This window comes from Coregonus clupeaformis, unplaced genomic scaffold (genome assembly GCF_020615455.1).
Source record: "Coregonus clupeaformis isolate EN_2021a unplaced genomic scaffold, ASM2061545v1 scaf0095, whole genome shotgun sequence".
Taxonomy (NCBI): Eukaryota; Metazoa; Chordata; class Actinopteri; order Salmoniformes; family Salmonidae; genus Coregonus; species Coregonus clupeaformis.
In genome coordinates, this window is record NW_025533550.1 from 49,352 (window position 1) to 117,500 (window position 68,149).

At 43.4% G+C, this 68,149-nt stretch overlaps 4 protein-coding genes and 1 long non-coding RNA gene across 5 annotated transcripts; 1 reads left to right on the top strand and 4 right to left on the bottom strand.

Annotated features, from left to right (window-relative positions):
* Window positions 1-22,775: 22,775 nt before the first annotated feature.
* LOC123483369 (protein Wiz-like) lies at window positions 22,776-30,600 on the bottom strand. Its single transcript, XM_045213299.1, has 3 exons — window positions 30,388-30,600; window positions 26,742-26,926; window positions 22,776-23,229 (listed from the first exon to the last, which is right to left on the bottom strand). Exons 1-3 carry the CDS (start codon window positions 30,500-30,502, stop codon window positions 23,026-23,028), a joined length of 504 nt encoding a protein of 167 aa, XP_045069234.1. The 5' UTR covers window positions 30,503-30,600; the 3' UTR covers window positions 22,776-23,025.
* Window positions 30,601-31,231: 631 nt separating this feature from the next.
* LOC123483370 (protein Wiz-like) lies at window positions 31,232-31,942 on the bottom strand. The gene is made up of 2 exons (XM_045213305.1): window positions 31,675-31,942; window positions 31,232-31,446 (listed from the first exon to the last, which is right to left on the bottom strand). The coding sequence occupies exons 1-2, from the start codon at window positions 31,874-31,876 to the stop codon at window positions 31,232-31,234; spliced, it is 417 nt and encodes a 138-aa protein (XP_045069240.1). The 5' UTR covers window positions 31,877-31,942.
* A 3-nt stretch (window positions 31,943-31,945) lies between these two features.
* Window positions 31,946-33,187, bottom strand: LOC121557700. The gene is made up of 3 exons (XR_006658213.1): window positions 33,094-33,187; window positions 32,477-32,573; window positions 31,946-32,143 (listed from the first exon to the last, which is right to left on the bottom strand). It is a non-coding gene; the product is annotated as an uncharacterized LOC121557700 (long non-coding RNA).
* Window positions 33,188-33,421: 234 nt separating this feature from the next.
* Window positions 33,422-38,126, top strand: prdx2 (peroxiredoxin 2). The gene is made up of 6 exons (XM_041870430.2): window positions 33,422-33,528; window positions 34,742-34,872; window positions 35,905-36,058; window positions 36,611-36,733; window positions 37,008-37,138; window positions 37,550-38,126. The coding sequence occupies exons 2-6, from the start codon at window positions 34,770-34,772 to the stop codon at window positions 37,630-37,632; spliced, it is 594 nt and encodes a 197-aa protein (XP_041726364.1). The 5' UTR covers window positions 33,422-33,528; window positions 34,742-34,769; the 3' UTR covers window positions 37,633-38,126.
* Window positions 38,127-39,444: 1,318 nt separating this feature from the next.
* Window positions 39,445-41,074, bottom strand: LOC121557747 (transcription factor jun-B-like). The gene has a single exon (XM_045213253.1). The coding sequence runs from the start codon at window positions 40,897-40,899 to the stop codon at window positions 39,889-39,891; it is 1,011 nt and encodes a 336-aa protein (XP_045069188.1). The 5' UTR covers window positions 40,900-41,074; the 3' UTR covers window positions 39,445-39,888.
* Window positions 41,075-68,149: the final 27,075 nt, after the last annotated feature.

Below are 68,149 nucleotides of genomic sequence, written 5' to 3' on the forward strand. Positions count from 1 at the left end.
AATCCCAAGTTTACATTGTCACCCACTCTCGTTCTCCTTGCATCCACTTCCTGTTTTCCCTTCCTCATCCCCAACGGCCATTAAGCACATTTAAATTACACCTTTCCAAACAAATGTATCTACCCAGAGCCCTGACATAAGAACGTAAACAAAATGTATTATTAATGATAAATTACTGTCTCTGAGCCTCCAGTGGCTTAGGCTATCAATGATCTCCTGTAGAGCAAGTTAGGGTCCTCCCGTACTGTTTTTAAAGTAGGGAAAAACTGTGTTCCCTTTAGAGTGGTAGTGGCGTTCCACGTGACAGACTTTCCTATAGAGGCCTATAAACCTTTCTATACCATAGAAGAAGAAGAAGAAGAAGGTTATATAACAGAGCAGTGGAGAGAACACTGATGAACAAATGATTCTTAAAGAACATGAGTCATCTCTAATTCAGGAGCCAAACTTTGCTTGGGTCTCCTTCTCCTCGGCCAAGTCCCAGAACAAGAGAAGGAGTCAGCAGACGTTTACAGAACATTAGACGTGTCAATATAAACAACCCGGAACACAACCATTTATCAACTTCTCGCCGAGAAGTTAAAGATAACCACATTTTTTGGACCCTTGTTTGGAATTTGGCTTCGGTTTTTATTGCGCCACAAAGACGAGGAGGATTTGTGTTTATGTGTGACGCAATGAAGAGTCACTGAGTTGACGGTCTGGATTCAATCAATAGTGCCGAAGATCAGCGTTGTAGCGTGATTGAAATGTAAAGGCAATGTTTCCACGTTCGCAGAGACTGCATTCACGGTAAACACTGCATGTGTCTGCTCAACCACGCTATAACGCTGATCTTCAGCGCTCGAATGCATGGAGTGTGAGATCCTGCCGTTTTGACTTTCTGTCACATATCTGGAAGTGTGTGTGTATGTGTGTGTGAGTGTGTGTGTGTGTCCTCAGATGCACTGTGGCAGATAGGGAGCCGAGAGTTGACCCTGCTCTGTTGCTGAGTGATGCAGGGAAGTCATCAGGGTTTACACAATGGTTCAGACACACATGCACACACACATACACGCAAAGGCACACACACAACACCAAGCTGACACACCGATAAAGTGCTCGAATTCCACCCAGCTGACCCCACCTTGCATCAGAAAGCCTTTCTTTCCTGGAATACATTTGACCATGTGTTGACCCAGTAGACTACAGCACTGGCTTGATAGAAAAGAGGCATCAACTCCTATCAATTGCAGGCTCTGTCTTGTTTCGTGTCTTGTTTCGTGTGCTCTTCTACTGCACGACTCTACTCTCTCTACACCAGCACCTGGATAAATGTTTTAAGGGATGTGAGCATCAGACACTCACCCTCTCTTCTGGTTTTATACTGGTCGACTTTAATTGGTTACAGAGTTGAAGTGTTGCCATAGCAACCGAGACAACCCCTTAAACCCAATGACTTCTGAGAAGAAACGAAAGATCCTTGAATATCCGCAGGCGGGCTGCATTCAAAAAAACGTTCAAACGTATTCGCAGACCCACCACCACCAACAATAAAGGGACTTTGGCTACTAACTCCAATCTGGCTGGATAAAATAATAAACCCATTGGAACGTAGAGTGAGTAAGTTCTTGGAAATGGAAAGGAGACACCTGACAGCGAACCATTCCCACAATGACTGAGACAACCACCCGCTCGCTCACAGCAGTTACAACATACAGTTGAAGTCGGAAGTTTACATACACTTAGCTTGGAGTCATTAAAACTCGTTTATCAACCACTCCACAACTTTCTTGTTAACAAACTATAGTTTTGGCAAGTCGGTTAGGACATCTATTTTGTGCATGACACAAGTAATTTTTCCAACAATTGTTTACAGACAGATTATTTCACTTATAATTCACTGTATCACAATTCCAGTGGGTCAGAAGTTTACATACACTAAGTTGACTGTGCCTTTAAACAGCTTGGAAAATTCCAGAAAATGATTTCATGGCTTTAGAAGCTTCTGATAGGCTAATTTACATCATTTGAGTCAATTGGAGGTGTACCTGTGGATGTATTTCAAGGCCTACCTTCAAACTCAGTGCCTCTTTGCTTGACATCATGGGAAAATCAAAGGAAATCAGCCAAGACCTCAGAAAAAGAATGGTAGACCTCCACAAGTCTGGTTCATCCTTGGGAGCAATTTCCAAACGCCTGAAGGTACCACGTTCATCTGTACAAACAATAGTATGCAAGTATAAACACCATGGGACCACGCAGCCGTCATACCACTCAGGAAGGAGACGTGTTCTGTCTCCTAGAGATGAACGTACTTTGGTGCGAAAGTGCAAATCAATCCCAGAACAACAGCAAAGGACCTTGTGAAGATGCTGGAGGAAACAGGTACAAAAGTATCTATATCCACAGTAAAAACGAGTCCTATATCGACATAACCTGAAAGGCCACTCAGCAAGAAGAAGCCACTGCTCCAAAACCGCCATAAAAAGCCAGACTACGGTTTGCAACTGCACATGGGAACATAGATCGTACTTTTTTGAGAAACAAAAATAGAACTGTTTGGCCATAATGACCATCGTTATGTTTGGAGGAAAAAGGAGGTTGCTTGCAAGCCGAAGAACACCATCCCAACCGTGAAGAACGGGGGTGGCAGCATCATGATGTGGGGGTGCTTTGCTGCAGGAGGGACTGGTGCACTTCACAAAATAGATGGCATCATGAGGAAGGAAAATGATGTGGATATATTGAAGCAACATCTCAAGACATCAGTCAGGAAGTTAAAGCTTGGTTGCAAATGGGTCTTCCAAATGGACAATGACCCCAAGCATTCTTCCAAAGTTGTGGCAAAATGGCTTAAGGACAACAAAGTCAAGGTATTGGAGTGGCCATCACTATGCCCTGACCTCAATCCTATAGAAAATGTGTGGGCAGAACTGAAAAAGCGTGTGCGAGCAAGGAGGCCTACAAACCTGACTCAGTTATACCATCTCTGTCAGGAGAAATGGGCCAAAATTCACCCAACTTATTGTGGGAAGCTTGTGGAAGGCTACCCGAAACGTTTGATCCAAGTTAAACAATTTAAAGGCAATGCTACCAAATACTAATTGAGTGCATGAAAACTTCTGACCCACTGGGAATGTGATGAAATAAATAAAAGCTGAAATAAATCATTCTCTCTACTATTATTCTGACATTTCACATTCTTAAAATAAAGTGGTGATCCTAACTGACCTAAAACAGGGAATGTTTACTGGGATTAAATGTCAGGAATTGTGAAAAACTGTGTTTAAATGTATTTGGCTAAGGTGTATGTAAACTTCCGACTTCAACTGTATGTTTGGCCTAGCCCTTCGTCAATGTTGACCATGCCAGTTTCTAGATGCACACACACAAACGAAACACACCTGTATGCACACACGCTTGCACACACACACATTCTCTCTCACTCCCTTCCAGTCCAAGGTCATCTGGTTTCCACTGAAGCATGGAGGATGAGATCTCATGGAGGAGCCATCAAATCCACCCAGGTTATAAATGGATCATTGGTAAGGTTATACAGTGTTGGAAATGGGAGACCAGGCTGGATTGGGAAGATCAGAAGAAGATCAGATCTGAATTGCAAATTCAGCTTAATTGGAGAGCCATCCAAAAGTATTGTGCAATTCTTAAAGCCTTTATCATTTCAGAATAGGAATTTGTATTTCCTTGATTGCTATCTAGGACAGAAATAGGACAGAGATGTGTTTCAGTTCAAGTACTGTAGCAGAGGTTCCTTCTGTTCTGTGTAATAACCATGGCAATCGATCTTAAGTTTAGAGGTTCCATTATGGTCATCAGGAAGGAACACAACCCCAAACTAATATTTTCTGGTAGATCTATTTCACCATCCACCCACCAAGGTCAACTATATCTACTGAAGGAGCGTATGCTCATGACATAAAAAATGTCTGCTTTCATTAAATATAACAGTTTGATTAATTGGGTTGGCTTTCCTCCTTTCAGCAAGAAAACAGTCTCTGTCTGGACTATATTCAATGCTCATCGCCTGCGTCTCAAATGGCACCCTATTCCCATAATAGTGCACTACTTTTGACCAGGGTCGTATCTATAGGGAATAGGATGTCGTTTGGAACAGTCTTTTCTGGACTACAGTCAACACACATCAAGTACAGTTATATGGAAAGAGTTGAAAGGAGCAGAATTAAAGCTATTGAATGAAATGAATGATGGGGTTGCTGACTGAAAGGAACGATTCTTGGGTCGTTCCACGAAAAGAGTGGCTTTAAGTAGAAATTGTGTATCAATATTGAATTTTAAAAGACTGTGATATTAAAGGAAGTGCCCTTTAATTTAGATCACATGGAGAATTCAAGGAATTAGATTTGTGCCAAAATTCATCATTCAACTCTGTGTCACTTCTAGGAAGATTTTAACCCACTTAATCCCAAACGTTCTCCAAATTTCACCATCATTGTAAAGCCCTGGTTATTTTGTTGTTTTGACAAAGACATTTCTGAAGATTATTTATTTCATGTGATTAGTGATTCATTTACGTCTGTCCCTCATTTTAAGGTCAACCCTGTTACGTGAACTGAACTCTCTTTTGAATATGGTGAAATATTTAAATATTTTTTTCTAAAGAAACACTGAACATCTAATAGTCAAAGCATAGAATAAAAGCAGTTGAGCTGGTTCTACTCTTGTTGACCATTTGCTGGAGTTTTGTGTTGGAAAACTGAGCGGGTCGAGCATTAACCTGTCAACCCTGTTACTCATAGATACTGTAGACAGGCTAGAATATTTTTTACAATTACATTTCATTGTGACGCTTGCATTAAATTGCCACTCCCTGCTGCACACAACAAGCATCCATTCCCCCTGTCACAAGGGGATTTATGGCTGATTTAAGAAGAAATCGTCAACCCTGTTACGGTCAACCCCGTTACTTTATTTGGCACTTAATAGGCACATACTATAGTCATTTTTTTTAAACGAAAAAACATGTTTTTTTATTAAGTTGAACATGTGCTCTTTATGACAATGTAAAAATTTTGTGAAATCAAACTTTTTTTACACTACTCAAAAGGCACCGAATTGGTGGAACAACCCTGCTACAGAAGGTTGACGAGAGCAGAGCCATAACAGAAGCTGACCATGTTGATTAATTGTATTGATTTAAGTAATTATAGTTGTTAGGTGACGACAGCATGATCAAATAAACATAGCGTAAGCATGCACACGCGCACATACACACTTCCTGTCAGATGCCCCACATTACCTAGTGGCCTTGTAAATATCTTTAATTCCAGGCACATTAAAGTGATAAAATCCCATTGGCTGTGGAGGGAAAGTAGCCAATCAATACCATTTGTTTAATGGCAATCTCCATCTTAATTTACCATTCACCTCCATGCATCTCAACATAATTTACCTAATACGAGATGAATGCTGAGTTCCAAGCAGAGGCATTGAGTCCCATTTTTAAAGTCTTTGGTATGACTCGACCGGGGACCGAATCCCCAATCTTCCAATCTCAGGGCGGACACTGTAACCACAAGGCCACTGACTTGGATTGATCTAACCACTTATAAAAATAGCCTTGTTCTTCTGACTCAAATTAACCTAATGTAAAAAAAAAAAGCCAGCTTTACATTCTGATGCTCTTGCTTGACCTATGACCGTGCATGCAGTCTCTATTATATGCAACTAGCTGTCATATTGTCATTGTTAGGGAGTGTGGTTCGTCCAAAAATTATATACTATCTAGATTATAAATATTAGTATATTTTGTTATCAGAGCCATGTTAGGGTGCAGAGGCAATGTTTGGGAATCTTTGATGTGATATGTGATAGTGTGGATATATTTTTGTGTGTAGAGATCCTTTAAGGGATAAGTGGTAATATACTGTATGGTATCTATCTCGAATGGTACCCTATTCGAGATAGATACCATACATACTGTGCACACTACAGAGGGGCCTACTGTTTTACGAACCACTGTTCCTTTCCAACACAAACAGAATATTTCACTGGAATCACAACCACCATGAAATACGCCAGGATGAAATACTACATTTTCTAGGCAGTCCATTTATCATACATGACATATGATGTTGTTTGCGTCCCAAATGCCAACCTATTCCCTATTTAGTGCACTACATTTGACCAGGACTCTGGTTAAAAATAATGCACTATATAGGAAATAAGGAGCCATTTGGGACGCAACCGTTGTGTATCGGAGGCTGGAAGAAACGTATTCCATCTAATCCGGAATGTCACAGATTGTACTTATTTTTCCTGGCAGAACATTGAGAGAGGGACGGTGGGGAAAGTACTTTAATCCTCTAGGTAGACTAAATGATAATGTGGTGAAATCTCTAAATGTACAACCTAACTTTTTCTTATTTGTCCGAAAGTGTCATCGTGAATCACTGTTTACCGGATTTTCAGTATTTCCACATCAGTAACAATAGATTGAGATTGTAGTTGGAGGTGTTGAATACATTTGGTTTGATGCTACTAAGATTGTACTATGAGTAAGATTTAATGTGAGATTTTCCCCAAATGCATCAGGAACCTGAATTTAACAAATCATTTACAGTAAAAAGGTGGAGGGAAATCCTGGTCCATTCAAATCACTCAATAGTCTCCTTAGTGAGAGGAAATTATGTCACTGGAGATTTCTCCCATTTCCTGTTTGACGTGTTTTCCCAAATCACTGATAGTTACAATATACTACAGTGTATATATCTAACTACCATATAACAACTACATGTCATGGTTCCAAGTGTCATGATTTAACTGGATTTGAACCCAAATGCAGACAACTACACCCAGCCAGAGAAGGTTTATTCACAAAGTTCAATTTGTCCAGGTTTCCAATAATAGGGGAAGAGCAAGTCCAGGTTTACAGGGATGGTAACAGATCCAGGTTCAGAGCAGGTGTGGTACCGTAATGTCCTAGTGTCTGTGGTGAGTCCAAAAGGGAGGTCCGGTAGGGGAAAGCAGGATGGTGGTGGCAGGAGTGAAGCGGAGGCAGGAGTCAGGTTCCAATAATCTGTGGCACAGGAGAAAAGTAACTAGAACAGGCCAAAAACACAAAGGGCGAAAACAAGCAGGTTGAGTCAACAGCGAAACTAACATGGTCGTCTTGACTATGATCTGATGATGAGTGGCAAGTTTGACCGGGTCTTAAAGGCTGAGGTGATTATGGTGAATGAGCTGCAGCTGGAACCCTGACTCCCGCACACCAGACTTCATTCCTGCAATCAAGGACAGACAGAGGGGAGGGGGAGAGCAGAGAGAGAGCTACCTAGCAGCAGTAGGCCTAACACCAAGGAGTAGTTCATTTGAGCAGATATCTGGTTATCGCTCTCTTTCGCAGTTCTTTCAACAACAGTTAGGCCAGGGTTCATTTGACTTATGCCAGCAATTACATGTAATCTTTTAATTACGTGTACGCAAACGTAAGAAACAAACTGATAAACCCCCTAAAACCAACGGACATGCCTTCAAAGACTGAACAAGTCTCCAGAGTCTTATAAAGTTAGGAATGCATCCTTTTCTGTCCCTTTATGGTCAACTCCCTTCACTGTCCAGCCCCAATACCTAAAACAAAACCCCTGTCCCTAAGGATTCCCCTTCCATGTCTCGTTTCCAGGCTAGGACTGGCATCACTCTCTGATTCCAATAACATTATATGTCACATAATGGTGTGTTCCAAATACCTTAATACCTGAGGGAATATTACCGGTATGTTAAATGTCCAATGGCATGATTATTCCCCAAAATATCAACATCTGAAACTAGGGGGCATAGAGAAAATATGGGCAGGGTTAAAGGTGATAGGGGTCCCTCCTGTGAAGTGACACGATAGTGACACAAAGCATGGATTCATTTTGGATCCCAGGTCATAAAGAATGACTGAGAGACTCATAGAGACAGTCCTGAGGAGAACAGGTTACATCAGACTCCCTGTCTATCTGCCTAAGAATAATGACCTCTCCCTCTCACTTTCTGTCCTGTGAATGACAACCGTGCAGTATTGGAGGTGACATTGACAGGTACACTCAGAAAAAAAGGTGCGCTCTAGAACCTAAAAGGGTTATTTGTCTGTCCCCATAGGAGAACCCTTTGGAAAACCCTTTTTGGTTCCAGGTAAAACCATTTTGGTTCCAGGTTTTGGTTTGCATGTAGAAACCTTTTCACAGACGGTTATACATGGAACCCAAAAAGGGTTCTACCTGGAACCAAAAAGGGTTCTACCTGGAACCAAAAAGGGTTCTACCTGGAACCAAAAAGGGTTCTACGTGGAACCAAAAATGGTTCTCCTATGGGAACAGCAGAAGAACCCTTTTGGAACCCTTTTTTCTAAGAGTGTATCATATGAGGTTCAGTAACACTACTGTTTACTTTCACACTGCAGCAGCGGATTCTGATTAACGTTTGCTAATAATATCACGCTTCCTCTCCTTCTCTCCACCCATGCTCTGTCCTCCATCATGTCCTAGTGAACGTTCATTCATTCTGTTCTTGCACGCGATAACTCTGTGACAGGACACACTGCCCTGGGCTGAGCTTGACAATGTCTGACCTGCCATCTGCAGGCACGCCCAACACACACGGGTGACTAACTAACCATACATTCCCCAGACAGAGAGCTCCAGCACAGCACAGGGTGGGAGAAGTGAACATCCCAAATCTTATGGCCTGTCTGGAGCTAAATTTGTCGCTAAAAATACCGGCACAAACAGATGATCCACCACATCAATCATTGACTGTCACAGTAGAAACGATAGATAGATGGTAAACATAAGCCTCTGTTTACATGGAGATATGATGAGTCATCTTTGCAATGCTGTAGGTCAGTGTAGGTCAGACAACCCCTGGTTCTGGGTGGAACTGGACCCCGGGGTGTTGCTAACCCGTCCCTCAGATGATTATTTATTCGACCCTGATTTAGTCACTTCTCTGAAGTAGTAGTTTTATTATCAGTGGTAGTTTCAATGTAAGGGCCATGTCATGCCAGTCCCAGGTATAAAACAGGTTGAGAAACACTTCTGTACTTTATCATTACAGGAATGCACAGTTTATAGCCAGACTCAAAGGTAAGTTTGGTTCTCTGTTTCACTCAGAGTCCTTGGTGATCTAACAGCACCATGTGAGGTCATAGGTGAGGACCCATAGATCACAGGACCTGACTAGTATGCTGTTACTGACCACAGGAAGAGGACCTAGGGTTACATGACCTGACTAGTACGCTGTTACTGACCACAGGAAGAGGACCTAGGGTTACATGACCTGACTAGTACGCTGTTACTGACCACAGGAACAAGACATCTGCGTTCTCACCATATGAAGGACGAGGTCTGATATGTCTTAATGTACATTAATATGTCATGGTCATCATTAATTATGATGGATGAACCTGATACTGATGTCCCCAGCAGCACAGCATGGCCCCCTGGGTAGGGTATGGCCCTCGCCCCACTATGGGGTCCAGTGTCAGTAGATTCCAGACGCAGCAGAGAACCATCAGTTCAGGTAACCTGAGAGGCAGAAGGCATTCTGCATGGTGACCCTATCATGACCTCATTATGACCTATAGCCTGGTCCCAGATCTGTTTGTACTGTCACACCAATGGCCATAGGAGTTGACCAGACAGTACAAACAGATCTGGGATCAGGCTACATACAGTCTAGGAACATACAGAGATGACCCACTCACAACCATAGAAATAGAATGAATAGAAAGGATGTCTCCATTCAAGTCAATTGTGGCATAATGAGTGGACTGGCAGCCATTTTGAGTGTACCCATGCCAGGTAGTAAAAGCAGGACGTGTACTTTTCAATCTGTGCTGTGATTTGTTGTGTCAACTCAACTGACATTATAAATAATACATTCTACATTACCATGGCAATCCAAAATACCATGGAAATTATTGCATCACAATACCAGGCAGCCATTGCGAGTGTACACATGAGTTTACTAGTCAAATTACCAGGGTTATAGCTTCCAAGCCCGTTCTATTCATTCTATTTCTATGGTCACAACCGTCCTGCTGATGAAATGCTGAAGCCATCAGACAAGGACCTTGGCCCGTCTTACAAACATGGCGGAGATTACTTAACTACTTACTGTAGACTCTAATATATCTACTTTGGATTGTTAATTGGACTCGTTCTGACATTTCTTGATTTCATGTTTCAATGTTGTATATTGTATTGTATTTGCTAGATATTCTACTGCACTGTTGGAGCTAGTAACATAAGCATTTTGCTGCACCTGCTATAACACCTGCAAATCTGTGTACGTGACCAATAAACTTTGATTTGATTTGACTAGTGCACATAGCCCTACGGTATATGTTGCTGACTGGCTGGGTACACACTGACTGAAACAGTATTGTATTCTGTAATGCAACTGTACTGCATTCACTTTCATGTAGACAAATGACAGTCTGTTATGTATAACACTGCAAGAAAAGCCGACGAGCACAAAACAAACTAACAATGTGATTTCAACCTCAATAGTTTTAGATGATGAGATTCCCCCTGTTTTACATCTTCCCCTGTGTGACAAGAGAGGTTCGGTTTCTACAAGACTATATGGAAAAACACAACCCACACACACACACACACACACACACACACAGTCCACTGTTCCACAGTCTGAGAAAATCGGTCCTTTGCGAACACTGATTGCGAAGCCACAAGCCTTGTGAGAAAACCATGTCATCTGCCAAGTCACTGAGTATCTATATGAATCATCTATTGAAGACATATCTAAGGTTTCAGTTAAAGTACTGTGTCATGGCCAAAATGAGAAGGGGAAGGGAAATAACGGATACTTCGAAATGTATCCCACAGCAGCATTGTCACACAATTGACAACTTGGTACACCCACTACACTCTTTCCATGGAGTCCTTTTTTTTCACAAAGGAGAAAGGAAAGATGACTCTATAGCCCTCAAACTCAACTCTGGACCTCAAAGCCAGTTCCACTGCATTTTTTAATTGTTCCCCTCTAATCAGAGACTGATTTAGACCTGGGACACCAGGTGTGTGCAATTCATTATCAGGTAGAACAGAAAACCAGCAGGCTCCGGACCTCGTAGGGCAAGAGTTGAATACCACTGCTCTATAAGATTGAGTGCCACAGAGTTTCTAGAACACGTTTCAAACGCATTCCACGGAGGGCCGAGTGTCTGCGGGATTTCTCTCCTCCCTTGTACTTGATTGATGAATTAAGGTCACTAATTAGTAAAGAACTCCCCTCACCTGGTTGTCTAGGTCTTACTTGAAAGGAAAGACCAAAAACCTGCAAACACTAGACCCTGCATGGAATGAGTTTGACACCCTTGTTCTAGAAGATCAACTGACCGTGTGAATTCATAGAGTCCAGGGTCGTGTTCAGTAAGGAGAAAACGTTTTGAAATGGAGTGAAACGGAAGGTATTACAAGAACTTGTCCAATAAGAAGCACAGATTTTTGTTTCTGTTGCAAAGCGCTTTGCTATGGTGTGCCCTTCTGAACACGATCCAGTACAGCTCACTAGGCATCAACACAAACTCATACTTGATATGGTAGCTAAAAATAGTGACACATATCACATAATGTCTCCTCTAGATATTTATATAAAGGACTGTGTCATCACTTCTGCCAGATCAAAGGCAGGTGGCCGGTGAATGGAGTAGGGCTACCACAGTCATTTATCTTTTAAACAGGCCTATAGTCTGTTTGATCATAGTAGACTTAACATGCTGAGCCTTTTCACTAATTGGTACAGACTACAGTATCCAAGATGGACCATCATCAGTGTAAAACACATAAAACACAGCTATAAACTCAGGATGATATGAGAAGTAGAATATCCAGCTCATAGTAGGACATTCAAGTCATAATCCAACTGCTCCAGTCCTTGAATACGTCTAGAAACTATATTTTGAGGAGGTTAGGTGAGGGCTGGGTTCTCACTTGAAACAAGCAGGACTTCTTTGGAACATCCAACTCATCCAGCTCTGGATACAGACAGTACATCTACAAACTGTCTCATCGATCATCTCTTTTGAGGAGATTAGGCTGTGTTCCAATCATCTCTTTTCAGGAGGGGATCGAGGCTGCATTCTCACTTAAAACGAGCAGGTCCCTTTGAAAAGGGCTCCTCTTCTCATTATTGGGTCATCAGGCATCAATTGGGCCGACCATTGGCTCTACTGCTCTACCTCATCTGTCCAGTAATGACTATGTCCACTCCAGACAGAAAGACGGACCAACATGAGTAATCTACCGGCTGCCTTAGACAGACAGACAGACAGACAGGGCACTCTCCCAGCTCAGGGAGTGTAATAAACGTATAGGGTCAATATGGAATTAACAGAATGGGATCCAGGAATATGGAATTAGCAGGCTTTAAAAGTGGGCTGGAAGTGGATCAGCGAGGGTGGTTGAATGGTTCCTCAGGGACCATCAATACGTCCGTAATGTCTGGTGGAGGAGAGAGGATGGAAACAGAGAGGAGACTGGGACAGAAGCGTGATAGATTGATTCCAGAGAGAGGCCCAGTGTTTAGAATAGACAGACACACAGACACACAGACACTATGTCGAGCTCTATAAGCCTGGCAGTGATCATGTTCTCTCTCCCCCTCCCTCCCTCACTCTACTCCTATAAGCCCTCTGACTCAATGATGTGGTCTCTTCTCGTCACTCAATATACCACAAAGAGGCCAATCAGCATCTATATAACGTACTTGAGATACGTCATGTAGCCTATTTTAGGATAGTCCAGCCGTGAGTAAAGATGCTCATTTACATTTGTTTAGCAGCTAATTGGGAATTGATCCATTTTGAATAAGGATAATATTTCTAAACAAAAATAACTGTCAAACATCTTAGAGAAACTCATATTGTACCAACATAACCTATTTTACCTGCAAGTCTATTCCACTAGCAAAGTAAAAAAAAGCCTGAATATTAGTTATTTTCTTACCCTATTTGACTGATACAGAAGTATCATTGATCTTTTATGCTAAAACCTCTAGAGTAGTAGTTCATCTGTGGTACATAGATTTTTACTCTATATGGCTGAAATAAAACTATCATTGATCTTCATTCTAAACCGTCTAGTGTAGTTTATCTAGGGTAGATTGGTTTTTACTCTATGTGACTGAAATACAACTAGCATCAATCTTTTAAGTGTGGTTTATCTAAAGTAGATTGTTGAGTGCAGACCTAACACTGATTTAACTGCAACCATTCCTCAAGGTCCAGACCGCTGCAGTCTGTTCAGGTTAGTGATTAACATTACAACAGACTAATGAGACAGTAGGGAGTGGACGACTGCAGCACCAGGGAGAACTATAGCCACTGCCCAGACATAATTTATACAGGCAATTAAATGAATGACCCGGGTCTGCTACTGTCAATGCTGGGAAGCTGTCCTAGCTTTGTGTTGTTCAAATAGTATTGGGCTTCATCTACACAGGCAGCACAATTCTGATATAGTGCTTTAGCTGGGCTTATTTGAGCTTGATTAATGAGCTTTACTGGCGGTAATGGCACCAATGGAATAGTCCCAACAATTCTAACCATGTCCATCAGGGACACTAGGCAGGCTCAATGAAATGATTAACGTATTTGAAATATTTGAAATATTATTTTAACCCAGGCCAGATAGCCACAGTCTCAGTCTCACAGTTATAGGCACATGTATTGAACTGTCCATCAGCACAGAACCGTTTCAACATTCCTTTAGACCAGTGGAGGCTGGTGGGAGGAGCTAAAGGAGGATGGGCTCATTGTAATGGCTGGAATGGAATCAATGGAACGGTATCAAACATATCAAACATATGGAAATTACATCTTTGACTCCATTCCATTCCAGCCATTACAATGAGCCCATTCTCCTATAGCGCCTCCCACCAGCCTCCTCTGCTTCAGACTGAATTTGTATGAAGTTGCTGTCAGATGTTCTTAGTCTAATGTGTTACTGAAGCCCAAAGACACAACAATGAGGTTTGGATGAAAGAAAAAGTGGAATAGAGTGAAAATGATAGGGTTCTATAGTTTGAATTGTTTGGATTCGAGAGGGTTTTGTGAAAGAAAGTGTTTGTGATGGATTCAAACTCTATGACATGACACTCAAGTTTTAAGTTCTATTTTGGTTCGGTTTGACATTAAGGAATTGGTCATTGTTCTTGGCCAAGTCAACTATAACATCTTGTTTATTTTTTACAAATACACTATATGGACATGACTACCAATTGAAGGACATCTAGTTTGTGCATGACACAAGTAGGTTTTCCAACAATTGTTTACCGACAGATTATTTCATTTATAATTCACTGTATGAAAATTCCAGAGGGTCAGAAGTTTACATACACTAAGTTGACTGTGCCTTTAAACAGCTTGGAATATTCCAGAAAATGAGGTCATGGCTTTAGAAGCTTCTGATGGGCTAATTTACATAATTTGAGTCAATTGGAGGTGTACCTGTGGATGTATTTCAAGGCCTACCTTCAAACTCAGTGCCTCTTTGCTTGACATCATGGGAAAATAAAAAGAAATCAGCCAAGAACTCAGAAAAAAAATTGTAGACCTCCACAAGTCTGGTTCATACGCCTGAAGGTACCACGTTCATCTTTACAAACACTGCTCAAAAAAATTAAGGGAACACTTAAACAACACAATGTAACTCCAAGTCAATCACACTTCTGTGAAATCAAACTGTCCACTTAGGAAGCAACACTGATTGACAATAAATGTATCATGCTGTTGTGCAAATGGAATAGACAACAGGTGGAAATTATAGGCAATTAGCAAGACACCCCCAATAAAGGACTGGTTTTGCAGGTGGTGACCACAGAACACTTCTCAGTTTCTATGCTTCCTGGCTGATGTTTTAGTCACTTTTGAATGCTGGCAGTGCTTTCACTCTAGTGGTAGCATGAGACGGAGTCTACAACCCACACAAGTGGCTCAGGTAGTGCAGCTCATCCAGGATGGCACATCAATGCGAGCTGTGGCAAGAAGGCTTGCTGTGTCTGTCAGCGTAGTGTCCAGAGCATGGAGGCGCTACCAGGAGACAGGCCAGTACATCAGGAGACGTGGAGGAGGCCGTAGGAGGGCAACAACCCAGCAGCAGGACTGCTACCTCCACCTTTGTGCAAGGAGGAGCAGGAGGAGCACTGCCAAAATGACCTCCAGCAGGCCACAAATGTGCATGTGTCTGCTCAAACGGTCAGAAACAGACTCCATGAGGGTGGTATGAGGGCCCGACGTCCACAGGTGGGGGTTATGCTTACAGCCCAACACCGTGCAGGACGTTTGGCATTTGCCAGAGAACACCAAGATTGGCAAATTCGTCACTGGCGCCCTGTGCTCTTCACAGATGAAAGCAGGTTCACACTGAGCACGTGACAGACGTGACAGAGTCTGGAGACGCCGTGGAGAACGTTCTGCTGCCTGCAACATCCTCCAACATGACCGGTTTGGCGGTGGGTCAGTCATGGTGTGGGGTGGCATTTCCATGTGCTCGCCAGAGGTAGCCTGACTGCCATTAGGTACCGAGATGAGATCCTCAGACCCCTTGTGAGACCATATGCTGGTGCAGTTGGCCCTGGGTTCCTCCTAATGCAAGACAATGCTAGACCTTATGTGGCTGGAGTGTGTCAGCAGTTCCTGCAAGAGGAAGGCATTGATGCTATGGACTGGCCCGCCCGTTCCCCAGACCTGAATCCAATTGAGCACATCTGGGACATCATGTCTCGCTCCATCCACCAATGCCACGTTGCACCACAGACTGCCCAGGAGTTGGCGGATGCTTTAGTCCAGGTCTGGGAGGAGATCCCTCAGGAGACCATCCGCCACCTCATCAGGAGCATGCCCAGGCGTTGTAGGGAGGTCATACAGGCACGTGGAGGCCACACACACTACTGAGCCTCATTTTGACTTGTTTTAAGGACATTACATCAAAGTTGGATCAGCCTGTAGTGTGGTTTTCCACTTTAATTTTGAGGGTGACTCCAAATCCAGACCTCCATGGGTTGATAAATTTGATTTCCATTGATAATTTTTTTGTGATTTTGTTGTCAGCACATTCAACTATGTAAAGAAAAAAGTATTTAATAAGATTATTTCATTCATTCAGATCCAGGATGTGTTATTTTAGTGTTTAGACCACGCAGCCGTCATACCACTCAGGAAGGAGACGCCTTCTGTCTCCTAGAGATTAACATACTTTGGTGCGAAATGTGCAAATCAATCCCAGAACAACAGCAAGGACCTTGTGAAGATGCTGGAGGAAACAGGTACAAAAGTATCTATATCCACAGTAAAACGATTCCTATATCGACTTAACCTGAAAGGCCGCTCAGCAAGGAAGAAGCCACTGCTCCAAAACGGCCATAAAAAAGCCAGACTACGGTTTGCAACTACATATGGGGACAAATATTGTACTTTTTGGAGAAATGTCCTCTGGTGTGATGAAACATAAATAGAACTGTTTGGCCATAATGACCATCGTTATGTTTGGAGGAAAAGGGGGACGCTTGCAAGCCGAAGATCACCACCCAACCGTGAAGCACGGGGGTGGCAGCATCATGCTGTGGGGGTGCTTTGCTGCAGGAGGGACTGGTGCACTTCACAAAATAGATGGCATCATGAGGAAGGAAAATTATGTGGATATATTGAAGCAACATCTCAAGACATCAGTCAGGAAGTTAAAGCTTGGTCACAAATGGGTCTTCCAAATGGACAATGACCCCAAGCATACTTCCAAAGTTGTGGCAAAATGGCTTAAGGACAACAAAGTCAAGGTATTGGAGTGGCCATCACAAAGCCCTGACCTCAATCATATAGAACATTTGTGGGCAGAACTGAAAAAGCGTGTGCGAGCAAGGAGGCCTACAAACCTGACTCAGTTACACCAGCTCTGTCAGGAGGAATGGGCCACAATTCCCCCAACTTATTGTGGGAAGCTTGTGGAAGGCTACCCAAAACTTTTGACCCAAGTTAAACAATTTAAAGGCAATGATATCAAATACTAATTGTGTATGTAAACGTCTGACCCACTGGGAATGTGATGAAATAAATAAAAGCTGAAATAAATCATTCTCTCTACTATTATTCTGACATTTCATATTCTTAAAATAAAGTGGTGATCCTGACCTAAAACAGGGAATTTTTACTAGGATTAAATGTCAGGAATTGTGAAAAACTGAATTTAAATGAATTTGGCTAAGGTGTATGTAAACTTCCGACTTCAACTGTATATGTTTAGAAATTGTGACACGAGGAATAAATACACAGTGAATAACGAATAACAATAAAGAGTAAAATAACATGGCTATACTGTATACAAGGAGTACCAGTACCGAGCCGATGTGCAGGGGTACAGGGTAATAGAGGTAGCTATGTACATACAGTGTCTTTAGAAAGTATTCATTCCCCTTGACTTATTCCACATTTTGTTGTGTTACAGCCTCAATTCAAAATGGTTTAAATAAAAAATGTTCTCTCACCCATCTACACACAATACCGGTTTTGCGCCCCCCTCGGGCTCATGCGGTGGAGGAGATCTTCGTGGGCTATACTCAGCCTTGTCTCAGGGTAGTAGGTTGGTGGTCTGTTGATATCCCTCTGGTGGTCTGGGGGCTGTGCTTTGGCAAAGTGGGTGGGGTTATATCCTGCCTGGTTGGCCCTGTCCGGGGGTATTGTCGGACGGGGCCACAGTGTCCCCCGACTCACCCCTGTCTCAGTCTCCAGTGTCTATGCTGCAATAGTCTATGTGCCGGGGGGCTAGGGTCAGTCTGTTAAATCTGGTGTAATTCTCCTTTATTATCTGGTGTCCTGTGTGAATTTAAGTATGCTTCCTCTAATTCTCTCTCTCCCTCCGCTCCCGGAGGACCTGAGCACTAGGATCATGCCTCAGGACTACCTGGCCTAATGACTCCTGGCTTTCCCCAGTCCACCTGGTCGTGCTGCTGCTCCAGTTTCAACTGTTCTGCCTACGGCTATGGAACACTGACCTGTTCACCGGACGTGCTACCTTGTCCCGAACCTGCTGTTTTCGACTCTCTCTCTCTACCGCACCTGCTGTCTCGATCTCTGAATGCTCGGCTATGAAAAGCCAACTGACATTTACTCCTGAGGTACTGACCTGTTGCACCCTCTACAAACACTGTGATTATTATTTGACCCTGTTGGTCATCTATGAACGTTTGAACATCTTGAAGAACAATCTGGCCTTAAATGGCCATGTACTCTTATAATCTCCACCCAGCACAGCCAGAAGAGGACTGGCCACCCCTCAGAGTCTGGTTCCTCTCTAGGTTTCTTCCTAGGTTTCTGCCTTTCTAGGGAGTTTTTCCTAGCCACCGTGCTTCTACATCTGCATTGCTTGCTGTTTGGGGTTTTAGGCTGGGTTTCTGTATAGCACTTTGTGACATCTGCGGATGTAAAAAGGGCTTTATACTGTAAATATATTTGATTGAATACCCCATAATGACAAAGTGAAAACATGTTTTTAGAAATTTTAGCAAATTTATTGAAAATGAAATACAGAAATATCTATTACATAAGTCTTACTTGTAGAAGCACCTTTGGTGGCGATTACAGCTGTGAGACTTTCTGGGTAAGTCTCTAAGAGCTTTGCACACCTGGATTGTACAATATTTGAACATTATTATTTTTTTAATTCTTCATGCTCTGTCAAGTTGGTTGTTGATCATTGCTAGACATACATTTTCAAGTCTTGCCATAGATTTTTAAGCCGATTTAAGTCAAAACTGTAACTTGGTAAGCAACTCCAGTGTATATTTGGCCTTGTGTTTGAATGGTGAATTTGTCTCCCAGTGTCTGTTGGAAAGCAGACTGAACCAGGTTTTCCTCTAGGATTTTGCTTGTGCTTAGGTATATTCCGTTTCTTTTTATCCCAAAAAAATTACCTAGTCCTTGCCAATGACAAGCATACCCATAACATGGTGCAGCCACCACCATGCTTAAAAATATGAAGAGTGGTACTCAGTGATGTGTTGGATTTGCCCCAAACATAACGCTTTGTATACAGGACATAAAGTTAATTTATTTGCAACAATTTGTACAGTTTTACTTTAGTGCCTTATTGCAAACAGGATGGCATATTTGGGAATATCTTTATTCTGTACATGCTTCCTTCTTTTCACTCGGTCATTTTGGTTAGTATTGTGGAGTAACTACAATGTTGTTGATCCATCATCAATTTTCTCCTATCACAGCCATTAAACTCTGTAACTGTTTCAGTCACCATTGGCCTCATGGTGAAATCCCTGAGCGGTTTCCTTCCTCTCTGGCAACTGAGTTAGGAAGGACGCCTATATCTTTGTAGTCAATGGGTGTATTGATACACCATCCAAAGTGTAATTAATAACTTCACCATGCTCAAACTTCACCATGCTTTTTAAAATGTTTACCCATTTACAAATAGGTGCCTTTCTTTGCGAGGCATTGAAAAAACCTCCCTGGTCTTTGTGGTTCAATCTGTGTTTTAAAATTCACTGCTCGAATGAAGGACATTACAGATGTGTTGGGTACAGAGATGAGGTATTCTTACAAAAATCATGTTAAAACAGTATTATTGCACACAGAGTGAGTCCATGCAACTTATGTTAGTTAAGCACATTTTTACTCCTGAACTTATTTAATCTTGCCATGACAAAGTGTTTGAATACTTGACTCAAGACATTTCAGCTTTTCATTTTTAATGATGTAAAAATAATTCCACTTTGACATTCTGGGGTATTGTGTGTAGGCCATTTTAAATTCAGGCTATAACACAAGAAAATATGGAAAAAGTCAAGGGATGTGAATACTTTCTGAAGGCACTGTAGGTTGAAAATGTCAGTGAAGACACTTGCCAGCTAGCTGGTCAGCGCATGCTCGGAGTACACGTCCTGGAATTCTGTCTGGCTCCGCGGCCTTGCAAACCACTCATTACAGAAGAATTCAAGACAAATATAAAACCTTGTCTATATTTCTTTACTTCAGAAAACATTTCTACATTTTAAAACATAATTCATAAAAAAGTAAATACAAATTCCTGTACATTAGGGAAATACATTTCAGACCATAATTCAAAGCTGAACATGCTTCCTTCCCTGCTATTTTGCAATGCAACCTATAATAACACACTGCTTTGAAACAGTTGAAACAAGGGGAATGTATTTAATGCTAGAACAGGCTTTGCCTTACTTCTTCAGTGACATCACTGACTACAGTCTATGGAAATCCATTCCATCCAAAGTCATACAGACTACTATGAATTTAGGTTTCTATGAAAACAATGTGCAATAAACATCACAATAAAGATCTGGAATGTAACCATTGCTAGACTACTACGTGGTGTGACTGACATGATGAATGGATGTTAGTTTGTTTGACCCCTCATGTCCAAGTTACCCCAGCAAGAGTACAGTTACTGAAAGTAGACTTCTTCAAATGGCCCAAGTAGGCCCTCTAGAGTTGATATGAGGCTGGTACAGCTATGTCTGTACTCCAGTAACCTCGTCCCCAGGCTAACAGCTAGAGAGAGAGCCAGCTGGTGGACAAGACTAGTGACACAGTATATCCACTTTGTGCTGTTATCATTCATACCGAGTCATTTCTTCAACGCTGAATAAATAAACAAACGCATAGTCCCCCACGCGCACCTTATTAGTAGTGTTTTTGCCACATTGTACACCGACTTCAACAGTCCTTTGAAGAAAACAAATACATGAACAACAGATAAGACAATCCAACTGAGTGGTAATAAGAAAAATGCAGTGAGTGTAGCCGTTGTCGTGGACCATTTAAACAGCTAGTGGTGCCAGAAAGACAGGGGGGTGGTGGTAGGGGGATGGCTGAGGGTTCGATGCCCGGGACCAGGGGCCGTTCTGGGCCAGGGGGTGGGGAGGAGAGGCCTTGTTGAAGCGGAGGTCCAGGATGTGTTGCTGCAGGTGTCTGATCCAGTCCTCCTGTACTGACTGAGATCCATGGAACACTGCCTCACAGAACCTGAGGGATGGAATAGAACAGAAAGCAAGAGTGAGAAGGGTTGTTAATATGAATATACAAACAGACCAGTGCTTAAACCACTTTCTATGAAACATTGTGGAAGTATCAAAACCTGTAGTGCATAGACCCTCTTACGATGCCAATAATAAATCCTACAAGTGTGTGACCTCAGGCAGTCTGTGAGTTCAGCGTACATTGAACTATCAGCATTTTGGCAACCAACTCACCTGCACTTGAGGGGTGTACTCTTTGCCCACTTGTTTGACCAGAGGAGTGGAGGGAGGCCTGGGAACCAGGGAAGGGATGTTTCCTGACCGGGAGGGTTGTTGAGAGCTGCCGTCTACCTCTGCTCCCTCCGTATGGGCGGTGTGTTTAGGGACCGCCCGCTCAAAACCTGGCACAGACAGGATGGGAGGGGTTTAGAAATCAGTCAAGCATAGCTCAACGTTGGTTTTATCAGAGGGCTTACAGGTAGAAATGACTATAGGGTGTGTGTGTACATGCACGTTTGCGTCCGTTCCATCTTTCACCTCTAGGAGAGCGTATGTGGTTGAAGTCTCCTCTAGCCCCCTGGGACTGCGTATGAGCGACGGTATGATGGTGATGTGACGAGTGTCCCGTCTCCCCTGTGACCTTTGACCCTGAGCTGTCCTGGACACCCCCGGCGACCCTGGCCACCTCTCGGCCCGCCCTGCGCCCCAGCTGCAGCCCGCGCAGCCGCAGTCCTCTGGGCTCCCGAGGGGAAGAAGCCTGGAGTCTGTGGCGGGAGAGTGGGACGGGGCTTTCCTCTGGAAGGGGGAAAGAAAACAAGTGTTGGTGAAATAGTTTCTCGTCTAAGTTGGACAGGATCATCTACATTCACCTGGATTGGTTGTAGAAATAGCATACAGTACACATAGAGACTTGGATGTTAGCAACTACAGAGCACGGCTATTCTATTGATGTCAATCTGCTGCTTTTCTTCTCAATTTAAATCAATAACTGGTCAGAGAACGCGTCTACTCATCTAGTCTCCCCAAGCCTCAGCTACTGGAAAAGCGAGGACGAAACCCAGCTGCTCTCCGAGACTGAGAGTTGAAGCACTCCTGCCACAGAACTAAGCAGCTGGAAAGTGCCTAAACGTCATGCACCTGAGGGCATGTGATTGTCACTTGCTTTTAATCCAAGACTGGGTGTGAGCAGCCCCACTGCCACAGAGCAATTAGATCCAAACCTAATGGCCGCTATACTTAAGCAATAAGGCCCGAGGGGGTGTGGTATAAGGCCGATTTACCACGGCTAAGGGCTGTTCTTAAGCACGACGCTAACGCTGAGTGCCTGGACACAGCCCTTAGCCGTGGAATATTGGCCATATATCACAAACCCCCAAGGTACCGTATTGCTATTATAAACTGTTTACAAATGCAATTAAAGCAGTAAAAATAAATGTTTTGTCATACCTGTGGTATACGGTCTGATATACCACGACTATCAGCCAATCAGCATTCAGGGCTCGAACCACCCAGTTTGTAATAGAAGATGTAACACTCACCTTAAACCTGATGTTGAGGTCACCGTCGCGGTACTGGCGGTGGATCTCCGCGGCCTTACGTGGCTGCCTCTGGATCCAGGCGCTGAGCAACTCAATGGGGGAGGCCTTCACACCCTCTACCCTCCACTCCTTAACCCCCAGCTGGCGGAGGTGGGCCCGTGCGTGGCTCGCCAGCGCCGTGCGGTTCTCAAAGTCAAAGCCACACAGCTGCAGCACGCGTCCCCTGCTGGAAGGAGAGAAGAGGACATGGCGGTTAAAAACAGAAGTTTGACAGTTGAAACTTTTTACGTGATAAACGTTTCTATTTCAGCACTAATTACTAGGCAGGTTACCTAGTTGATTTTGATTTGTTTTTACTAATAATGGGATCAGTCACCTTTGGCAAGAGCATCTGCTAAATACAATTGCCATCATATAACACAGCTGCAATGGAAAACAGTTGCCTGCCACAAATAACCTGGCTGAGATCCACTGGGCTTTAATCAGGCGTTAGCACTGTTAGTTTACCAGACTGGGAGGACCCATTCTTATCAGGGGAAGGCTTGTCGTTGAGGGAGTAGTCCAGTGGAGGAGTGAACGTCCTCTTAGAGCCCTGGGGAGCCCACGAAGGCTCAGAGAACCGCCTGTGATTGGCCCAGGCCGGGCTGGCACTGGAGTGAGTGGACGCTGGCTCCCTCTTGACCTACAACACAATACATCTTTATTGATCCATTTGCACAGGTTTTTTCCTGTCACAGCCCTGAATCAGAGGAAGGCCCTAAAAATGGTCAGACTCCAGCCACCCAAGTCATAGACTGTTCTTTCTACAAGCCGTACCGGAGCGCCAAGTCTGGGACCAAAAGGCTCCTTAACAGCTTCTACCCCCAAGCCATAAAACTGCTGAACAGTTAATCAAATGGCTAACTGGACTATTTGCATTGACCCCTTATTTTATTCGTATTTCTTTTTAAATTGCACTGACTCTCTTGCACAGGCTCGATGTACACTCACTGGACTCAAACGACACACTCACACATACTACACAGACACTCCAACACACACGGACATACACACACATGCATATTGACGCTCAAACACACACGCTGCTACTCTCTAAATTGTTTCATTGTTATTACATAACATGTTGATTTTACACTGCTACTACTCTGTTCATCTATGCATAGTCACTTTACCCCTACCTACATGTACATATTACCTCAACTAACCCGTACCCCTGCACTTTGACTCGGTACCGGTAGCCCTTGTATATAGCCTTGTTGTTATTTTTTTGTGTTACTATTTTTCCTATAGTTTATTTAGCAAATTTTTCTTACTTACTTTAAAAAACTGCATTGTTGGTTAAGTTCTCGCATAAGTAAGCATTTCACAGTAAGGTCTACACCTGTTGTATTCGGCACGTGACAAATACAATTTTATTTTAATCTGTCACACCACACAAGACAGGCTCTACCCCTGGAGCAGATTTGGGGGTTAAGGGGTGAAACCTAACTTATACTTTGTCTATCATTGACACCAATGCATGACTATATGAACAATCAACTTAACTAAACAATCATCCAAAACCTGATGTTTTAGGTTTAGTTATAGTGAAACACGTCAATTCTGATCTTCATTTTGACAGTTTGTTGCAAAAGTTATATATTTTGGTATTTTAGTAGAAAATCTAGCTCTTTTTGCCCCTAGTGGTTCAACTCTACCATTGAAACCATGTTAAAGGGGCCTCTGTTATCTCAAGGGAGGGGTTAGGTATAAAATCCACTCCCTTCTAGATGTGCTGGGTGGTACCACCTCAAGGCTAACTATAAAAGCAGATGACAGCGCGCCTTATTTGCCAGTGAAGTGTGCCAATATATTTTGTTGAACAGACTACTGACTTTAAACAAAATTCAAAAAGGCAGTAAGGCACATTTCCGCATATGACCAAATTCAACGTTTTTGCTTACCGTTTCATACACATCCATGTGCTTTTACGAAGACAAAAAACATGTAGCTATGAGGATTCTACAGTTTTATTCATAGCTACATCCATTGTAACAAGAAATAGATGACAATGGTGGTCATGTCAAAAGCTAACACAGTTGACTCATGGCTCAATGGTTGTGAGTTCTCCCACATAGGGCAGATATACACCTACTCATTCAAGGGTTTTTCTTTATTTTTACTATTTTCTACATTGTAGAATAATAGTGAAGACATCAAAACTATGAAATAACACATGTAGAATCATGTAGTAACCAAAAAGTGTTAAACAAATCAAAATATATTTTATATTTGAGATTCTTCAAAGTAGCCACCCTTTGCCTTGATCACAGCTTTGCACACTCTTGGCATTCTCTCAACCAGCTTTCCTTTTTATTTTATTTCACCTTTATTTAACCAGGTAAGCCAGTTGAGAACAAGTTCTCATTTACAACTGCGACCTGGCCAAGATAAAGCAAAGCAGCTTCATGAGGTAGTCACCTGGAAAGCATTTTAGTTAACAGGTGTGCCTTGTTAAAAGTTAATTTGTGGAATTTCTTTCCTTCTTAATGCGTTTCAGCCAATCAGTTGTGTTGTGACAAGGTGGGGGGGATAAATTCATTAGAGTTACCAGCCTCAGATTGCAGCCCAAATAAATGCTTCAGAGGTCAAGTAACAGACACATCTCAACAACAGCTGTTCAGATGAGAATTCGTGAATCAGGCCTTCATGATCGAATTGCTGCAAAGAAACCACTACTAAAGGACACCAATAAGAAGAAGAGACTTGCTTGGGCCAAGAAACACGAGCAATGGACATTAGACTGGTGGAAATCAGTCCTTTGGTCTGATGAGTCCAAATTTGAGATTCTTGGTTCCAACCGCCGTGTCTTTGTGAGACACAGAGTTGGTGAACGGATGATCTCTGCATGTGTGGTTCCCACCGTGAAGCATGGAGGAGGTGGTGTTATGGTGTGGGGGGGCTTTGCTGGAGACACTGTCTGTGATTTATTTAGAATTCAAGGCACACTTAACCAGCATGGCTACCACAGCATTCTACAGCAATACACCATCCCATCTGGTTTGTGCTTAGTGGGACTATAATTTGTTTTTCAACAGTACAATGATCCAAAACACACCTCCAGGCTGTGTAAGGGCTATTTGACCAAGAAGGAGAGTGATGGAGTGCTGCATCAGATGACCCGACCTTAACCCAATTGAGATGGTTTGGGATGAGTTGTACTGCAGAGTGAAAGAAAAGCAGCCAACAAGTGCTCAGCATATGTGGGAATTCCTTCAAGACTGTTGGAAAAGCATTCCTCATGAAGCAGGTTGAGAGAATGCCAAGAGTGTGCAAAGCTGTCATCAAGGCAAAGGGTGGCTACTTTGAAGAATCTCAAATATCAAATATATTTTGATTTGTTTAACACTTTTTGGTTACTACATGATTCCATATGTGTTATTTCATAGTTTTGATGTCTTCACTATTATTCTACAATGTAGAAAATAGTAAAAATAAAGAAAAACCCTGGAATGAGTAGGTGTGTCCAAACTTTTGACTGGTACTGTATATATATTCATCTCGTTCCCACACTTCTAATTCAAAAAAGTTAACCTGTGAGAGGGGTTGCCTGGTAATAGTCTGTTTTTATACAGTACCCAAGACCAATCTGCGAGTTAATTTGACCATTGGAAAAACAGCTAGTGCGTAAATACTGCAATGTGGGTTGAATTGAATTGAACCCCTAATCTTCATTTTCTAGGTGATGGTTGCACTTTTCTTCCCAACACAATAAATGCGATTCCACATTTCAAATATCATTTTTGCGCCCACGGGGATTCGAACTTACAATAGATGTCAGGAACTCTGCGCATTACACTGTGAGCTAACTGTCCAGAGCCATATTTGCTTACGATGCACATAATTTTATTATGAGAGCGTGCCAGTGGACTTCTGGTAAGTATGCTTTAGTGAGAAAGTGTTTGGATCAGGTACAACTACGTTTACCTATCCCCAAAATGAATATTTCTGATGGTGAGCAAATTCCGCCCACCCACAACTTCTCACCTGAATGCAAAGGCTGAAATTGGGGTTGAGAGTTACCCTTTAAGCAGAAGTTAAGATTCGCCCCTTAGTGCTTTGCTCAAGGGCACAACCGCAGCATGTAGGTAGCACATGATGAGATCCCGACCTGACCTCCGTGGCCAACTGGACCGCACACATACACACACTCACCTGGGTGGCGGTGGCACTGCCCTCTTTCAGCAGGATGTCTCTCAGCAGGTCGATGGGCGACTCGTTGACAGACCACATGACTCCCAGCTGGCGCAGGTGGGAGCGGGCATGGCAGGACAGGGCCTTGCGGCTGTCAAAGAACTGGCCGCAGAACTCACAGGTGATCATGAGCTCCTGGTCTGAACCTGGGGAAGGGAAAGGGAGGGAAGGATTTGTCAAAATCAAATCAAATTTTATTTGTCACATGCGCCGAATCCAACAGGTGTAGACCTTAACGTGAAATGCTTACTTACAAGCCCTTAACCAACAATGCAGTTTTAAGAAAAATAAGAGTTAAGAAAAATATTTACTAAATAAACTAAAGTAAAAAAATAAAAGAGCAACAATAAAATAACAATAACATATACAGCGGGTACCTGTACCGAGTCAATGTGCGGGGGTAAAGGTTAGTAGAGGTAATATGTACATGTAGGTAGAGGTAAAGTGACTATGCATAGATAATAAACAGCGAGTAGCAGCAGCGTAAAAAAAAGAGGGGGGTCAATGCAAATAGTCCAGAGTCCAGTTAGCCATTTGATTAGCTGTTCAGCAGTCTTATGGCTTGGGGGTAGAAGCTGTTAAGAAGCCTTTTGGAACTAGACTTGGCACTCCGGTACCGCTCGCCTTGCGGTAGCAGAGAGAACAGTCTATGACTAGAGTGGCTGGAGTCTTTTACCATTTATAGGGCCTTCCTCTGACACCGCCTGGTATAGAGGTCCTGGATGGCAGGAAGCCGTACTGGGCCGTACGCACTACCCTCTGTAGCGCCTTGTGGTCGGAGGCCGAGCAGTTGCCATACCAGGCGATGATGCAACCAGTCAGAATGCTCTCGATGGTGCAGCTGTAGAACTTGTTGAGGATCTGAGGACCCATGACAAATCTTTTCAGTCTCCTGAGGGGTAATAGGCCTTGTCGTGCCCTCTTCACAACTGTCTTGGTGTGTTTGGACCATGATAGTTTGTTGGTGATGTGGACACCAAGGAACTTAACTCTCGACCTGCTCCACTACAGCCCCGTCGATGAGAATGAGGGCGTGCTCGGTCCTCTTCTTTTTCCTGTAGTCCACGATCATCTCCTTTGTCTTGATCACGTTGCGGGAGAGGTTGTTGTCCTGGCACCACACTGCCAGGTCTCTGACCTCCTCCCTATAGGCTGTCTCATCGTTGTCGGTGATCAGGCCTACCACAGCAGTGTCGTCAGCAAACTTAATGATGATGTTGGAGTCGTGCTTGGCCACACAGTCATGGGTGAACAGGGGGTACAGGAGGGGACTAAGCACGCACCCCTGAGGGGGCCCCCGTGTTGAGGATCAGCGTGGCAGATGTGTTGTTACCTACCCTTACCACCTGGGGCGGCCCGTCAGGAAGTCCAGGATCCAGTTGCAGAGGGAGGTGTTTAGTCCCAGGGTCCTTAGCTTAGTGATGAGATTTGAGGGCACTATGGTGTTGAACGCTGAGCTGTAGTCAATGAACAGCATTCTCATGTAGGTGTTCCTCTTGTCCAGGTGGGAAAGGGCAGTGTTGAGTGCAATAGATTGCGTAATCTGTGGATCTGTTGGGGTGGTATGCAAATTGGAGTAGGTATAGGGTTTCTGGGATGATGGTGTTGATGTCAGCCATGACCAGCCTTTCAAAGCACTTCATGGCTACAGACGTGAGGGCTACGGATCGGTAGTCATTTAGGCAGGTTACCTTGGTGTTCTTGGGCACACAGACTATGGTGGTCTGCATGAAACATGTTGGTATTACAAACTCAGCCAGGGACAGGTTGAAAATGTCAGTGAAGACACTTGCCAGTTGGTCAGCGCATGCTCGGAGTACACGTCCTGGTAATCCGTCTGGCCCCTACGGCCTTGTGAATGTTGACCTGTTTCAAGGTCTTACTCACATCGGCTAACGTGATCACACAGTCGTCCGGAAAAGCTGGTGCTCTCATGCATACTTCTGTGTTGCTTGCCTTGAAGCGTGCATAGAAGTAATTTAGCTCGTTTGGTAGGCTTGTGTCAATGGGCAGCTCTCGGCCATGCTTCCCGTTGTAGTCCGTAATAGTTTGCAAGCCCTGCCACATCCGACGAGCGTCAGAGCCGGTGTAGTAGGATTCAATCTTAGTCCTGTATTTACGCTTTGCCTGTTTGATGGTTCGTCTGAGGGCATTGCATGAGTTCTTATAAGCGTCCGGGTTAAAGTCCCGCTTCTTGAAAGTGGCAGCTCTACCATTTAGCTAAGTGCTGATGTCGCCTGTAATCCATGGCTTCTGGTTGGGGGTATATGCGACGGTTACTGTGGGGACAACGTCATCGATGCACTTATTGATGAAGCTGGTGACTGATGTGGTATACTCCTCAATACCATCGGATGAGTCCCGGAACATATTCCAGTCTGTGCTAGCAAAACAGTCCTGTAGCTTAGCATCTGCGTCATCTGACCACTTCCGTATTGAGCGAGTCACTGGTACTTCCTGCTTTAGTTTTTGCTTGTAAGCAGGAATCAGGAGGATAGAGTTATGGTCAGATTTGCCAAATGGAGGGTGAGCTTTGTACGCGTCTCTGTGTGTGGAGTAAAGGTGGTCTAGAGCTTTTTTTCCCATGCTGGTAGAAATTAGGTAAAACGGATGTAAGTTTCCCTGCATTAAGTCCCCGGCCACTAGGAGCGCCGCCTCTGGATGAGCATTTTCTTGTTTGCTTATGGCTTTATACAGCTTGTTGAGTGCGGTCTTAGTGCCAGCATCGGGTTGTGGTGGTAAATAGACAGCTACAAAAAATATAGATGAAAACTCTCTTGGTAAATAGTGTGGTCTTCAGCTTATCATGAGATACTCTACCTCAGGCGAGCAAAACCTTGAGACTTCCTTAATATTTGATTTCGTGCACCAGCTGTTATTGACAAATAGACACAGACCGCCACCCCTTGTCTTACCGGAGGCAGCGGTTCTGTCTTACCGATGCATGGAAAAACCAACCAACTGTATATTATCCATGTCAGTCGTTCAGCCACGACTCGTGAAACATAAGATATTACAGTTTTTAATGTCCCGTTGGTAGGATATTCTTGAACGGAGCTCATCCAGTTTATTCTCCAATGATTGCACTTTGGCCAAAAGGACGGATGGTAGAGGCGGGTTACCCACTCACTGACGAATTCTCACAAGGCATCCGGACCTGCGTCCCCTGTGTCGGTGTCTTTTCTTCATACGAATGACAGGGATTTGGACCTGGCGCGTATCTGGAGTAAATCCTTCGCGTCCGACTCGTTAAAGAAAACATCTTCGTCCAGTTTGAGGCGAGTAATCTCTTTTCTGATATCCAGAAGCTACTTTCGGTCATAAGAGACGGTGGCAGAAACATTATGTACAACGCAAAAAACACACAAAATAGCACAATTGGTTAGGAGCACGTAAAACGGCAGCCACCTCCTCCGGCGCCATTCACTTGACATGTCACTGCATTTAGCTATGCTGCTTTGACTGAATGGATGGTCAATGGTCTATGAGTGCAGTTATACAATGGTAAAACAGAAAAACACAAATAGAAGAGGGAATTTGACATCAAACAAATTAGAAACCACAGAATTTATACCACTTGGTCAAAAAGATAGGACCCACATCTTACCTGAGTTGAAGGACTGGCCATTTCCAGCAGAGTTGGGCCACTTCTGAGAACCCTGAGATCCATTACTGCTGCTGTACCCCCCAAGCGGACTGGAGAACCCCACATCCATCTCCATCTCCAGGGGTTCCGGCTTGGGATAGACCAGGGTGGAGCCCTTCTTGGCCTTGGGCCTGGGGTTGTGGCTGGAGGCCAAGGGGCTGAGGTGGGCGTTAGCTGGGGGATCTAGCTGGAGACCTGGCTGGGGCTGGAGACTGAGACGGGGTCTTGGTGGTGGTGGTGTTGTTACTGGGTGGGTGCCGATGCGGCGGCCGCCAGCACACCGCTGCTGACCAGCTGCTGGACCGTGTCGATGGCCGATGCCTTGCCCAGGAGGTCGGTGACGCCGAGCTGGCGCAGGTGAGAGCGGGAGTGGCTCGCTAGGGCCTTTACGGTTCTCAAACTCCTCGCCACACAACACGCAGGTGAACTCACCTGTATTTCAAATTATATGTTTTTTATTAAATCACTTGAGGTTTTATCATTTACCTTTCTTTTTCTGTTCTTTGAATTGTGTTGTGACATCCCTTTAAAATGACTTAAACTAAAATGAATTAATTGGACTTAAAATATGACTTCAACTAAATGGATGTACCAATCGCAGAATGCCCCTTTAAAAATAACTTGAAACTCACCCTTGCTGAGCCTATGATCCTGCGGAGCGGTTCCTTCTGATGCGGAGGGCTTGGGCCGTTTGCTGGAGGGAGGCTGGTGAAGGGAGGAGGAGGGGGATCCTTTATGTCTAGCAGGCGAGGTGGACGAACCAGAGCCGGAGGGCCGTTTGTTAGAGTTAGAAGACATAGATGGGTTATAGAGCGTTGAGACCTTCACTTGCTATAGGTTGGAGGTCTTCCGCTTCCATGATCTGGTAGAGGAATTCTATTGGTCCTCCTTTCGTCTCGGTGTTCTCGGTGATGCCGAACTGGCGCAAGTGGGCCCGGCAGTGACTGGCCAGGCCTTTGCGGGACTCATACCAGGCACCGCACAATTGGCACACATGCACCTCGTCATTGGTGTCCATCGCTGTCGAGGCAGGGGAGGAGCCAGAGACTGGTGTTAGAATGTGCCACGTTCTACTTGAAGTTAATAAGGTCATTACATAAGAACAGAAATGTCTATCTATATGTAATGGTACAACGTTCAATTCCACACATATAATAGGCCTACTATGTGACTTCCTGATGACACACATCTAATAACGAAACACTTCAAATATCTACTCCAATCTAAAACATCCAAGCTGAGACTTACCTAGGGTGAGAGGGGCATCCGTCTCCTGCGGTGCCCAGGCAGGCTTGGCCGAGGCCAGGCTCGCTCCCCCTGAGGGCGATGGCGTCTTGCCTGCTGTTAGGAACGACGACATGGAAGACTGCAGAGGCTTGGCCAAAACTGTTCCTTTACGAGCTGTGGGGCCCGGGGCTACCTGGGATATATTATTCTGTGGGGTCGTCATTACTTTGACCCTACCCCCTAGAGGGGACTCCTTCTGGGAGATGAGCGTCCCTGACCCCTTGGATTTTTGGGTGAAGAGTAGATGGGTTTGAGTGGATGCATGGAACCGTCCCTGTCCTGAATCAGCTGGTAGAGCAAGTCGATTGGAGCTCCGCTGTTGTCCGAGACAGCCACGCCGAGCTGACGGAGGTGGAGTCGGGCGTGACTGGAGAGACCCCGCCGCGTTTCAAGTAGGTCCCGCACACCTCACACATGACCGGGGCCGGGGCTGAGGGACAAGAGAGAGAGGAGGAGGGAGGAGAGAGGAGGAAGGGAGGTGAGAGAGGAGGAGGGAGAGAGAGGGAGGAGGGAGGGAAGAGAGAGAGGAGGAAGGAGAGAGAGAGGAGGTAGGAGAGAGAGGACGAGGGAGGAGAGAGAGGAAGGGAAGAGAGAGGAAGTGGTGCAGAGGAAATAGTAAGAGTGTGAGTGTAAATCCAGAGACATTCTGAATCTGATGAGGCATGACTATGCTTCTAATCAAAAATGGTTCCAGCTGGCTCAGACTATAATTCATGCACACCTTCTTAGTCTAAATTCTCTCTTTTCCTCTCTTTGTTCTTACCCGCTTCTTTTGTGTTCTCCATGAATGCGGGTGACTGGATGAGTTTGATTCCAGGGTTGAAAACGGATCTAGCCTAGGCTGTTGTCTTCTTCTGTACCTGAGATAATTGAGAAGGGGGAAATGGATAGAAAATATATGGTGAATGTCTTAGCGCTCATTGGTTAGAATGTAACTGAACTGAAACAGCATGCCACATCCAGTCAATTCAGACCACTCTGATTTGGTCAGAATGTACCAGTCAATTCCAACTCGAGGGCTGTCAAACTTCTTGAATGACACTCAGACCAGCAACAGCAGCTGAGCTGAGTTCCCTTTCAATAGATGTAAACAGAGATATGAGTTCATTTGCTTAGATTGTAAGCTAGCTAGCTAGCTGCCATAACGATTTGAAAATACAAGTCCACAGCTTGGACATCAGACTCAACTAAGCAAAAAAATAATAAGTAAACTGGTATTGTAGTATGCGAACTAAATGACTGCACTTTGCTAGCTAACGTTAGCTTGCTGGCTAGATAGCTAGGTTTGTTGAAAACGGGATTTGTCAGAGAATAGGATACTTCACAATAAGATATGATAGGTAGCTAGGAACTTAACTAGTTAAATAGATCATAACTCACCGAAAATATGCAATATTATTCTCTTTAATAATTGAATTCGACAACTTAACCCGTGTTCCACCATCAGCGCCTGTGAAGAGTTTACAGCAATCGTTTCCGGGTCAAAATGTTTACTCATACAAATTAAAAGTCCTTGTCCTAAATCCATCGATTGAACATGAAAGAATTATCATATAATGTGGTGTCATCCCACAGAAACACTTTTGTGTACACATATTGTGTAATATCAGAAAGTGTTTTGAATTATAATTAATCACACAACAAGCAATCCAATTCTATTGACATTTATTTAAACGAGTTCTCTGGCGACTTTTATTTTGAAAACAAAATCTTTTAAAACGGATGGGGAACGTTTTCTCTTCTGTATTAGCGGCTTCCACGCCACTGCAGCAAACCGCAACACAAAAACGTATCTTTATGCCTTTCACAAGAAACGTAAGTATACATTAGCTACTTCGACTATCATTCCAGTGTACTACAGTGTATTTTTCAGCTGCTAACATGTTGCTATTTTTGCTGAAGTTGCGAAGAGTTGCAGACAAAAGAAACCGGCTAGCGAGTTTGCTAGCTAGCAACTAACGTTAGCTAGGCATTGTGGGTCAATCCTCCTTCTACTTGCGGGCTATGTCTTACTAGCTTGTTCTTTGTCCTTTTGAACAGTTTGGTGGGTGTGGAGGCTTGGCACCTTGTTAGCCAATTAGTTAGCTAGTTGTAATGTAACTACCTGCATAGATGGCTAGTAAATGAATGCATACATAATACTATTAAATTGTTTCATTGTTATTACATAACAAGTTGATTTTACACTGCTACTACTCGCTGTTTATCTATGCATAGTCACTTTACCCCTACCTACATGTACAAATTACCTCGACTAACCTGTACCCCCGCACAGTGACTCGGTACCGGTACCCCCTGTATATAGCCTCGTTATTGTTATTTTATTGTCTTACTTTTTGTTTATTTAGTAAATATTTTCTTAACCAACAATGCAGTTCAAGAAATAGAGTTAAGGGCTTGTAAGTGAGCATTTCACGGTAAAGTCTGTTGTATTCGGCGCATGTGACAAATACAATTTGATTTAATTATATAGTTTCAAGTTTGTCAAGGGCACAAGTACAGTGAAATGCCTTTCTTGCAAGTTCCAAACCCAACAATGTAGTAATCAATTTCCCGACACAAATGAGTGAAACTATTATAAAGGACCTTTGAATGTCAACGGAGTATGGAATTTCTTCATTGGGCAAGGTTTAAGGCAACACTGTGAGACCTTTGTTCTCACGCACAGCCTTCAGAACAACTGACTTGCATGTGACTAGACTTGGCATTGGCGCATTGATCCTGCAGCATTATACAGCTAGGTAGCTAGTACAGCACTGCAGTATAATTGAATTCAGTGTAAGAAACCTGGCGCTTTGAGCATTTTTTCAAAAACTTCTCATTTAAGTGTTTTTGTATTACTTTGACTATTGCTTACATTGTATGACTGAATGACTTTTTTTCTTCATATGCTAATGCTTGTTAAAAAGGAGTGAGGCTCCTGGAGCATAGCCTACTAGACTCCACCCCATTTGCTTTGGCACATTGAGACGTGAAGTTCCAAACTGTATTGATTCACTGTTGATTTGCTTTGCTGGGTCGTTCGTAGTCTTTCCAGTGAGCAGTCAGTCACCACCATGTCTGCTGGAAACGCTAAAATAGGCCAGCCGGCCCCACAGTTCAAAGCCACTGCTGTGGTGGACGGACAGTTCAAAGATATCCAGCTGTCTGACTACATAGGTAAGGACTTTTGACTTTCTCTAAATGACAATTTAATTGGCAGGTCAGTCGTTAACAGGTTACCATCTAACTACAAAGTTGCCTAAACATCAGAATGTTACCATGGTTACTCCATGGATATCAGTCTGAAAGAGTCAAGTCTCTACACCCCAGAATGTTATATAAAATGATGTTTGAGGTTACTTTACCGGTTGTACATGCTGTTGGTCCTTTAGGCGGTAGGAGGTGGTGATGGGGTATCCACATGAAAGTGTTGTTTACCTGACCCCGGTAGGTCCAAATGTAACCAGAAGTAGTCAACCAAAGCAATGTTTCCTCGCAATCAGCTGGAAGTGTTTGCCATTTGGTCTGTGGTTCTGTTAGGCTCGGCCATATTGTGCAAGTGTTTGGCACGTGCGAATTGCATCAGTATTGAAAATAAAAACTGGAAGTACAAACTGTTATACAGACCAGTGTACTGAAAGTCGGGTTAATAACACTACTCTGTGGATATGTTGTCTCAATTTTCCATAAACAGAAGGACAAACTGCACAGACAACTGGTAGAGCAAGTTTAAATGTAATTTTATTCAACATTCTGGCTTGTAAGGACCATTTACACAATTTTGCACACAAATGTCACAGGCTCTATATACCAATTAATTGTGTATTACAGCCTGATTAATCAGACTAACTACCAAGGTAAGGATCTTCATCCTTACTGTCAATTACATTGTTGTCTTTAACAACCATGCAGAACTACTATGATGGCAGTTTTAACAAGGTCACTCAGCTGTGTGTGCGCAAAGTACTTAAAAAATGAAAGGAATATTCTGACTACAATGTAAATGTAACTCTCTGATGTACTTGCATCTTCAAAGGTGACTTACCTTCAAAATAATAGGCTGTAGAGTAGCATGTACAATAATCTTCGTACCCAGAACCAAATCAGCTACTCAGTGTTATTGCTGTCCCGAGATTAGGCCTACATGTACCCAAACATACACACACACACACACTCTTCTGACTCCTCTCCTGCGTGTGTCCCCTCCAGGGAAGTATGTGGTGTTCTTCTTCTACCCGCTGGACTTCACCTTTGTGTGCCCCACTGAGATCGTGGCCTTCAGCGACCAGGCCGAGGAGTTCCGCAAGATCGGCTGTGAGGTCATCGGCGCCTCCACAGACTCTCACTTCAGCCATCTGGCCTGGTAAGAACTGGTTTAGGCTTTTGATCATTTAATTGTTCAAGTCTTTTCTATTGATGGGAACTTTAAAGGCATGGAGATATACAGTAGGGTTAAATATTCTTGCACCTGACAGCACCTCGATCAGAATGGTCAAGAGGCTAACCTATTTGAACCGATAACAAATTGTCAGTGTAAAATGTTTTCCAGCTGTCCACATCTGCCAATTGTAAAACATTTAAGCAGGCTTTTGAGTACACTCCCACCCTCTGGCTATCTTGTCTCTGCCTGCTGTACTGCCTAGTGGTGATAGGAGCCATAGCTCTCAGCAGACTAACGGTCACTGGACTCAATCCAACAATGGTGTTACAATCATCCATCTATGTAGGTTACATTTGCATCAATGGTTAATTTACTTTGTTGACTATTATTGTGTGAATGTCAGCCTTTAGAATTCTTAATTTGACTTTCTGTTACTATGTGACGCTCACGACATCCTTAATGAAGCGTAAACAAGGGCTGTATTTGAGGTTATGGTATGACGACATTGTGCGCGTTCCCTTTCCCTCCCTATAGGATCAACACCCCCAGGAAGCAGGGTGGACTGGGACCAATGAACATCCCCCTGGTGGCTGACCTCACACAGTCCATCTCCAGAGACTACGGAGTGCTGAAGGAGGACCAGGGCATCGCTTACAGGTCAGTTAGTTACAACACTGCCATCAGTAGTGTGTATGTGAAGCCTCTGTATGCAAGGTGCTATTTGAAGTTTTAGTGTGCACTTGTAAGGTTATTTTTAAATGAATGTGTGCATGTTTATGTGTATGCTTCATTTTGCATTTGATTCACCTCCATGTTAGGTGACTCCTGTATTGATTCTAGCACAGTCTATCACAGATGCCCCATGTGGCCTTCTGACCCTCTCACTGTCTGCTTCCTCTCTCTCCCTCCGTGTCTTCTCCCTCTCTGTCAGGGGTCTGTTTGTGATTGACGACAAGGGCATCCTGAGGCAGATCACCATCAACGACCTGCCAGTGGGCCGCTCTGTGGACGAGACCCTGCGTCTGGTGCAGGCCTTCCAGCACACAGACAAATACGGCGAAGGTAAGCGACTAGCAGGTTTTACATGTTTTTGCTACCTAGTTCTTACTTCAGGAACCAGCACAGGGCTCTACAGTGCGACCATTTTACTCACATATGCGGCAAAATAGTTTGCGCCACCTGGAATTTTGTGCGCCTACATTTTTCAACTTTGTTGCACACGTGCTCCTTGTAATAAAAAGTCTGCATAGAGCCTGCAGCATCTGGATCTAGTCGCGTTGCTATGCACAGGACATTTCGGCATGGTCATTCAGTAAACCAACAGCTAACATTTTCTGTTTACAACACCTATACCATTTCATTAGGCTATTTTATATGGGAGCTCAGTTAGTTTAGAACATGTGGAATGTGTTTGGAAGAATATTCCATGTCAGTGTGACTCATCCTGGGCTTGTCCCTCTCTTCCTGGAATAGTGTGTCCCGCTGGCTGGAAGCCAGGCAGTGACACCATCGTCCCCGACATCCAGAAGAGCAAGGAGTTCTTCTCCAAACAGTAACCACACAACGGAGCCTCAGGCTGTGTCCAAAATGGCACCCTATGTAGTGCATATGGACCCCGGTCAAAGGTTGTGCACTTTAGTGAATAGGGTGCCATTTCCGACCCACGCTCAGGCACTCCTGAGATGTCCTAGCACTTACCTTCAGATGGGAAGTCCCCCCTTTAGCAGCAGTCTCTTGGCGTCCAACCCACACTTGTACATCTTTAGTTCTAAAGAACTCGTTAGACTCTCACTCTTCTATCTTGACATTGTTACAAAATCTTGTATCTGTATGACAAACTACTGGTGGAAACAGTCTCTTCTAGTCCCAAGCACTGAAAGTGTTTTGTTTTTTCTCCTTTATCTCAAGTGTTAGAAAAACATTGAATATTTTGTACCTTGCAAAAATTAACTACTCAGTCTACAGTCACGTGATATTAATAACAAATGGGAAAATAATTACTTACATGTTGGCAGTGTTTTGTCTGACAAATAAAACCAAGTGGAAGTTATCAGTTTGTTGTCATGTGTGGAATTTAGTTTTGACCACTAGGTGGAGCCTAACGCCACTTTGCCAGATTCTCTCCTAAATCAGTTGACAGATCTGCTTCAACAATGGTAGGTGGTGATATAATAAAGGTTTTGTAAGATTTTGTTGGTGTGTAATGTGGAGAATTCCCAGCACAGTCTTTATCAGTTGGATATCCTGTACCCTATATTGTATTCCTTAAAGCAGGCTATATTATAAAAGCACTGTCATCAGATGACACCTTTTCTATAAAGTTGATATCAATAAGGCTGTCCCAATTGGTCACCTAATAAATGCAGAGAACCTACCGCTCTCCGCATCCAACCTCAATACCCTGCCGTCCCTAGATCCTTGGCAAACTGTTCAGAGGATATGTGCCTGGCTCTAGTTTAGATCCCTGTAATATGGATATCTTCAATTGAACGGAGTTGAATTTACCGAACTCTGTGCTGATATCAATTTGACATTTTAGCAGACGCTCTTATCCATTGCTACTTACAGTTAGTGAGTGCATACATTTTCATACTGCCTACACTTTTCCTGTTCATAATTTATTGCACAGGCTATTTGCTGAGTTTACATTAGACTTTGAATGTTCAGAGACATGTACAAGATTACTCACACAGCATAAAAATGTTTAGTTTCCATTTTCACGTCAGCAGAATATCGTTTGCTTTGCTGGAAAATTGACCCGTGTATTTTTATCTCGACATTAGTTTCGCATAGGGTTGTTTTGGGAAATTGAACGCTGCGGTGGCTGACTAGGGGAACTCCCCCCGTCTTTAATAAAAGCTTGCCATTGAGAAACGTCTCTTCACACGCACAGTATGGCCTAGTAGTGTAAGGTCTATCGAAAAGGTCTATCGAAAACGCACCGCTGTACTGACGGGCAATGTAGGTGGGGGTTCCCGGAAATCTTCCCCCTGCTGTGACGTGTGATACCAAAACATTACCATATTTGGCCATACGTATGTACGTCAGTGAGGGCAAACAACCCAACGCGGGCACGTCTCGTACGTCATGCCCCGTTTTTATGTTGGTTGATTTAAAAACAGAAACAGTTCCTAATGATAATTTACTGGTTAGCGTGGGAAATCTCAAAGGAATTATGTATCCATGTAAACAACACTCCTGCTTCTACTTATACAATGTTGATAACACTAAAGCTTGTCATGAACACTATAGCTGAAATGTCATATAGGCCTAGGCTATATCTAACTCATAGGCCTATAACGTTCATTGGTTTGAGAAATGTCAATGTAGTTGTGTAGAAAGGATACAAAAGTAAAATAGACAGAGGGTAAATGTAAAGATATTTTACTTAAATATATACTGTACAAGTAAAAAAGACAGTGAGGTTCAACCTGACTTAACACAATAACTTATAAATGGAATGCATTTCACATATGACTTTTCAAAGTAAAAAAATAAAACAAATGTAAACAGGCAAAGCCATAACTACATGACACTTTATACAACTTGTTCAGAATTCCCCGAGTGTTATTAGTCTTATTATTGTGCACGTGGTTTCCCATGTCCATCATTGTCTGGAAACCAATAAACAATGCAAAAATAACTAACTTTTGAATATTTTCAACATGAAAACACATCAATGGTAGTTTACAAAGTTCGTCAATTGCTGTCCCAACAGTGCAGTAAAAGTTATGTTTGCTTTAACAAAGTAAAACAAATGTCCTCCCCATTATTGTCCAGTGTTTCTTTTATAGTCCATCGTTTTATAGTTTTCAAAACGACTTGATCTTGGACGTCAACATGAGTTGACAGCCGGAACTGACGTGTGTCATAACTTTCTGTTTGAGTTGAGCTACCTGCTCGCGCAGGACGGAAGCTGTGCTCGAGAGCCCGGCGTTGTCTGTCTTCAGAACCTTCACTTTGTCCTCCAGGCGAGAGATGCGCTCCAGCTTTCGCTTCCGGCACTTGGTGGCTGCCAGGCGGTTCCTGAGCCTCTTTCGCTCGGCCTTGATGCGCTCCTGGTTCTCCATGTCGATTGGGGACATGCCGCGAAGTGACTCGTCGTCACTGCTCTGCATGTCTGGGACGGTCTGGGGCTCCTCTTTCAGCCCTGAATATCGCTGTGCGTGTAGGCCTGCTCCGGCTAGCGAGTGCTGGAAGTGGTGGGATGGGTGCGCAGCGGCTTGGTGGTGCTGGTGCTGGTAATGGTGGTGAGGCAGGTAGCTGATGGTGGTGGAGGGGTAGCTGCTGGTTGCAGGTGTGAGGGTAGTGTGAGGGCCACAGCTGTTCAGGGTGGTGTACTCGAGGTGCTCCGGCTGCATGGAGGAACCAAACACGGTGGAGGCCACCGTGCACGTGGAGACTCCACCAGTTCCGATGGACACGTTCGGTGGCGGCATCTGGTTCATCTTGTGGAGGTCGTCCAGAGCTTTGACGAACCCGTCCGCGAAGCCCTCTTGCTCCTCTGTGATTCCCCGACTGTAGAAGTACTGCCCAGGTGTCGGTGTGGTAGTGATGACACCGTTGCTGTTCTGGATGATCAGTCGCTCCAGTTCAGGAGAGGCGAGCTTCAGCGAGCCGACTTCCGATGCGCTCCCGGTCGGATAGAATTCACTCTCGGAGCGCAGCTGAGCCTTGAGGCTTTGGTTCCGATAGTTCTCGGCGAAGTTCAAGTTCATGTTCTGCTTGAGGAGCTTGTAGTCGTGCAGGGCAGCGCCTGAATGACCATAAGCAGAAAGAAACGAGTCGTCATGATAGAAAGGCTGTTCCATTATTGTGGACATTATTCAAATATTGCTGGAATTCTTCAGTGTAGTAGCTGAATTTATACGTCCAAAAAAGGGCAAGCCCTCTCGAGTGTCTTTTCAGCAACCAAACGTTTCCGCAGAAGGTATATTATAATCAGCCCAAAGTTATCAAAGTAGAACAGAGCAAAACTTCCAAAATAGTGGAACTGTACTGTACCGAGTCAATAGTCGTCGGGTTTTTTTTTCTTGACAGTTGTATTCAAACTGATGTCCGGTGGCTAATTATTGGATTCCACACGGTCTTTTGTCCCGTTGATATTTCTTTGAGATCTGGAGTGTTGCGGTTTCCTCGATGGTCTAAACTCGTGTTCTACCAGTGTTCATGCAATACAGGCAATTTATACAGTTTAGAGTGCAAGAAACGCACCGATTGGTCAGCCCTTGTTCCACGCCCTGAAACGTCAGATGCTCGATGACGTTGTTGCCAGGAACTGCTGAGATAAACAAGACTTGCGAGAGAGGAAAGTGATAGGCTACGTATATGATTTTATACTTCTATCTGGGTTAAATTGTAGTGTTATTTGCTTCAAACCTCCACTTTCAGATTCATTTTGACTTCATATATTGATGTGGATATAATCTTGAGGGCTATCTTTACCGTTATAAAGGTGGCATTGCCAGTTGGATATAATATTATATTACATTTTACATTTTAGTGATTTAGCAGACGCTCTTATCCAGAGCGACTTACAGTTAGTGAGCGCATACATTTTCATACTGCTTCATCTTGTGGAGGTCGTCCATATTGATACATTTGAATACTCTACATGTATTGATAGGCTACATTTATTTAGTGCCTATTAGGGTCAATATAAGAAAATATCACTGACACATTTAGCTGATTGAAGATTGCCTTACAATTACAGCTTGGGTCATTTACCTAAGAAAACTATAGGTCTTCCTCAGGTTAAAAACACGACTATTTAGCCTATACAATGTCATTGTAGAACTTGTTGAACAGTAGCCAAATTCCACTTCCCATCGCCTTGTATCCACACAGTGTTCAATCGTGTTCTATTGATAAGGCGCGAGGCTGAGTCATGGCAACGAAATTGATAGCAAGTCCATATATGGTTATCCTGGCGCATCAGTTCCTGCTCCGTGTGAAAAGCGGGAAGCCAATCCCAGGTTGGACCGCTTCCAGGAGCAGGCCTCCGGGCGGGAAGAGGAGGAGTAGCCGTACTATACTTCGGGTAAAGCAGAGGGAGGGTGGGGTGTGGAGGAGAGCAGAGGCTAGAGTGGCAAGGTAGTGCGATATGTCCAGAATAGTTTATTCAGAACAAGAATAAGACTGGCACCATCACGATCACATGTGAAAAAGTGGTTCTGGCCCACAAAGGCCAGTAGGCCTATTCTTAAGTATTGGAGTCCTTCCTTTTCATTTTATGCATGGTGACGCCAGCCAAACTGTTATGAATTTATTATGGAGTGGAAAAGTAGTGTTATGTCCAGAATAACCAAATCAGAAGAATTGCTGACACCATAACAATGAAATCTGGAGAAAAAAAAAGTGTTTTGGGATGCTTTTTATTCCTACAATCAACCTTTTTGGAGTCTTTATGTTTCCCTTTTACCAATGGAGACAGAGGCCAAACAGCTTTATTTTATTTTGTATTAATTGCTGTAAGCATTTATTTATTTATTTGTATTTACATTTTTAAGTCATTTAGCAGACGCTCTTATCCAGAGCGACTTACAGGAGCAATTAGGGTTAAGTGCCTTGCTCAAGGGCACACCGACAGATTTTTCACCTAGTCAGCTCGGGGATTAGAACCAGCGACCTTTCGGTTACTGGCACAACGCTCTTAACCACTAAGCTACCTGTCGCCCCATCATCATGATGACGGGTCGAGAGTTTCAAGTTCCTTGGTGTCCACATCACCAACAAACTATCATGGTCCAAACATACCAAGACAGTTGTGAAGAGGGCACAACAACGCCTTTTCCCCCTCATGAGACTGAAAAAATTTGGCATGGGTCCCCAGATCCTCAAAAAATTATACGACTGCACCATCGAGAGCATCCTGACCGGTTGCATCACCGCCTGGTATGGGAACTGCTCGGCATCTGACCGTAAGGCACTACAGAGGGTAGTGCGTACGGCCCAGTACATCACTGGGGCCAAGCTTCCTGCCATTCAGGACCTACATACTAGGCAGTGTCAGAGGAAGGCCCAAAAAATTGTCAAAGACTCCAGTCACCCAAGTCATAGGCTGTTCTCTCTGCTACCCCACGTCAAGCGGTACCGAAGCACCAAGTCTAGTTCCAAAAGGCTCCTTAACAGCTTCTACCCGCAAGCCATAAGACTGCTGAACAAATGATCAAATAGCCACCCAGACTATTTGCATTGACACCCCCCCTATACTCAGTACCGGTACCCCCTGTATATAGCCTCGTTATTTTATTCTGTTACTTTTGTTTTAAATTTTGACTTTAGTTTCTTTAGTAAATATTTTTAAACTCTATTTTCTTAAAACTGCATTGTTGGTTAAGGGCTTGTAAGTAAGCATTGCATGGTAAAGTCTACATCTGTTGTATTCGGCGCATGTGACAAATACAATTGTATTTGATTTGATGACACTTGAAAAGTGTGGTTTAGGCTTTTTTTTATCAACCTTGGGTATTTTATGCATGGAAAAGCCACGCCAGACTTTTAAATGTATTATAATATTAGCTGACATACAGCTAGAGTTTTACCTTGAGAAACCATGGTAGCAAACAAAACAGCAGTACCTGAGGCACGGAGGGAGCGCGTGGAGCAGAGCAGGAGACCCCTCTATCCAAACACCTGTTTTTGGTTCGAAGAGAAAGACGTCTCTGTCTCCTGAGTATGGTAATGAGGTCTGAATCATTCTCTCATCCAGAACAGAAGAACGATAAAATCGAACAATGCAGGCATCCGCCCACGCGCCTCTAGCTCTCCAAGTTCTATCTCCATGTTCGACTCGTCCCAACCTTCCACCCATATCCTCAGGTGGAGTAGCAGTCTACTATGCTGTCTATACCTGTATGCCTATCAGGGGAACATAACGTTTTCTGGCGATAACTCTTAAAAACACTTCCATTGTAATTTCCTTCAGTAAATACTTTTTATTGTTTATAATCAGATTTTTGGCAGCCAGCAACAAGCAAATGTGCTCAGTATGCATGTTTTAATATCATTTCCATCTTTCTGTGTACTCCGTTTTTGTAGGACAATTTGTCATATGCAAAGAAATATGACAAATATGTCAGTTAGGCACTGACACATTTCCTGACAACAATATGACCACAGACCTTGCAAAGTGTAGATAAGATAGCCTAAGCAGAAAATACTTATAGCCAATAATCGATGACTTACTTGTATTATGATTGGACTTAAAATCATCAGTTCAGTGCGTCCTCTAAGATATTATGAATTGATTATGGCCATAAAGTGATGAGTAAAATGTGTTAGTTATTTACAGATGAATGTTATGGTTATATTTCGTCTAGGCAAATTAATGAGTAAGCACATTGTTTGTACTATAAAGACACTCATAGTAAAATTATGAGATGAGTTTGGAGGGGAAACACCATAACGATGTTGTGGCTAGACAGAAACATAGTTGTAAGCAAAGTTGTTTGATAACTTCTATCAAAATTGTGTTCAGGAAACCAACTTCCTATAGGCTTACCATTACTACCGAGCATCTGCCATGTCTTTTGTGGTGCACCCAATTCTGCAACTTTTTGTGCTATTTTTAGGCAACTTAGATATCAAAATGTTCAGTAAGATATGCACCTCATGAATTGATCCCTTGTGGTAATCTGAAAGGGGAAAAAATAAGATGAATACATCTACAATTAGAAAGGAAATTATTTTTTCCCCTATGAGAAATGTTTTCAGAAATATCTCCATTGATTCTTTTTCTCAAGCCAATGCTGACTCTTAATATTTTCCTTTATGGGAACTAATGCTAGACCTAAGTGGTGGTCAGCCCATGGGTCCAGCCCATAGGACATGTCAATTAGAGGTCACCCCTACACACATACTCATCTACATGAACCAGTGACCTTATCTACATCTGTTCTCCTTCTCTCCTGTCAGTGAGTCAATTCAGAGGAACAGCATGATGCATAGCGGCTCTTTCTTTGATTCCTTGCATCTTCTCTCCACACCCCCTTCTCAATATGCATAGGAGGAGAAGGTTCGAGGGGAGTGAACTTGGATCCTCTCCTCCAATGTAGTTTGAGAAGGAGATGAGGACGTGAGGAATTAAGGAAATATTAATTGAGAAACAGCCAGTCACCACAGCAGTGGTCAACTCTTGACTTGAGAGAGGTCACTGACCAGTCTGACCTCATTCATTGAAAGGTCAAGAAGATTGTCAGAAATCAATAGGGATCTTGTTCATTGCGGGCCTATGATCTGTGACATGGTTTAACATTTTTGGGGGTCCTACATAATGAGTGGTTATTAATAAGTAATTACTCACTCTAGTTATAGGCCTAATAATGACTGAGTGAGTCATGGAGTGGTCATAGAGGTGCACTGTTTCCGGTTTCTTAAGATAGACATTTATTCTTGTTTTGCTTCCGTTTACTCAATGTATTCAATATTTCATTAGAAAACAGGTATTTTCAGCACTTTATCAAGATTTCTCCTGAACACAAATAGAATACCCTTATTTCCACCTTCTTTCTCTCACACTCATCACATGCATAAGCACACAGACTCACTTGCGCACACTCTCTCTCACACACACACACACACACATCACATGCATGCCCAAACACACACACACAGTTCACAGCTCATACAGGCGATTTTGTCATTTTTGTTGAGTGAAAGGGTAATTTAGGATGACAGATTTCATTTGCTTTTTGAGAAGGTGAAAGATGGGAAGAAAAAGTAGGGAGGAAAAGACAGTAAAACCGTAGAGCCCTGTGGTGTTAATCACTCACGGTGGTGAGCATGATGCAGGCGTGTGTGTGTGTGAGCATGCATGAGGCCTGTGGCAGAGCTGTAGGAAAAGAGGGGCACTTAAACCTGGTCACTCACTATTAGTACATCACTGGGCCCAAACATCACTGCCCTGCCATGGGTGCTACTGTAGCACTCTGCCCTGGGCTGGGTTGAAGGGCTGGAGAGAGGGAAAGAGGGGTAAAGAAGGAGAGCTGGAGTGAGAGGAAGATATGCTAAGAGCTAGACCTTAGCAGCACTCTGCCCTGGGCTGCAGAGAAAGAGAGAGAGATTATGAAGTATAGAGAAGAGGAGAGATGGAGTAAGAGAAGAACATTGTATGAGAAAACGGAAGGAGAGTGGTAAGGTCAGGCAAGGCTTTGAAAGAGAATGAGGAAAGGATGCAGCATGCTTAGGCAGGCTAGCCTAGCTAAATAGGATGACTAAAAACAGTACAGTATGGGGAGCAGAGAACTTTTGTTTGGCTGCTACTGCCTGAGCAGAGATGAGATGGTGACTTTTAAGGAATGAAAAATGATAAAAGTAATATACACAACTGAAATATTGTATTATTTAATAGTAATTTATAATTTTACTATTGATACCTTACCCAATGTGAACCTGACAGAGACAATGGAATATTTGAAATGTTTTGGCGATTGCATGTTCACTATTCTTGGCTTTGGAATTGCCATTGAAAAGCTCTAAAATCATTTTAAAGGCATTTCCTAATGCATTTAATGTTCACATTTTTTTTCTCGAAACGAACCGACCTCAAAGCACGTTAATCACTCAGCACTACCTTGATGACAAAGAGAGATTGATGGTTAAGCATTCTCTCACAATGAATGGCTTAGTAATAGAAAGAGGCACGTATGTTAAGATCTATTTGATCGTGAGTCACAGAATTTGGGGGCGAAAGAAACTCATCTGAAATGTTCAGTAAATGGAGGTGTATCCTGTGCATGCCATCACTAACAGTATTGTGCCTTCATGTACTGTAAACCAAATCCATTTGTTTGTGTTCTCTGTCCGTTGTATGTCATTAGTTCGCTTACTCCAAAGTTGTGTCCTCAGTTAGTAAAGGACAAAACAATAAAGCTGCCTGAAGGAGCATGATGTCTATTTGGCCTTCACAATGATGACAGTTTTCTACCTCCCTCCATCCATCCCTCCCTTCTCTTATGCCCCCAGTTCCCCTATCCCTCCCTCCCTCCATCTCTCCTTCCTCCTATGCCTCTAGTTCCAAACTTCCCCCTTCACAATGAATATTTCTACTTCCTCTTTCTCTTCCTCCCTCCTCTTTTGCCCCCGGTTCACCTTCTGAGTCAGGCGCTTGACGAACACTTAACACTGGCCATCGCAGTTAAATGAACCAGAACAAATCTCATCTACTCCCCACTACATGTCTTCTTCTCTGGCAAGGTCTTCTCTGCTCCAAGTGCAGTGAACCAGAAATGGCCTGGAAGGTGCAGTGATTCAGGTAGCGGTGTCCGCCAGGGCACTTTCCCCGCCAGGACAACAGAGGAGAACTTGCTCACGTCCCTCATTCAGCAAATTAAGTCAGAGAACGCTTGTTAGGGGTTAGTAAAGGGGCTAGTCAGCGACTCAGCCTTAAGTGCGTGGGGGTCACGAACTAGAATTAGAGATTTTTCTTTTTAAATTATTTACCCCACCCTATTCGACCCCTCCCTCTCTTCCTTTTCTCAAACCTCCTTTTCCCTCTGTCGTCGTTATCTGTCCGCCCGTGAGAAAATGAGATTTTGTGTACGTAATCGCTTTAATGAAGTTAAAGCACCGTTGCGGTTGAATCTGCGTATCCTCGTTCCATAGCTCCCAGTGAAGTGCTAAGGAGCCTTGTAGCAGTGAGAGACCTTTAGCACAAGACAGGAGGAGGCCAAATGAGCAGCGCAGAGCGCAACAGTGAAAAGACGGTCGGCCCAAACTGTCCCCTCAGGCCCAGGGGCTGATGAGATACATATGGAGCTGTCCTTCCCGCTCCTCTTCCATCTCCCTAGCTGTCGCTCTGCCAGCCTGTAACAAGGCAAACAGTAGTAGGTTATTGTATGTGCTGGATTTATCATTTGATTTAAATCACGCTAATTTGATTTAATTGAGTTGAATTGTGGCTGCCATTTTGTTTTTCATAAAGAGATTCGTTTTGGATTGCTGTGTAGGGAATAGTGAGGGAGGGTGGAGGCTCCAGAATGTTTATTTTCTCACACATTTAGAATGACCTTTCATTAGAATGACCTTTCATTACATTTTTAAACCTAACCTTTACAAGGTCTAAAACAGGTTATTCCAGAGTTCAAACAACTCATCCTGCATTAAATTGGTTTGTGAGCCGCATTTGATCACACTGTTTGTTTGAGACCCCTGCTGTAAGAGACCCCTGCTGTAAGGTGAAAAGCACCATGCATTTCTCAACTCTTCCATTATAACAGTTAGACACGGTTTATCATTGGACTGCTATGGTACAATGTCAAGGTGATATCTACAGAGGGTTATAGAGGTCACGGGTTGCCATGGGGGGTACATTATGAAGGGGTCATGGCCAGGTCAAGGGAGATGATGTTATACGTAACGCAGAGAGAGAGAGTGAATGATTGAGAGATGTGAGTAAGTAGTAACTCCCACACTCCACTCCAAACACACCCAAACAATGCTCATCATAGTCATGCTACTTTTAAAGTGTTGTAGACTAGACTCTAGAGTGACTAATGGAATGTTGGTCCACATGATGATCTTGGCCAACTGCCAGTCATAGATAGCGTAATGGTAGCCTAGTATCAATGTATTAGTGTAGGCTTACAATTGTATTTACAGGTACATCATTCTGGATTTATTTGTTTCATATTGTATAGGAAGTTAGGAACTGCTTTTAGTTTGTTCATTTTTAGTTCGTAGTACCCTAGTGTGTTACCCTAGTGTGTTACCCTACTGTGTGCCTTCAGAAAGTATTCATACCCCTTGACTTATTACACATTTCAGTTGTTACAACCTGAATTCAAAATGGATTAAATAGATTGTTTTTCCTCACCCATCTATACACAATACCCCATAATGACAAAGTTAAATATGTTTTTCGAAATTTTAGCTAATTTATTGAAAATGAAATACAGAAATCTCTCATTTAGAAGTATTCACACCCCAGAGTCAATACTTTGTAGAAGCACATTTTGTGGCGATTATAGCTTTGAATCTTGCGTATGTCTGTATCAGCTTTGCACATCTGTATTTGGAGATTTTCTCCCATTCTTCCTTGCATATTTTCTCAAGCTCTGTTAAGTTAGATGGGGAGCGCGGTGAACAGCAATCTTCATGTCTTTCAACAGATTTTCAATGGGATTCAAGTCTGGGCTTTAGCTGGGCCACTCAAGGACTTTCACATTCTTGTTCTGAAGCCATTCCAGCATTGCTTTGGCTGTATGCTTATTGTCATTGTTCTGTTAGAACGTAAATCTTAGCCCCAGTCTGTCGTTAGCACTCTGAAGCAGGTTCTCATCAAGGATCTGCCTGTATTTGGCTTCATTCATTGTTCCTTCTATCCATACCAGTCTCCCAGTCCCGCTGAAAAGCATCCCCATAGCATGATGCTGCCAACACCATGCTTCACGGTAGGGATGGTGTTCGACGGGTGATTAGCTGTGCCTGGTTTTCTCCAGACAGCGCTTTGCATTCAGGCAAAATAGTTCAATTTTTGTCTCATCAGACCAACAGAATCTTTTTCCTTATGATTCCCGAGTCTTTCACGTGCCTTTTTGCAAACTTCAGGCATGCTGTCATGTGCCTTTTTCTCAGGAGTGGCTTCCGTCTGGCCTCTCTCCCATAAAGCCCAGATTGGTGAAGAGCTGTAGAGACTTTCTACATTTCCCACTGATGAAGACCACTGTGCTCTTGGAAACTTTCAACACTCTAGAAATTGTTTTATACCCTTCCTCAGATATATGCCTCATCACAATTCTATCTCGGAGCTCTACGGACAGTTCCTCAGACATCATGGTATAGTTTCTGCTCTGACATGCACTGTCAACCCTGGGACCTTATATAGACAGGTGTGTTTCTTTCTAAATCATGTCCAAACAATTGCATTGGCCACAGGTGGACTCCAATCAAGTTGTAGTGACGTCTCAAGGATGATCAAAGGTAATTGGATGCACCTGAGCTCAATTTTGAGTGTCATAGCAAAGGGGTGTGAATACTTATTTAAATGAGATATTTTTGTATTTCATTTTCAATACATCAAAAATAAAATAAAACATGTTTTCACTTTGTCAACAATGGGGTACTGTGTGTAGATGGGTGAGGAAAACATCATTTCAATCCATATTGAATTCAGGCTGTAACACAACAAAATGTGAAATAAGTCAAGGGGTATGAATACTTTCTGAAGGCACTGTAAATGTTTTCCAATCATATACTTGTATATTTGGTCTTAGTACTAGAGACGGTTACTCTTTAGAGAAATAGCAGAAGTGAATGTGAGGTGGGAGGTATTGGTCTGGGTGTGGCTGGATGGATGGAGCTATTGTACACCACATTTTCATTTCCCAAAAGGGTGGAGTTGACCTGTGTGGCAAGAAGGCAGGAAAACCTCCTCTCAACACCAGCACACAAAAAGAATCTGGCAAAACTCACTCTCACAAACAGTTATGGCCCTATTAAAAGTATTGATATTATTTTACTAGTGTCATCTTCTTGTATCTTTAAAGAAATAATCCTTAGTTGCTACATCCATTTTTGGACATATAAATTAATGATATATATCCATTGATTCTTGAAGAATATAACTTATAAATGCCTCATGAGCTTAGTTCAACTGTCGTACCCCATCAGAACCCAAAATATAAGTGTGTTTTACTCCAATGTTTGTAAACAACCTAGATGTAAACAAACACTGTATAGCCTCAAAACATGATTAAAACTATAATGTTGATAGCATGGCTGGTAAGTCCTTGCATCCATAGCTCTGTCTATGAAGTTGAGACTGGTTACATTTCTCCAGCCCAATCCCTTAGCTTTTCAGCAAAACAAGGCCTGGGAGAACAATTTGTTATTGTTTCAATTAATTATTCTAGCTTTAAGGATTACTTTTAAATGTGCAAAATTACAATTTGGAAAGAGTGTTTAAAACAAAAGGCTGTTAACCATTGCAGCACAATTACTTGTCATATTTATGGTATCCTACGTCTGTCATGCGAGAACAGTCACACACATCATACACACACACACACAGACAGGATTTACCAGCAAGTGATTTGTATGATAGATGGTGAAATGTTAAACATGTACATTACCAGTCAAAAGTTTGGACACACCTACTCATTCAAGGGTTTTTCTTTATTTTTACATTGTAGAATAATAGTGAAGACATCAACTATGAAATAGCACATATGGAATTATGTAGTAACCAAAAAATTGTTCAACAAATCAAAATATATTTGAGATTCTTCAAATAGCCACCCTTTGCCTTGATGACAGCTTTGCACACTCTTGGCATTCTTTCAACCAGCTTCATGAGGTGGTCACCTGGAATGCATTTCAATTAACAGGTGTGCCTTCTTAAAAGTTAATTTGTGGAATTTATTTCCTCCTTAATGCGTTTGAGCCAATCAGTCGTATTATGACAAGGTAGGGGGGTATACAGAAGATAGCCCTATTTGGTAAAAGACCAAATCCATACTATGGCAAGAACAGTTCAACTAAGCAAAGAGAAACGACAGTCCATCATTACTTTAAGACATGAAGGTCAGTCAATACAGAACATTTCAAGAACCTTGAAAGTTTCTTCAAGTGCAGCCGCAAAAACTATCAAGCGCTATGATGAAACTGTCTCTCATGAGGACCACCACAGGAATGGAAGACCCAGAGTTACCTCTGCTGCAGAGGATAAGTTCATTAGAGTTACCAGCCTCAGAAATTGCAGCCCAAATAAATGCTTCACGAAGTTCAAGTCACAGACACATCTCAACATCAGAGGGGACTGTGTGCATCAGGCCTTCATGGTCGAATTGCTGCAAAGAAACCACTACTAAAGGACACCAATAATAAGAAGAGACCTGCTTGGGCCAAGAAACACGAGCAATGGACATTAGACCGGTGGAAATGTGTCCTTTGATCTGGAGTCCATATTGAAGATTTTTGGTTCCAACCGCCGTGTCTTTGTGAGACGCGGTGTGGGTGAACGGATGATTTCTGCATGTGTATTTCCCACTGTAAAGCATGGAGGAGGAGGTGTTATGGTGTGGGGGTGCTTTGTTGGTGACACTGTCTGTGATTTATGTAGAATTCAAGGCACACTTAACCAGCATGGCTACCACAGTATTCTGCAGCGATATGCCATCCCATCTGGTTTGGGCTTAGTGGGACTATCATTTGTTTTTCAACAGGACAATGACCCAACACACCTCCAGGCTGTGTAAGGGCTATTTTACCAAGAAGGAGAGTGATGGAGTGCTGCATCAGATGACCTGGCCTCCACAATCCCCCGACCTCAACCCAACAGAGATGGTTTGGGATGAGTCGGACGGCAGAGTGAAGGAAAAGCAGCCAACAAGTGCTAAGCATATGTGGGAACTCCTTCAAGACTGTTGGAAAAGCATTCCAGGTGAATCTGGTTGAGAGAATGCCAAGAGTGTGCAAAGCTGTCATCAAGGCAAAGGGTGGTTATTTGAAGAATCTCAAATATAAAATATTTTTTGGTTACTATATGATTCCATATGTGTTATTTCATAGTTTTGATGTCTTCACTATTATTCTACAGTGTAGAAAATAGTAAAAAATTAAGAAAAACCCTGGAATGAGTAGGTGTGTCCAAACTTTTGACTGGTACTGTACCTCATTGTGTGCATTCACAGAGGCTATATATACTCTTCAATGCAGAATACTCCAGTGATCAGAATCAAAAAGTGAAAGCAGTCATTTCCAGTAGAGCTCTAGTCTGGCAACCCAAACAACTCCCCATCCCCAGGCAGTCCCATTTCAAAGAAATGGTGTGTGTCGGTGAGAGTGTGTGTGTTAGAGACTTTGTCATTTGTTTGACAGTGAAGACATACATAATTGCATAAGAAATACATAAACATTTATCTTAGAAAGTGAGAGAGATAGTGAAAGGACACTGTGTGTGATGGAGTTTAGCTGGAACTGTGTGGGCGACATGTTGCATTCAGATGCAGGGCTGATCATCATTTAGAATCAGCGACTGCCCCTGATGCTTCCAGGAAATAAAGAGAAGTGTGTTTTTTTGTCATTTAGCAGACGCTCTTATCCAGAGCGACTTACATACATTATTATTATTTTATACTGGCCCCCCGTGGGAATTGAACCCACAACCCTGGCGTTGCAAACACCATGCTCTACCAATTGAGCTACATCCCTGCCGGCCATTCCCTCCCATACCCTGGACCAATTGTGCGCCGCCCCATGGGTCTCCCGGTCGTGGCCGGCCACGACAGAGCCTGGATTCGAACCAGGATCTCTAGTGGCACAGCTAGCACTGTGATGCAGTGCCTTAGACCACTGTGCCACTCGGGAGCTTGATTCACATGCTTGGGACGGGGACTTAATTAAGCATGCTTAAGGCTGAGTTAAGTGAATTCACTTCCCTGGTCAGTTGAATGACTTGTTGCATTCAGCATGTTTTTATCAGTCAATTATATTTTGCATCAGAACACCTCAATTGAAAACACTTCAGAAATAAGCACCAACAGATTTACATTTGACATTTTAGTCATTTAGCAGAGATTCTTATCCAGAGCCACTTACAGTTAGTGCATTCATCTTAAGATAGCTGGGTGAGACAACCACATCACAGTTGTAGCAAGTACATTTTCCCTCAAAGTACTAATCTGCAAAGTTAGTGCTAGTATGAAAATAGATCAACTTTCCCTTCCTCCTTTACCATCAGCGACTGTTGTTGATACCACACTAATGCCAACTAACACAGAGCTCACTTCCTTCTAGTTTATTTATCAGAAGTGGTTCACCAGCCTTGTACCCACAATATACATATTAACTCACAAACAGTCCCTGTGTTCATAAGCATTGATTGCTACCTATCAGAAATATAGAGCAGACTACCAGTCAGTTGAATTCTGCAATGCCAGAAAAGAAAGTCACAGTTGCAACTGTTATACGCAGGATTGATAACGTACATTCTCAAACTTTCTAAAGAAACCACAAAGATAAACGTTTCAGTCCCATGGAAACATGAGAACATAGTACATATACATATACACACAGACACTTACACTCATAAAGGCCCTCTGACTCGCAGATTCACATGCCCCCAAATAAACATGACACTTTTCGGTCACACATCAAATGCTCGGTGCCTGGCTGTGCAGACCCCTGACCTCGGTCTACTTTCCCCTGAATCCCCTGACAGACAGAGGGGAGAAAACATCCAGTCACCGCTATGCATGATGAAGCATGTGTGGGTTTCTTTTTTCAGAAAATTGGCAGCAGATCTGTCTCTCTCACTCTTTCTTTTTCTTTCTTCTTTTACACCCTTACTTTTCACTGAAAGAGAAAGCTTACTTGCATTTATTTTTTGTAAGCAACAGTTTGTGCAACACACTTGATGATGATGATGTACCTGAACAGTCATAAACACCTTTTCTCAGAAGTAGACTACCAGTGATGAATTTAGAGAAAAAAGACAAATCATTCTGAAGGATATTTTGACTATTGTATTTGACGGTATTGTTCGTGCCATGATATTACAGTTATACTTTGTCGGTCTGTTGTATTCTAGGTGTTTTCTGGGTCATCAGCACAAACTAGCAGTACTGACAATGCTAATAGTCAGGTAGTGGTAGCTGAGACAGGCGTAGCCTAGTTACCAACCACCAGCAGACTGGGAGAGGCCGAGCAACGGACCTCAACAACACCAGTACTGCTGCGACTGAAACTTCTCAGCCAGTAAGACAGAGAGAGAAAGGCTGCATGCTTTTAGTCAGGGAGCTCAGCCTAGACCGCAGACGACTCAATTCTGCTCGGCAGTGAAACGGTTAAACTTGAATTCAGTCCGGCAGCAAAACGGTTAAAATGAGTTATGTATTTTTTTTTTATCTCCCACAGCTGTGCAGCTGACTTGGTAGTCCTGGTGGCTGAGGCCTAGAAATGAGGATGTCTTATCATTCAATCAGGAGAGTGGCTGTATGTGAAATATCTTTGCTGCTTAAGGCTTGTCTTCACCTGTTATGGGGGAAATATTTTAATTATTGTTCTTGACATCTATCTCCATTAAGGGGAAAGGTGATGATCCTAACAGTGTTTTGACTGTATCTCCATTAAAGAAAGGTGATGTCCTAACAGTGTTTTGACTGTATCTCCATTAAAGAAAGGTGATGTCCTAACAGTGTTTTGACTGTATCTCCATTAAAGAAAGGTGATGTCCTAACAGTGTTTTGACTGTATCTCCATTAAAGAAAGGTGATGTCCTAACAGTGTTTTGGGCTTCTATCAGTGGAGGCTGCTGAGGGGAGGACGGCTCATAGTAATGGCTGGAATGGAGTCAATGGAATGGTATCAACCACATGTAAACCACGTCTTTGATGTGTTGGATACCATTCCATTTACTCCATTTTAGCCATTATTATGAGCCGTTCTTCCCTCGGCAGCCTCCACTGGCTTCTATGATCGGGGGTAGGATCTGACCTTGATGAGGAAGAAAAGACAGGATGGGTGAGAAGAGACACAGGCGTACAACACTAATCAATCCCTCGGCTCCACCTTGCTACATCAATGACTACGTTTACATGCACATTCATCATTTGATATTAAACTGATTATGGCAATAGGCAGAGTATGTTATTAGTCATGTAAACATGTTACTCTGATTATCTTAATCGATGTAAGGTCATAATCGAAGTAAGCATACGCTGAGTAAAACCCCTAGATTATATATTTTAAATGATTAGGACATGTAAACACCTTAATGGGCGTTCCAGCGGTGTGTTTGATCTGCGCATGTGCTAGCACCAGCCCAGCAAGCCTCCCTCTTATGCATCTTAACCCTTAACTTTATTATGTCAGAACTCAGAATTAAATTGGCTTCTCAAAAATAAGATGGCCGCTTTGATAGAATGTTTATTTTGATTGCCGATTTTCTGCATTCATCAACATTCATAATTTGTAGCCTGATTTCAGATGTGTCCATGTAAACCGGATTATTAGGGAAATCGTTCTTCTTGCATGTAAACGTTTTCATCAAACTATTCTATTAATCTGATTTATTCACAGTAATTCTATTATTGTGTCCATGTAAATGTACCCATTGTTATCTTCACACACACCCCTCTCCCCCCCACACACACACTCCACCCCCCCACACACACCCCTGCCATAAAGAGAAAAGACAACAGAGTCCCCCTCCTCCATCCCTCTTTGTTCTGTATCTGTAAGTGCCTGTGTCGACAAGCCACATCAGAGCGCCGAGCTCTAACGAGGCCTAACGAGCACCTGTGTAATTCACCAATTATAATCAGTCTAATGGCATGGCTCTAAGCGGAACCCCCCACACACACACACACACCACCTCCTCCCCTCACCTTCCCCTTTCTCATTTCTGTCTACAGGCGAGAGAGGGAGCAGCAAACTTTCTGTTTTTATAGACTGGGAGCCAGTGGGAAGGGGGGCAGATGCTTTGACAGACTCCAGGGTTGTGTTTCCAGAATGGGGATACAGAGGGAAGGGTTTGGGGTTGGTTGGATGAGCAGAATTATATTACATGTGTGTAAACAACTTAATATCAAGGTGAGGTAAGACATAGGTCACACTCAGCCTCATAGACACACAACCAAGACGGATTTGATTTCCTGTTTATTATCAATAAGAAGCTCTAGAAGAGTTCATCAGGGCTGAATGACACTACGGCTCTCATTCATAATTCACCAAAAACACAGCGAGCCACAAACCTCACTTCCTGTGTGAAATTCAGCAGGAAATGCTTTATTTCCTGTAGTGGAGTGAGCATGTTAGTGGCGTTGGGGGTTGGTGTGTGTGTGTGTGTGTGTGTGTGTGTGTGCGTATGCGCACCTACTTGTCTTTGTGTGTGTGTGTGTTGTGTTCAGTCATGTACGTCTAATATTAACATGGGCATACACTTCATACAATAACAGTAAGAACAATGCTTCTAAGATCATTAATCATTAATTATTTTAATCATTACCCCTTCAAAATGGACGAAACATTAGAGGGTCAAGCATACATGTTAATAAACAGTAGAAAGTCAAAGGGAGTTCACGAATGTTGCAAGAGAGGTAGGAAACCATTTGATAGAACTAATAAAATATTGTGGATGTTATCATAATGTCTACGGACACAGCAGGTGGGCGGTTAGTCATTAGGGTGTGTGTTGCCAGATCCTCGAAATGACGTCAAGACAACACAAGGTGTTAGGCAATCAGAAAATCAAATTGACACATTCACTCAACACGGGGCCTTCAGAATTCTCTGTGTGATTATCACCTTGTAGATAAAACAAGTCTGATGTCTCCTGTTCCCAGTGTCTGGGGTCCTCAGGGGCCACGCTCACTCTCTAGGGGACTCTCTTACGTTTTTTTCCAATGTCTATACTAGCATACTACTTAGAATGAAGCAATGTACTGGCCATGGATTCTAACTAAATAAGTGGCTAGTATGGATATTGGAACCTAGCCAACGTCTACTGTTACCAGTGTTTGGGGCCTCAAGGGCCACACTCACTCCCGCTCACTTTCTGGTACCACAGCTCACCTTGGCTATGGTGTTGTAGAGTGGTGGCCAGCAGTCTTAAGCCTCTTCACGTCAAATGAGAGAAAGAAAGTCATGATATGATTATATGGATTAAGTTCTACTCATTATAGTGATAGAAATACAATGCCAGTGTCCTGATGTTCTGGTATTTGCCACACCCTCGTCGTGTAAGGTGTGTCTCTCTACAGCCATGAGCCTTCATAGGTCTGCTTCTAGTAGTGATACATCCCTAGATTGTGTACCATCCCTACGCCAACGGTGGTACGACCTATATAGATCTGTTGTCAAGGAAACAACCAAAAGCCAATCAAAGCGGTGTGTGGAGAAATGGCAACGAATACATCAAAAGAGCGAAGACCAAAAAAAAGAACGCTCACGACATGCACGCAGTTTCTCTCCTGGAATGACATTGTGAGCATAGAAAGGGAGGGCTACAGACACTCACATGTAAATGCATTTGTGAGTGTGTGTGAGTCTGGGAATAGCTTCATTCTGACGCATGGATGTTAGCAGTACACACACAGACCAGCTGAAACGCTATAGCACTGTAGCTCCCTCTCTCTCTCTCTCTCTCACTTCCCCCTCTCTGTGTTACAACATCAATCTGTCCTCTCTCCCTCTCTCACCATATATCTCTCTCTCTCTCGCTCGCTCTCTCTCTCTTCTCCTTTTCTATCTCTCCACTATTTCTCCTTGCCTACGCTTGCCTTGGGCATATGGGCCAGAGAACATTCTCTCCTTCCATGGCTTGGAAAATGTGAACATGAGTCAATTCACCCCCCACACTCCTCCCCCTTTGTAACTAATGTTCAATACTCAATACCTCATCTACACACTACAACATTATCACTATTATCATCACTGGCATCATAATACAGAATTGGACAATAGGCGTTTTCATAATATGAAGTACTACTGGCAAAAGCGGTGCTGTGTATTACATTGTGGGTCTTCAATAGGAAACAACCTGATAAAAACATCATTGTGATTCATACGTTTTTCTTGGCCCAAGAGCTCACTGTAGACATCCATATAGTTAGAATGTGTGTTTGTGTGTGTTATTACTGGTAGCAACGCCACTTTAATGGTCCACGTGAGATGTGGGGGCAATGACATCATTGTGTTTGTGATTAATAGTTACCCAGCATTCCGCCACATGAAGAAAGGGGAAGGAGGGGTGAGGAAGGGGGTGGAGGGGTGTCTCCTCTGGCACCTGGAGTGGAACTTCCAGCTAAAATCAGTTGTTCCCCCTCGCCTCCTCTCTTCAACCCCCCTCGACTCCCCCTCCTCCCCTCTGCTCAGAAAGCGTAGGAAGGCATCTAATGCAAAGCCCCCCAAATTCCCAAGTGGTCACCATCATCAAAACGTGATACTTCAGGGAGGGAGATGGAGGGCTGCAACTAATAATACAGCTGGTTTTCTGTAAGAGGCTGTTTGGCATTTTGGAAGCACAGTGTGTGTGTGTGTGTGTGTGTGTGTGTGTGTGTGTGTGTGTGTGTGTGTGTGTGTGTGTGTGTGTGTGTGTGTGTGTGTGTGTGTGTGTGTGTGTATGTGTGTGTGTACACGTTTTACTATAATTGTAAGTACCAGAAGTCCTCACAAGAATAGCAAACCAACAAAAATTCAGAGAATTGAGGACATTTTGCAGGTCCTCACTTGTAAAAAGGCTATTTTAGGGTTAGGGTTAGAATTAGGGTTAGGGGTTAGGGTTAAAGTTAAGATTAGGGTTCAAGTTAAGGTTAGTGCTTAGGGAAAATAGGATTTTGAGTAATAAGCGACCAAGGTGGCGTAAATATTTATTAAATGTACAAAAAAACAATACTGAAGTCCTGTTAAACTTCCAAAAAAGCAAAGCTGCCTAAGATGGTCCCCAACAAAAAAGCTACAGTTGAGGGAACCACCCTAGCAACAAGAAGAATAGAACAAAACATAGAAAATAACACATAGAAAATCCACACCCTGGCTCAACATATAAGAGTCCCCAGAGCCAGGGCGTGACAGGGAATCAATTGTTGGTCCCCAAAAAGTCCTCACAAGTATAGTAAGACATAGCGTGTGTGTGTGTGTGTGTGTGTGTGTGTGTGTGTGTGTGTGTGTTTGTTTGCAGCTCTTATGTGTGTGTGCTAGGCCTATGTGTGAGTCGCTCTGAGTCACAATTGTCCCCTTTGGGTGCATGGTTAGGGGTCTGGAGCTGCTGAGTGTGGGTGTGTAGGCAGGCACTAAGGTCCAGGCAGGGAGTTGTACAGACCTGTGGGATATCTCCATCATAGGGGGGGAATGTGTCTCAGTCTGGGTCTGTCTGGGTTTAGAACAGCATCTCTGTCAAGATAGAGACACAACCTACTATATGTAACTATGAACTCAAAGGACCTACTGTATGTTTGTATGTTTTCCTGTCCCAGAGAAAAGTTGTTCGTGGACTAAAAAACACTTTTAATTGAGATTCTCCATTGAGTGTGTTTTTTAGTCCAGTCCAGGATTAAACTTAATCTGTGTCTGGGAATCTGGCCCCAAGTGAACCTAAAGGTATCAGCTGGAGGACATTGGCCAGATGAGGGAGCTCGACATGTGATCATTAAAACCCAATGGGGCGAGACATGGGGGAAAGAACATAAATCTACCTATAAAATCCTCTGAAATGGAATGAGAGAGTGGAAAAATAGATAAAGAGGGGTATGATCATGGGAAAACATTGAGCAGGGGAGGTATGGATGGATGGAAGGAGGGGGTACATTTTTCCTTTGGCAAGTCATAAATCTTATTTCAGACATGCAGGAACGCATGCACACACACACAAACGCACAAATACACACACAGACAGACACACACACACTCGGGTCCCTGGTCTTAATTATGAACAGAAATCATCATAACAATTTCTGTGATCTACCTGAAGCCCTCTGCTGAATCAGTCACATGCAGCTGCAGTTGTCTAATAGAACCCAGGTTCCGTTGATACCTCGCCAGAACCCTGACTGGGTTCCTTAACGGGTTGCCTATGTTGTGAATGTATGAAGTGGGTATATCAGCGGGACTTGACTAATCAGTGATTCAGGGAAGTGCGTGCGAGTTGAATGGGAAAAAAATAATACATTATTGTTTGGGGGTTTGGATCTGTTTTGGGGTTCCAGTCATACTAGTCATGGGTACTTCCGAGAGAGAGAGTGTGTGTGTGTGTGTGTGTGTGTGTGTGAGAGAGTGTGTGTGTGTGTGTGTTTTAGCCTACTGAAGCTTATTCCCATAAGAGTGTCTTTCTTTGGCAGTTCCTTTCAGGTTCCGTTTACCGTAATGCCTTTCCTGGCACCATTAAACTAAGAAAATAAAGGGTAAAGGACTGGAACTCTAAATTACAGACAATAGCAAATCTGCTGGGACTCAGTGTGGGCTGGTTGATGTGTTTACTGTCTTCTGTGTCAGTAGACTAATAGGATCAGATTATGCTGGCAATGTTTGTGAAAATGCATTTCTCTATTGATATTTTCTGATCAATTGCTGAACTTTAGGTGCATATTGTCTATTTTAAGTGGTCATCCATCATCTTCCATGGCATGTAGTGATAAACTTTGTTTGCATATCCTCCTTACACGATGGGCACTTTAAACTTTAATCTCCTTTGTAAATTATATATGATGTAGCCTAGTGAAGTTGACACTTATCATGGTAGCGCACTTCGGAGCGAGCCAACAGAACAAGGGAGTTCGTTGGACCGTTGACAAAAACGACAGAAAATACAAACCGCCACAGTGCAGCGCTATAGTCGGAGACGGAGTGGCAGTTGGACAAATCGCGGGATGGAAGCGGACGGATGGCTAGAGAGCGTGGGCGACTACACTTGACTGGAGCAAGTAGAGCAGTGGAGCGACTGAAGTTAAAAGCACCGCGCGGAGACATTCAAAGGCGGCCGCCTGACCAGAACAGGGCCGTTTAAGACGGCTGCACAGTGACTCACGGCCCCTTTCCCGGTTTTACGGGAAGTGGAATGTGTTTTCTTTTAGCTCGTTTCTATTTTTTTTCTCCTCCACGGTAGAGTTCTAGAGAGGATGGGGAGGGTTAATGTTTGTGTGAGTGTGTGTAGTCTCCCTCAGGGCGGATAGGCGTAATTAAGCCTCAGTCGACTGAGAGTTGGCAAAGCAAAGTCAGACAGTAATGTAAGCAAGCACTGTTTCCCTCCTGTTCATAGCCAAAACATGAAGCTCGATGATGATGAGGGTGGTGGAGGTGAAAGAAGACCTGGCTCTGGGTGATAGAAGCTTATTGATGATGATGATGATGATACATTGAGTTGACAATATTGAACTGAGGCTCAAGCAGGTTTCAATTCAGGAAAATTCCTGAACTAGATTGTCAGTACTTATCAATAGCTCATCAGCAATCAATCCATGAAACATATGATGAAGCGTTTGTCTAGAGTTTGAAACCTGATCAATAAATAATACGTTATTGTGCGCTGTAGCTGTTGTCTGTCAGTCTCATAACGCAGACTCAACCACCTAGCTTCACCACCACCTCAACTCACACCCAGACAGTCAGTCAGACAGACGGACAGATGCTAGCTTCCTGCTTTGGAAACTCTTGGCCTATTTTTGTGGGCGGCTGTAGTCTTGAGTGGGGTTTTTCCAACCCGAGGTGGCTATTTTGGTCAGATAAATGCAATGTTGTGGAGAGGGGTGATTCAGATGAGATCACCTCTTAGCTCCTCCTGAGGAGCTTGAAAAAAACACACACACACACACACACACACACACACACACACACACACACACACACACACACACAGCAGCAGCAACAACTCCAGCATGAAAACAACAGCTAGCAGCAAGACAAGACAAGAACCAACATGGAGTGAACCATGGGGTGGAAAAATAAAATAGGCATGGAAAAAATAAGGCATGTTCCTGTCCAACCACCCCAGAACTAGACTGCCAGCCTGACCTGGGGCAAGGAACCTGGCATGAACTGGTCCAAACACTCTGGGGTTAGAACAGTCATTGGTTAGAACAACGGGCTAGACTAGAACAGTGGAAAGGGTTGGTTAGTGGAACATGTCTTATAGCTGTACTGTCTGTTATAAGGCGTACCACAGACCAAAACTATAGGCATGTAGTTAGTCACACGCAGGCACGTACGCAGTACACACACACACACACACACACACACACACACACAGCTCATTCTGTGTTAAGGTTTGTTGACTGTATGTGGGAAAACAATGATCACACAAAGCTTTAGATCTACTTAGATCCTAATCCAATGGATTTACATTTGACTGTGTGTGTGACTGTGAGGTCATGATTTGTTGGGCTTCATTTATTGTGGATGGGATTTTTTGATGTGTGCATACGTGCATGCATGAGTCTGTGTTTTAGGGTTCTGCAAGTAGGAATGGAATGGGTAATTATGAGCTGTGGTTGTCTGCTATTGTGTATATATGTGTGTGTGTGTGTGTGTGTGTGTGTGTGTGTGTGTGTGTGTGTGTGTGAGAGAGAGAGAGAGAGAGAGAGAGAGAGAGAGAGAGAGAGAGAGAGAGAGAGAGAGAGAGTTTGTTTAGGGATGCTGGTTAGGTTTTGTTTGGCGAGGGCCAAGATAGCCGACAATAATGAACCAATGTTTGAGGAAGATGGTGGCCATTAGAAGGCTATGGAAGTATGTGGAAAGCTGTCATCGGTTTAGTCTGGAAAGATAAAGAGCCAGTCAGTGACTTTATAAAACATAGAGTGGAAGTGTGATATTGGCGCACTTCGGTGCTTTAGTGAAGAGGAGGACATTTAGAAAGGTTTCTCTTCTTTGCTAAAAGGGTCCTGGAAATCGGTAAAAGCTAAATAAAAATATATTCATTAAAGTGGTTATTTGTTTAAGTTATACAATAAATCTTCCGCACTTTGCCAGTGCATACATCAATAAATGCACACATTACTAAATTAAACTTTTATAGTATTAAAGCTATTACAAATCACAAATGTGACAAAAGGAGGTATATTAGATTTCTATGCAGATGCATAAGAGGTAGTCCAAATCCTTTCTTTAGTACATCTTAAATGGCTGTTAAACTAAAAGTGTATTGCCATGTGGTGGTCTGCGGTGTGGTGTCTTGCCAGGTGTGTTGCTAGTGGGGCTTGGCAGACAGGTTTACACCACCTGCATGGCCTCTCTGTCTCAGACAACAACAGCTGCACACAGCAGGCCATTGTTTAAGTGTGTGTATGTGTGTGTATGTGCGCGTGTGTCTGTGTCTGTGTGTATTTGACTCCGTAAGTAAGTGTGTGTGCATGTATGCATGTGTGTGTTTTGTTACAGGAGGAGTGAACAGTGAAGCCCTCTTGCATCTGGACCTCAATAAAGTGGGTGGAGGGAGGGTTGGAATGAGGTCATCATAGCTGTTGATTTATATGACACACTCTGTAACTTATACTCTTGTAGTTGACTGTGTTACACTCCTGTAGTTGACTGTGTTACACTCCTGTAGTTGACTGTGTTACACTCCTGTAGTTGACTGTGTTACACTCCTGTAGTTGACTGTGTACACTCCTGTAGTTGACTGTTTTACACTCCTGTAGTTGACTGTGTACACTCCTGTAGTTGACTGTGTTACACTCCTGTAGTTGACTGTGTTACACTCCTGTAGTTGACTGTGTTACACTCCTGTAGTTGACTGTGTTACACTCCTGTAGTTGACTGTGTACACTCCTGTAGTTGACTGTGTTACACTCCTGTAGTTGACTGTGTTACACTCCTGTAGTTGACTGTGTACACTCCTGTAGTTGACTGTGTTACACTCCTGTAGTTGACTGTGTTACACTCCTGTAGTTGACTGTGTTACACTCCTGTAGTTGACTGTGTTACACTCCTGTAGTTGACTGTGTACACTCCTGTAGTTGACTGTGTTACACTCCTGTAGTTGACTGTGTACACTCCTGTAGTTGACTGTGTTACACTCCTGTAGTTGACTGTGTTACACTCCTGTAGTTGACTGTGTTACACTCCTGTAGTTGACTGTGTACACTCCTGTAGTTGACTGTGTACACTCCTGTAGTTGACTGTGTACACTCCTGTAGTTGACTGTGTTACACTCCTGTAGTTGACTGTGTTACACTCCTGTAGTTGACTGTGTTACACTCCTGTAGTTGACTGTGTGTGTGTGTGTTTGGTTTTACTATCCTTGTGGGGACATTTCGCAGTCTCCTTCAAAAGGTTATTTTAGGGTTAGGGTTAGAATTAGGGTCAGGGTTAGGTTTAGGGTTAGGGGTTAAGGTTTGGGTTAGGTTGAGGGTTATGGTTAGGGGTTAGGGAAAATAGGATTTTGATTGGGAATCAATTGTTTGGTCCCCACAAGGATAGTAAAACAGACGTGTGAGTGTGTTCATAATGTCATGATGAGAGCTGGGTACAGTGTGTTTATGAAAAAGAGCAGGCGAGGGGGTGCATATGTGTACATAAGGGTGTATGTTTATGAAAGTGCATGAGTGTATACGGTGCATGCGTGTGCACGTGCTTGCAAGCATGTTTATGTGTGTGCATACGTGAGTGTGTGTGTGGATCTATGTTTTTGGGTGTTGATGTTTGAATGAATGTTTCTGTGTGTGTGTGTGTGCATACGTGAGTGTGTGAGTGAGTGAGTAAATGTGTGAGTGTGTGAGTGAGTGAGTCAGTGAGTGAGTGAGTGAATCTGTGAGTGTGTGAGTGAGTGAGTGAATCTGTGAGTGTGTAGGTGAGTGAGTGAGTGAATCTGTGAGTGTGTAGGTGAGTGAGTGAGTGAATCTGTGAGTGTGTAGGTGAGTGAGTGAGTGAGTGAGTGAGTGAGTGAGTGTGCGTACCAGAGTGTTTGTGTGTGTGCATATGTGAATGTGTGTGTGAGTGAGTGTGTGAGTGAATGTGTGAGTGAGTGTGTGTGTGAGTGAGTGTGTGCTTACGTGAGTGTGTGAGTGAGTGAGTGAGTGAGTGAGTGAGTGAGTGTGTAAGTGAGTATGTGAGTGAATGAGTGTGTAAGTGTGTGAGTGGGTGAGTGAGCGTGTGTGCTTACGTGAGTGTGTGAGTGTGTGAATGAGTGAGTGTGTGTGTGTGAGTGTGTGAGTGTGTGAGTGTGTGAGTGTGTGAGGGAATGTGTGAGTGAATGTGTGAGTGTGTGAGTGTGTGAGGGAGAGTGTGAGTGAATGTGTGAGTGAGTGAGTGAGTGTGTGAGTGTATGAGTGAGTGAGTGTATGAGTGTGTGAGTGTGTGAGTGATTGAGTGAGTGAATGTGTGAGTGAGTGAGTGAGTGAGTGAGTGAGTGAGTGAGTGAGTGAGTGAGTGAGTGAGTGAGTGAGTGAGTGAGTGGGTGAGTGAGTGAGTGGATGAGTGAGTGAATGAGTGTGTGAGTGAGTGTGTTGTTCCAGATTAACCCAAGTGTACAACAGCCACACTGATTACTGTCATCACATTCAGTTCAGCAGGTTCATACACCCACTCACACCTGGGGACCTGCTTATTGAGCAATATCACTGTGAAGGAAGGTGTGTGTGTACAGACTGTGTTGTAATGAACAATGCCACACCCTTCCATCCATTCTTTAAAGAGACATTTGATTGACACATCCTGGTACTTCCACTCTGGGCGCAATACAGTGCAATTTGTAGTACTGTTTGATTAATAAAGGTTGGAATGCGTTTTATGAGAATGTTTAACATGTAGCCTATCTATCAAGTTACTGAATTATGTTGACTAGATATTGGGTAGATGTTGTCTCTAACTAATTGGCTCTAAATTTAAGTGATGCAGATATGTTGGCTTTGACTATACTTTTTTCTAGAAATGTATCGTCAGGTCTAGTCTAGTCACAGGAAGGGAATTGTTCTCCAATCTCCACACAGTAGTTGTAATCTCGGCACCCGTAATCAAGGCCTGTCACTAGAGAGTAGTTCTACCTCCACTGATTCCTCCAGTAACTATAGAGATTTAAGCACCACGAAACACACCAGCTGTCAACATTAATTCACCAGACTAAGATTGCGTCCCAAATGACACCCTATTCCCTATATAGTGCACTACTTTTGACCAGGGCCCATAGGGCTCTTGTCAAAAGTAGTGCACTATGTAGGGAATAGGGTGCCATTTGGGACTGAACCTAATAGTCTTCTCCAGAGGGTGACAGGCGACATGCTGCTTGATGCTGGATGTGCTTTTGACAGCCAGGGAGGCTGAGGGCTGCTTGCCCCCTTCATGCCCCAATGGGAGGTCACCCTATATCCCTATGAGGGTTGCTGTTGGGAGTGGAGGGGGATGGGGGCGGAGAGAGGAGATAGGGGACAGTCGCTACTGTCACCCCCCATCCCGTCACTCAGCCCTGATGTGACAAGGAGTGGGGAGGAAGCGGGGTAAGGACTTGGAGTTCACTCCGTTAGCCTTTCACCTCTCAACCCCTTACAGCAGGGCTGAGTCTTTTTCTCTCTCTCTCTCCCACAGCACAGCTTCTCAGCTGTTAGCATAATTAATATCCATTTAAGTCTACAGTGTATTTATTCTGCCCACCAACGACCACTCATTACAATAGTTGCTATTCATAGAGACATATTTAACACGCTATAATATAATTCTATGGTATTGCTCTTAGTGTGAACCACTAGGCTTTCACACTTCTGGTTACAAGTAGTGGATATACTGTATAGCGATGATACTGTAAGCCTATGTATGGATCTGTATACCCCCAAAGTGGCATCTCTCCAGTCAGTGCCAATGTCAAACACCCTCAGACTATTTTTATTTATTTTATTTTACCTTTATTTAACTAGGCAAGTCAGTTAAGAACAAATTATTATTTACAATGACGGCCTACACCGGCCAAACCCGGACGACGCTGGGCCAATTGTGCGCCGCCCTATGGGACTCCCAATCACGGCCGGTTGTGATACAGCCTGGAATCGAACCAGGGGGTCTGTAGTGACGCCTCAAGCACTGAGATGCAGTGCCTTAGACCGCTGCGCCACTCGGGAGCCCCACTCTACATCCTCCCCTGGACTCTCCTCTTTCACCCAGTGTATAAAACAACACCATTCAGGTTAGCTAGTTCCCCTCAGAAAATGACTGAAATAGAAGTCAACTTCCGAACAACTGCTCTTTCACCCAGTGTCTAAAACAACACCATTCAGGTTAGCTAGTTCCCCTCAGAAAATGACTGAAATAGAAATCAACTTCCGAACAACTCTGCTCTTTCACCCAGTGTCTAAAACAACACCATTCAGGTTAGCTAGTTCCCCTCAGAAAATGACTGAAATAGAAATCAACTTCCGAACAACTCTGCTCTTTCACCCAGTGTCTAAAACAACACCATTCAGGTTAGCTAGTTCCCCTCAGAAAATGACTGGAATAGAAGTCAACTTCCGAACTCATCCTCAGCTTGGCACATGTAGGCCTACCCCAGACAGTTTTCAACCTCGTCTAGTCGAAAACTTGTTTTGAACAGACTGGCCACCATGGATGTATGAAGACAGACATAAACAGAGAGTGGTGAGTGGCTGTAATGGCAGGAGAATTAAGGGGCCTTGGTTACTGTCTACTAGAAAGCTTGTTTTTAACTGACCGGCCACCCTG

What these genes read in the sequence shown, in the direction of transcription:
- LOC123483369 (XM_045213299.1), bottom strand. Translation starts at nt 30,502, where the DNA reads ATGGAGATGGATGTGGGGTTCTCCAGTCCGCTTGGGGGGTACAGCAGC. An exon ending in TGGCCAGTCCTTCAACTCAG is followed by an intron (nt 26,927 to 30,387) that starts GTAAGATGTGGG and finishes TCCCTTCCCCAG; the next exon opens with GTTCAGACCAGGAGCTCATG. An exon ending in GCAGTGCCACCGCCACCCAG is followed by an intron (nt 23,230 to 26,741) that starts GTGAGTGTGTGT and finishes ATTGTGTTGTAG; the next exon opens with GTCAAGAGGGAGCCAGCGTC.
- LOC123483370 (XM_045213305.1), bottom strand. Translation starts at nt 31,876, where the DNA reads ATGACGACCCCACAGAATAATATATCCCAGGTAGCCCCGGGCCCCACA. An exon ending in GGATGCCCCTCTCACCCTAG is followed by an intron (nt 31,447 to 31,674) that starts GTAAGTCTCAGC and finishes CTGCCTCGACAG; the next exon opens with CGATGGACACCAATGACGAG.
- prdx2 (XM_041870430.2), top strand. Translation starts at nt 34,770, where the DNA reads ATGTCTGCTGGAAACGCTAAAATAGGCCAGCCGGCCCCACAGTTCAAA. An exon ending in CCAGCTGTCTGACTACATAG is followed by an intron (nt 34,873 to 35,904) that starts GTAAGGACTTTT and finishes TGTCCCCTCCAG; the next exon opens with GGAAGTATGTGGTGTTCTTC. An exon ending in CACTTCAGCCATCTGGCCTG is followed by an intron (nt 36,059 to 36,610) that starts GTAAGAACTGGT and finishes CCCTCCCTATAG; the next exon opens with GATCAACACCCCCAGGAAGC.
- LOC121557747 (XM_045213253.1), bottom strand. Translation starts at nt 40,899, where the DNA reads ATGTCCACAATAATGGAACAGCCTTTCTATCATGACGACTCGTTTCTT.